This window comes from Sceloporus occidentalis, unplaced genomic scaffold (assembly GCF_023333645.1).
Source record: "Sceloporus occidentalis isolate IW3139 unplaced genomic scaffold, rSceOcc1.0.p SCAF_5, whole genome shotgun sequence".
Classification (NCBI taxonomy): domain Eukaryota; kingdom Metazoa; phylum Chordata; class Lepidosauria; order Squamata; family Phrynosomatidae; genus Sceloporus; species Sceloporus occidentalis.
Window position 1 is genome coordinate 66,663,626 of NW_028316985.1, and position 72,089 is coordinate 66,735,714.

The 72,089-nt window shown below is 39.2% G+C and overlaps 1 protein-coding gene across 1 annotated transcript; it reads right to left on the reverse strand.

Annotated features, from left to right (window-relative positions):
• Positions 1-12,327: 12,327 nt before the first annotated feature.
• Positions 12,328-49,469, reverse strand: PPP1R3A (protein phosphatase 1 regulatory subunit 3A). Its single transcript, XM_089524321.1, has 4 exons — positions 48,656-49,469; positions 19,004-19,062; positions 18,761-18,891; positions 12,328-15,919 (listed from the first exon to the last, which is right to left on the reverse strand). Exons 1-4 carry the CDS (start codon positions 49,459-49,461, stop codon positions 13,226-13,228), a joined length of 3,690 nt encoding a protein of 1,229 aa, XP_089380447.1. The 5' UTR covers positions 49,462-49,469; the 3' UTR covers positions 12,328-13,225.
• Between the last annotated feature and the right edge of the window lie 22,620 nt (positions 49,470-72,089).

Below are 72,089 nucleotides of genomic sequence, written 5' to 3' on the forward strand. Positions count from 1 at the left end.
ACACACCTATGTGCAAAGAATGATACAGAGAATTAGCTTGCAAGAAAGTATATATTAATAGAGCAGCAATGTACCACAATCACCACTACCCTAAACAACATGGTTACTACTTAATATTTATAGAATCCATTCAACTGACAACAAGACTCTGAGCCATCTTTGCATTTTATATCGGGAATGAAGATACACAAAGTAAGGATTGCAAGGATAAAGATTCAACATCCCACATCAAAGTTCTGTTAGCCATAAATCTTCTTGAGACTGATGCTATAGAAAAGAACACAGTAAATATAAGCCCCCTTTTTTGCTTGCTTGCTTGGTTGGTTGGTTATGCAACTGCAGCAAATAATCTGACAACACAAACATGAAGCCCTTTAAAGGTTTCAAGTGCCCTGATTACAACCGTATTAAATCTGTGTCCTTTTGCATAGAAACTCTGGGCTTGACAGGGACTAAAATGACTCTAAACCTCATCTGCTTTTTCCCCCAGTTGGTATTTTATAGTCCCTGCTGTGTGGCATCCGCTACTAAGCTGACATGCCCGAACAGTGGCTGAACAAAGAAGAACCCATTGAAACTGCATTTATTTTCTAAATCTGCATAAAATGACTGTTGCAAGAAGGCACTATTCAACCGCAGACTTCAAAGTTGTTGTTGTTTTCTTTTTAAAAAGCCAATAATCAGCTTGGAATGTAGAATGTTGTATTATCTCTAAATGCAGGAAATTTAGTTTAATTTTATAATGCAAAAAAAAAAGGGGCTAAAGACTCAATATAAGAAAGCTAGAGTTGTTGCTTTTATTAACCAAAAAGAAAAAAAATCCCTATGGAGACAAGATAACAAATATAAGTACTTTTTCCAGGGGAAATTAGGGTTCCTTCGGGAGCAAATCACCCCCATCTGCTGTTTTTGAAAACAGTGTTTTGTGGCAGTCTCTCCTACTTAGTGATGCTAAAACAGTGCAAGAACAAAGACCAACTCCAGTACGTGCATACATTTCCCCCCTAAATTTACATAAAATTAGAATTTCCAGAACACATAATACACCAGTCATCACACATGGCATTCTGCCTCAAACATAACAAGAGCTCTTATTTCATACAGTAAATATAAGATATTCCTCTCCACTAAATACCTTTGTTAAAAAAAAAATCTTTTTTGATACTAGGGTTTAGTTGTTATGGTTTCACATTGTCCAGTTTCTCAGGTCATGGCATTCAATAGAATTAGGGCTGGACTGTGGGCAACTGAACATTAATTTCTTCATTGAGTTTTTATGCAGGTTTCTTTTCTCTGCTAAAAGAAATCCAATGACATCTTGGAAAAGATGCCTGAGCTTCTTACACACAGGTAACTGAGCAAACCATTTCACTGACCAGGACAGCTCTCCCTACTCCTCCCATATAGAGAGCTGGCAGGTGCTTAATGACATTAGCCATCTCTCTCTTCATGTCCTCTGGTTTAGGAGCATTTGAGACATGAAGAACATACTGCAGTTGTGAATGTTAGTTACTGTCAGAATGGGAGAGAGTTTCAAAATGAAACCTACAGTGTGCATTAATGCAGGTTTGGCCTAATGAGTGCTCTTGGCAAGTCACATCTTCATTGTTCTTATTTTTAAGGGAGACAGACAGGAAAGCATCAGCCACAGCCAATGTTTCTCTGTGCTGCTCACATTCCAAAAATAAAATCTCTAAGTCAGTGTTAAAAACAACCTTATTTGCTTGCATCATTGTTTAAACTAATCTGCACTGGGGCATAAAGTATCTCAGCGGATGTAGTGGAAGTTTTGGGAACACTATTGGTTTGTAAATTATACTGGTTAGAGTGTTGTGGTGGAAGTTAGGAAATCTAAATTATAATCCCACTGAGGTATTGATGCACTGTGAGGAGCTCTGTCCTGTCACTCAATCTCAGGAGATTACATGGCTATTAAACCATGATTAGAGCTGGGGGAAAGTGGCTTTGGTGATAGTTATCACACAATGACACCTCCAGTCCATAGCTGCTGGGTCCCTCAAGTGTGGTTAGGGCATCCTTCTTCATTGATTTGGAAAACCTGTCAATGACCTCCTGATTGCATTAGTCTCAGGAGTGAAATTTTGCTGCTGGGGTAGTTGCAATATTGGCAGTCAAGTGGTGTCAGTCCTCTCCCCTGCCTCCCTCACTATTCCGAAGCAGGCTTTAATTGTATTCTATTTATTTCTTTTTCACACACACACCTGCAATTTGCAGTTGCAGAGCTCTAGAATTGCATGGAAAAGTTAAAATAAAAATAAATCAAATTAAAATTTAAAAACTGAAAGGCTTGCAGGATAAGGCATGCTAGGTATGGAGATGGGGAGTCAGGAAGAGAATATGATGGTGGCAGCAGCACTAGTCACACTACTGTGAAGATGTGCAATAATGCCTGCTTTGAAACTGGCGTGTTTCCACTTTTTTAAACTGATGTGATTTCACAAATTTGGTGAAGGAAAATGAGGTAATATCCTGAGCACCAAGTCTATATCTACACTACACACTTCTGTCAGTTTGATACCACTTCAACTGCATGACTCCATCTTATGGAATCCTGGATTTTCAAGTTTAGGGAAAGATTTAGAATGCTCTGGTTTAGAGAACTCTGATGCAGTGCTTCTCAACCTTTCTTTGGTCCTCCAGATGTTTTGGAGTTCATGTTCCAAAATCTCTGACCACTGGCTCGCCATGGCTGCAGAGTTCCTATGAGTAGAAATCGAAAGCATCTGGAGGACTAAAGACTAAGAACTGGTGCTCTTGCACAGTTCCAAAGGTATCCTGAGTGCTTCGCTACACTACAGAATTAGACAATGTAATCCTCATTCTCTTTCTTCTCAAGGTTCCTTGGTTCTTCTCAAGGTTCTTGGAACACCTTTCAATTTAGGTAACAAGAAGGAAGTTATAATACGTTTTTATGCTGCCTTGTCAGACCTCAATGCTGTGACCATGTTTGGACACAACACTTCAAAAATGATATTGACAAGGTGGCATATGTCCAGAGGAAAATGACCAAAATTATCAAAGTTTTGGAAACCAAGCCATAGAAGATAAGGCTTAGGGAGGTAGGTGTGTTTAGCCTGGATAAGTGATAACTTAGAGGTTACATGATAACCATCTGTAAATAATTGTCATGTGAAAGATGGGGCAAGCTTGCTTTCTTTTGCTGGAGAGACTAGAACATGAACAAATGGATTCAAATTACAAGAAAAGAGATTCCACCAAAATGTTAGGAAGAATTATTGACTGTATGAGCTTTCAAGCATGGAAAAGACTGCGTTGGCACAGTCTCCTATTTTAGAGGTTTTTAAATAGAGATTGGATGACCATCTCTCAACAGTGTTTTAATTTGTGTATCCCTACATGGGAGGAGGTTGAACTAGATGGATCTTGTGGTTCTTTCAAACTCTGTGAGTCTGCAAAATATTAGTTACATTTTATGATGGATGTAATGCTTAAAAGGGGGGACTGTAACATGTCCCAAAGAACATGGTAGAGCTAATTTATAAGTAACCCAGTATAAATACTGGATTACACTGTGAGTATCACAGTTTGTCTGTCTTTTCCATCAGATATTATCAGAACAGGACTAAGAGATATGGTGCTCTCCAGATATTTTTGGATGCAACTTTTATTAGCCCTAATAAAGAAGGTCAATGGTTGGCTATTATAAAAACTGTACTCCAAAATATCTGAAAGGTATTGGGTTGCCTGCTGCTGTTGTAGGCAGTCCTGTTAATTCATTTTTCTCTTTATGAGTGATGTTGTTGTGCAGGTGTTCTTCCTTTTAGTTTCCTATGTTTTAAACTTTATTTAAAGATAATCTTCCATGTTTAAAATATTTGGCTTCTGAAACTCCTGTGAGCCTCTTTGAGTCCTGATTGTGAGTGCAAACTTCCCAAAGGCTGGAGCACAGAAATATATGATCCTTTAGCTCATGAATAAATGTTTCTGAAGACTATAAAGTAGCAATGCCACTATACCCATTGGTTTGTTAAGTGCAGAATGTCAACTAGATACTTGTAATTCTTATGAGATGTTCTTAAAAATAGAATCTCTTCTTGCCATTATCACCTTTGCCTTTTGCAGAGACCTGGGCCTAAATCCAATTGCTAATCCCCATCTGAGTGGGCCCATTCAATCAATTGCTCAGTGATAAATCAACACTTACATAAACTCCCAGTGGCTATTCAAGGGATCAGCCCTATTTGGAATTAATAAATGGATTTAGGCACTAATTGGGCAGCAATGGCAACAACCGTAGCCCCATGGCCTGTTTTGTCATCAAGGAATAAATCCAGCCATGAAAGTCACTGACCTTGGATTGTGTTGGTACAAATTCACTTAGTGCTGTACAAGCTGAAATTCTGCAAGCTAAATATAACCCACCAGCATATATGGACAATTCACCAGCAGTTCAGCAAAACCCTTTGTTTGGCAACCTGCCTAGGGCTGTAAACCCACTGGGTCAGTAAGCACCTGATTTTCCACAGTATATGGTTGATAAACTGTATTAGGCTGGATAGATTACCAGTTTTAACAACCTCAATAACATGGTCCCAAATCACACAGCCCTTGGTCAGTTGTTAAGTATGGCCTCAAACAGACAGGCCAAAATAAAGCTGCTTCATGTCACTTTGGAGGTATGCAGTTTAAATGATGCATGCATCCTAAGAGTCTGGAAGCCATGCCAAAGCCACGCTCCAGTCCTTTATTGCATTTTCAGTTTGTGCAATAAACTCAGTTGGATTTTCACCAAAATCAGGGACTAATAGTGAATCAGCACATAGGTATTGTGTTGAATGAAGGCTTACTCTCAGTGGAACTAATGATAGGATTCAGGGTTATGTGTAATAAGAGAAGATAATAGAATAAGAAGTATTGCTTTCAGATAACTAGAGTTGAGGGTGGAGAATATATTATGAAATATTAGGGGGGAAACAGCAATGTATAAACTGATGATGATGAAATTCATGGAACTTCTTCTCTGCTGGGGATGGTTTCAGTACTTTCAATCAAAGATCTGGTAGTTACATTAGAGGGCCTGCTTCTGTCTCTATACTGCATTAGCAGCAGCAGCAGCAGCATCAGTTGCACAGTACGTACATCATATAATATTGACACCAGAGGAACAAGGCATTATAGAGATCTTGGGGCAATTTACTCTTTGTAAAAAATATCTTGAGAATATTTCAGTTTCAAAGATCATACAGAAAAGTGTCCATATTTAGAAAGCAAAGCAAAAGTAGAATAAGAGGTAGGCTAGTGTCTTCCTGAAGGACAATATAAATTGATTTTGATGATAACATAAAGAAGTGAATGATGGATAGTTCTGTTACCTTTTCATATCTGGCTTGTTAAATATTAGTTGAAACAAAAAATATCACTGAGAGTGTGGAGAAGATATACAAAAGGCTAGTAATTTTGAGCATCATGGAACATCACATTCCTTTGCATTTTAAAGGATCTAATATGGTGTATTTTAGATATTGATGATATTTCTGTAAACTGAAGTACATAAAAACTTTCAGATAAGAAACTGTGCTGTCTACAAGTCTATAATAAATTATTCTAGGGGATATTCATCTGTTCAATATTTGGATAAGGAAATTTCTCTTGTAATCAAGGCATCAAAATTAATTCTTCTGTCTTCTTCAGTTCAAGATTACCAGCATTAATTATGTTAAGCAAAGGTAAGCATTTTGATATTCATTTTATAAGCTAAATATCAAAATTTGCTTCATGCTTGTTGGCAGTAAAGAGCTGTCTGGAATCAAAGTGGGCATCTAGCATACTGGGTACTGAAATCAACTGCAAAATCAAAGCCCCTTGTGAATTTCTCACCCTGCTTATGGCCTTTCTTGACCCTCTTCTTATGGCCTTTCTTGACCCTGAAGAGATGCTTTTAAGGAGACACAGGAAGTGTAAGGAAATGGGGTGAAATTCTTCATTAATTTTCTTCTGGAAAGAAGCAACTATTTTTGCAATTTCCTTCACACCATGAGAAGAACTACCAACAGCTTGAGACTTATTCCATGCAAAATTCACACATAGTTTTACACTAAAAATTACATTTTTATGATCAGAAAATAACACAAAAGCACAAAAATAAATTATTTTCTGCACAGAAAAATGCTATTGTTTGAGCAAAATAACCATATGTGAATTTTGTGTAAAATAATGAAAATAAATGAGGAAGAAAAGACATGGATGATGCAAAGATCAGACTTATTTTTTTGTTGTTACAAAGACTTCTTTAATTGCATCTATGTTATTTATATTGTAATCACAGAAGAAGTGGTACATACAATGTTTGGCAACAAGATGCAACTTTGTTTATTATGACCAGGGGGCACCTCTTACTTTTCAAATGTAAAATTTTAACTTGTTCCTCCGTCTCTAAACCCCACGGAGTCATGTAAAATGAAACAAAGAGGAGATATTTGAAATTTTAGTTCCTCTTCTTGTATTTCTACCAGTTTGGTAGACGCATATGCTGTTTCTTGCAACAGGCTTCTCCAGGCATTCTGCACTCACTCGTGCTCCTGCAACCCTTGATGTACAGCTCCAGGTGGTCCTTTGACCACATCAGCTAGTCTAAAAGGTCATGGCAGCATTTGCTAGTGTTGAATTTCTTGCACTTTAAGCCTTATGATATTCAACAATTCTAAATTAATGAACCATTTTGTCTAAACACTTCTTTTCCCCGACAACCTGCACATTATCAAATTAGTGAAACAGTGTCTTCCTGTACTCAGGGTTTATGATGCATTTGGCATGTGATTTAAGCAAAGGTCAAAACTGCAGGACAGAAATGGCAAGGGAGCCGTGAGCTGTCACATGAAGGGGAGAAAGCAGTAGTCTTCCCTAAATCTGGCTTTTAGCACACAATCATCTGCTAGTCTCCCATACGGCATCTCACTGTTTCCTGTAGAGAATAGGGTATAATCTACCCAGCATCTCTTCTATATGAGATGCAACTCTCTGGATTTGACATCCTCTGAGTTTATTTATATTTTATAACTGCACATAGTGCTTCTCAATACATTTCAAAGCAGTTTACCCAACTCTGTTATGTAAAAACAAAATATTCTGCCAGAATGTAAAAGTCCTAATTTTATTGGTATTACCATGCATTCTATGAATATAAATAACTTTCATACTGGAGTGTAGTGTACTGTAGATCAGTGACATCTGCACCTCTGGTGTCATCTGTTATGGGGGAACTGCTGTGGAGGCATAACATAACTGGGAGGCAAGAGGGCTGCTGGGGGAGCAGCCAAAAGCCCTCTCCTGGGCTTCTGTAGTGCCAGCCTCATGGGAAAACCATCGGTGTCACAACAAAGTCAGGAGGGGCTTGCTCAGCCCTTCTCACTCCATAGTGAGAGGAAGGCCTAACTAGATGTCACCTAAATTTTCTGGAGTGTCACTCTCTGCAGGCCACAGACCTTGCACCCACCTAGTGATACCACTGCTGTAGATCGTACAACACTAGATATCCTTTGACCATCCTTGTTTTCTCCTTCTTCAGTGTTCTTTCCAAACCAAAATCAGCTGAATAGGCACATGGAAACACAGCTATCAAGAAAGAGGAAAGGTAAAAGGCATGTTGGGAACAAAAATATAGATAATGCACGAAAGTAGAATATTATCAGATCCCCTTTCAAGGAGAATCCGTTGGGACATTCTCTGCTTCTGGTATATAGCTCTATATAATTATGTACAGTGGACTCTTCCCTTACACGGGGAATCCGTTCCGGACCCCCATGTAAGGGAAAAACGCATATGCTCGAGTCCAATTAGAAGTAATGGGGCTCATGCCGGCAGTGTGGCGTGGGGGCATACGACATGGGCACACACCCCATTACTTCTTCCGGGGTGCGTGAGGGGTTTTTCTGGTGTGGCTTCCAGCATAGGCTAGAAGCTGCGTAAGGCACATCCACATATAACGCGGGCGTGCTGTATTGTTTTTCATACTCATCAGTAGTTCAAGGTTTCATTATCCTCTTTGCTTTAATATGCAGAAGTGGCTACATTTGACAATCTAGAGGTGTAACAGTTTACATTAACTATGCATATGTAGATTGACAAGAAGATAGATTCTTTAGTGTCATAACTGTAATCACAGTGTTTCCTCAAATTTAATTGTATTGTATTTTCATAAGAATTAAATGGATATGTTACCAAATACAGTTGGCCCTTGGTATCTGCAAGGGATCCATTCCAGATCCCCCTGTGGATGCCAAAATCCACAGATGCTCAAGTCCCATTGTCCTCAATGGTGGCATGTTCATGTGACAATGGGACTTTGCCACCCCGGCCATCCAAAGCCTACCTCGCCGATCTCACTGCTGGGGATGGCAGGGGGCTGCCACCTCCTTCTCTTCCTCCTCCACCTCTTCCTGCCTCCACTGCCTCTTCCTCCTCCTTCCTCCTTTTCCTCCTCTTCCCCTGCTGCTGCCTCCTCCTCCTCCTTTATCTTCCTCTTCCTCTTGCCACCGCTATCTCCTCTTCATCCTCTTCCCACTATCATCACCTCTTCCTCGCCTCCCTCCTCCTCCCTCCTCCTCTTTCTCCCACCATCTCCTCTTCCGCCGTGGCTTCCTCCCCCTCCCTCTCCCTGCTCTTGCTGCCACCACTGCCAACTCCTCTTCCTCTTCCTTCTCCCTCCTCTGTGCCACTGCCAATTCCTCCTCTGCCTCTTCCTCTTCTGCCACCCCCCAACAGGCTTGCGATCTGTGCATGCTGGAATATGCAGATGGCAAGTCCGCAGATACCAAGGACCTACTGCAGTAAACAAAATACTAAAACTAACTAATTTCAAGATGCAGGTAATAGTTAAAATGCTGTATTGAAAGAACCAAGAGTCATACATCAAACACATAAAATACACTAAGCCTTTTTAATTCAGAAATGCCATTGCAGACCCAAAAAGGGTGTCCACTTGACTCGGCTCAAAACTCACCCTTCTCAAATATCCAGATTTTTTCTGCACATTACAGCTAGAAATGTGTGAACATTAATCTTGGATTCACAGAAACAGAAGTGTGTGTGTGTGTATGAATTGCAGCAACTTAAATAATTTAGGTAAGTGTTGATTACAACTGAGGTCCAATCTATACTGCAGAAATAATCCCGTTTGAGACCAATTTAACTGCCTTGGCTGGATTATTTCTGCAGTGTAGATTGGACCTGAGTCTACTTTTATTGAGATTGACAACTGAATTTCATGCTTGGTGAAGCTGTGTTTTTTTTTTTTTAAAATGTCCCTTTGGGTTGGAGGATGGACAACAATCATTCAAAATTATCATGTGCTCAGATATAATGTCATTAAAATAGCTCCATGCTTTTGATAACAATGTCTGCTGAAAGAATCCACTGAAAAATGTCTTCTAGAAGCAGCAAACAGAACATAGCAATTTGAAATGTGTTGAGTTTTGTTTTAATCCATTTGTTACTATAAAAGGAAAGATATGCAAAATTATGTCTCTTTTGCCTAAATGAAATATATGTATGATGAAGAACCAAGCATTTTATTTTGCAGCTGATACCTGAACACTCAGCTTGTTTTGTCTTCTCTTTATCTTTTGTAGGGATTTCCCCTTTTCCTGGTTTCTGCTTGTCTTCCTAACCAATGATTATTCAAAATGTGTATGTTCATGTTTACCAGTTAGTTTTGCAAAGCCAGGAAATTCAAGACTGTCCTCACAGTGAGGATCATATTCTGATTGTTGACTGATCCAAGCCCAGACTTGAAGTGGGAGCTATTTGAAGACTGTATAACATGTCCTACATTGTGACATTTACAGAGGACAAATTGTCATACAGGAACAGTTCTAAACCTTTGGCCCTTCAGATGTTTTCGATTTTAACTTCCAGAAAGTCCAACCAACATGGCCAATGATCAGGGATTTTGGCAACTGAAGTTCAAAACATCTGGAAGTCCAAAGGTTGAGAACTACCATCATAGAAACACTTTTTAAAATCAAGATGTAAAAAGATTTTCTTTCCTAACAATCAATGAATGAAACATATATTTTTGTTCTTTGCTTACTTCATGGGCTTTTTGCTTGAAGGTGTTGCTTTACGAAAGTAACTGGTACAACCAGTGGCACCCCTAGGGTTGGTGTCACCCGGTGCAGAGGGACAGAGTTGCCATGACCTCTGGAGGGCTGTTTGGAGTCCAGTGTTGTTGCAGCAATGCCAGAGCCCACACCCCACTACTGATGCCCCTGAGTACAACAAGCAAGGTTATGAGTAATGCAAGAGAAGAAAGACTAAATACAGCTGAGGCTGCTTCCAATCTTTCAGGAAGGGTAAACTATACTGAACATCATGGAACTTAAAATGGGTGGTGCACTGTGGAATTCCCAGCTGACTGATGGCTTACTGATGCTGGAGAGGAAGTATCAAAAGGTCATTCTTCTTTCCCTTCTTCAAGATACCCATATCATAACATCTGCAGGGTGCTCACTTCTGCATCCCCACTGCTCATTTCTGACTACTTTGGTTCAGATAACCTCTGATTATACCCATACAGCCCCATCCTACACCTCAGTGTTCTGAACTGGTCAAAAAGCCCATGTGTGGTTACAATTAGTTCATATCTCTTAGCTTGGACTACCTTAGGTGATTGTGTTATCAAACGCAGTCCTCCACTTGTGCAGCTGGAAGCCAATGCAATTAGAGGGTTTGGGCATATGATTCTGTGAATGCGGATCAGTCTACACATAAGTGTATCATGCTAATTGTTGTGTTTCTTTGCACATTCTATTAACAGTTAAGTGTCTTCACTTTTCTGTGCAAATTCACATCTATTCACATTTATTCATTCTTCCTCTGTCAAAAATCCAAATCAACGTGAAATGGATGGGCAGCTACACATGCAATAAAACCACAATGCCCTTTTCTGTGGAGTTACCAGCTGAGGCAGAGAGTCCATTCAGATATAGAAGTCACTTACCCCTACCTACCTTTGTCAAGCAGAGATAACAGAAGGAGGGCTTGAAGAGGTCTCGGAGGATTTATAGAAAGCAGCGGTTAATTAAGCAGCTGCTGCGTTGAGCTGCTGGTCTATAAATTCTCAGACCTGCCCTCCAGAAGTTGTCAGAAATCAGTTCATCTACTTTGCTCCCCATCATGTTCCTGAATGCTGTGCTTTACCTGAACTGTGTTTACTGATGTTAGATGCCATTTACCTGACTTGAACTCTGTTTGGGACTTAAGCCTTGTATTTAGTAAAGTAGAGTAAGTGCTGAACTGTAACTTGGCTTGCTCATTAGCTTCTGACTACCAGCTGTGTAGCAATCAGCCTTTGGTTGGTTGCCTAGCCTGTGTTTGGGACATCACCTCACTGGGTGACACACACACACTGGGTATCACCGGTGATGTTTGCATACACACACCCTCAGTGATGCTACTGTCTGAAACCAAACTCTAGAATTGTTTGCACGTACAAAATAGATTTGTGGTTCCTCTGCATACATGTACAGATCAAAATTGGTGTGACTGCACAACTGGTCTAGAACAATGAAAAGGGGCAGAGACTAGGCTTTTCGAAGGATTAAAATGAAAGCTAGAATTCTATAGATTCTGCTTCAACTGACAGCTAAAAAACCTGAGAATGGACTACAAAAACTCTACAGCACCTCCACAGAATAGAACAGGATAGTTAGGTTTCAGCCTTTTCCTTGGGATTTCAAAGTATTCCACACAAAATCAAACAAAACTTTTTTATTACTATTATCCAATACTCACTGAGATTGTCTTTCTTAAGCAACATGGTCAAAACAATATCATTCAGATAGTCCAACTTGGGGGAAAAAACCCACTAAAATTAAACGTTCTTCCCTTGTGTTATACATTTACAAAAATATAAACATTGTCTAAAGACAACCAGGTTCCAGTTTGTATGCTCTGGTCTGCATTAATCTATATCAGCTCTTTGATATGAGTGAGAGTCTGATTTCTTTTTCTGCTTAGACTTTTTTTAACACATATATCATAATCACTATAGTTGACACTTTGCTAATATTATTACAGATGTAACAACTGCAACTTATTTAATCATATAGGCCTGTTACAGACTGCCAAAATAAAGCTGCTTCAGGTCTCTTTGGAGGTATGCTGTTTAAATGATGCATGCATCCTAAAAATCTGAAAGCTGCACCAAAGCTGCACTCCAATACTTAGGAATGGAGTGTGGCTTTGGCACGACCTACGGACTCTTAGGACCCATGCATCATTTAAACAGCATACCTCCAAAGAGACCCGAAGCAGCTTTATTTTGGCAGTCTGTAACAGGCCATTGAAAAACAACTGCAGCTTATTTAACCACAAAGTGAGTTCTACATAAATCGGCAGGTTAATCATAATAGATCGTTCAATGCATGGGGCACAATCCATATGTTCTTTCATGAGTCCCACACAATTCAAATCTTGCAGGCGGAGGAGAACTTCCCAGTCAATTGTGTTCATAGTCAATATTAATATGGTATATGCTCATAGCATAGTTTGTAGGGAGAGCAAGTCTCCAAACTGGTGCCACTGATTCCTGTTACTCAATGATACTCGATGGCAAATTCCCATTTGTCTACCTGACAAAATAGGAATGTTAGGGGATGACTGTAGGCGGCATTGTCCACATAAAGGAATGGTGAGCTTTTCTTTTCTTTTCTTTTCTTTTCTTTTCTTTTCTTTTCTTTTCTTTTTTGGTGATGAGGGATATTTCTTATCCTTCCATTAGTACTAATATGACAAATATACAGAGCAAGAGATTCCTGACTGAACATGCCCTATTACTTAGTCATAATGCCATTCCCTCTTTACATACTTGCTATACAAAACCTTTTATTTAAAAAAAAAATCAGAAAAATGAAGCTATATGATGAAACAAGTGGATGTGATAAAATCTGAAGAGACTGAAGCTTCACATCTTCATAACTCGATAAGGAATAACAGCTGTATTTAATTTTAACTTGATGTGCTTCAGAACCCTTACTGATATAGGCATTTAATGATCCAAACATAATGGTCCTATGCAGAATAATTACTTATATGAAGGAGAAAACTTCATATGCATTCCTTGTAAGCAGTGTTTCCAGGGAAGAGGGGAATCTTGTCTTGGTTCTAAAGGTGGACACTGCTGTCATTTTGGAGCTACTGATACTAAATGTAAAGAATTAAGTGTAGACATTGGGGAACTTTGGCACTACTCCTTTTTCACAGTTTCTTTGTTTTTCCCACCCTCGCAGTATAGCCAATATAGGGAAAATAAGTAAAGGGCAAAGCAAACAATTAAATCATAGTGGTACAATGTTACACAAAACACCACAAAGAAGAGGAAGTAAAGTATTTTGTAACCAATATGCTTTAGAATAAGACATTCTGAAGGCAAACTAGAAGCTTCATTTTGCTGGCCAGAAATTTCTTCATGATCCAGAATAATAGCCTGGCTTTCAGTATTCTGTTTTGCTTCAGATAATAGGCCTTCACATTCTGAGCTTGTCTCTTCCCTTTCTTCAATAGGTTCACTAATTAAAATGGTTGGCCCTAACAAGTTTTGCTGTTTGATTTGTGGCTGATGGGAAAACTGATCTGTGCTCTTTTCTCCATTCTCATCAGAAGGGAATTCTTCACATTTCCACTCCAAGGAAATGTTTGCAGCATCTGTGTATGGATCCAGCACTTTCGCTCCCTCAGCAGGATGAGTTTCCAGGGATCCTTCAGAAGATGTCACCGAGGAACCTTCGTAACAGCTCCCCACAACACTTACATCAGCAGGAGAATTTTTCTCTTCAGTTTTGGCACCGACATAGGGAAAGGTTCTTCTGATGCTTCCCTCTTCAGCCTCTTCATTGTGCAGGCCTTGTGGAGGATGATGCAAAGCTCTTAGAGACGTGTCCACATATAACTCCTGATCACAAATGGCTTTTCCTTCGGTGGAAGAAGTCCATAATATTTTACCTGATAAGGAATCATTTTCAGTGTTATGTTCTGCTCTGGTGAGCTTTTCATTTGTACAGCATGCTGAAATCATTTCCCCATGCCCCGTTTCATGTACACGTGCATTACAAATATCTGAAACGGGTTCCTTTTCAAATTTGGTGTCACATAACACACCCACTGTATTGCATTGACAAAAAGGATAATGTGAACCATCATTTCTCTCTTCATGTATATCAAACACCGTTTCCCTCTCCTCTGTAGGGCTGTCACTTAGTGCAGTCTCTTGAGGTAGCTTAACAATTACTGCTTTTTCACCAGCAGACATTTTTTCTGGAGTACTTTCTGATGTCATTTTAATTACATAAGCAGTTGTAACTGCCTCTGCTTCCCCTGTACTATCATGCTCAGCTACTGAAGTCACTTCATGTCTCACTGGGTCTTGGCAGGTAAACAATTCATCTGTGGGAGTTACATTCAAACATTGTGTATTATCTCTAATTCCCCACATGGCTTCACCACCTGTTTGGTGTTTCATCTGCACTCTTTTATTTGCTTCTCTTTCTCTTTCTGCCAGTTGACTTTCTAAGTCACTAGAACTTTGATCCCCGCAGCTGATCTGATTCCTCTGATCACCAGTAATAACCCTGTCAGGTTCACTTTGGGAGGGCTTTGTCTCCAAAATGTTTCTGTTTGCTGGGTCATGGCTCTGATTGTATTTTCCCTTTTTTAAGATCTCTCTGCTATCAAACACATCCTGTACTACTGATGCAGAGTGTGTGGCAATTTGTTCTTCTATTGGTGTTACAAAATCTGGACAACTGATGAAGAGGTTGCTTGTATTCTGAATGACTTCTAGGCTCCTACTTTCTGTGCTCTTCTGATCCTGAGATAATTCACCTGCAAGACAACTCAATCTTTCTTTTTCTTTGTTACTTTTGCTTACGCCTCCTTTGTCATTTCGAGGCACTAGCTCTACTGATTCATGAATTTCCCCCTCTTTTCCTTCATCTAGCACACTAAAAGTCACCACTGCTTCTCCTTTGCTCAGCTTATCTATGTCTGGTGTAACATATTGTCTATGTCCCTCTGAAGAATCATCTTGTTTCTCTTCTGGAAACTGTTCTAAAATGCTCAACTTGATTTCTTTCCCTTTGTCAATGGTATATTCAGTCTTAAATTTTTCTTCTGCAGTCTCATAAACTGAATGTGAACTTCTTAAGGAACTTTTTGTGACACTCATATCATCTAAGGTATTTAACTCTTCACTTAAATATCCCTGGTTTTTCCTTTCAAATAGCTCCTTTTTTGGTTCATGTTTGATAATGCCTTCTAAACTTGAATCAGGAACTTGAGAAGATGTTACTTGGATTTGTTGTTCTTCAAATGGCTTGTCATCCAGCCCTTCCAAAAGTTTCCCCTTTAACTGGTTTGCTTCACTGTATTCCAAGCTCTTTGGTTTAGGTCTTATCTCCCATACCCTTTTATGGTCATCATAATCATCACCACCGATGAACAATCTGTCTGTTGTTTCACTTCTCAGAACATTATCAGATTCATCTTTTCGAGCATCTTCATGACAAAGCCCATGTTTGCCTGTGAAAACATCTGTAATGTGGACAGGCTCATTTTCCTTTGTGGCAGACCAATACGGTGATGATGAAAGTGTTTCACCAGTGCTAAAAGATTCTGAAGACTGTGCTGAGTCTATTTCTGTACATTCTTCTGGCGACAATTGACTGTAATCATTTCCAGTGGAATATATTTGTTTATTGCAGAGCTCTTTGTCTAGTGAAAGATGTTCAGATGAAGAGCTTATAGGCAGAGGTTGCCTAAGCAAGCCAGAATCCAGCTTTTCCCCCAGTTCTTTTGGTTCATTTTGAAATCTAACTGGCTCAGTTGCATATAAACTCCTTTCATCCCTGGTGGATCCACTGGTTCTATTGAAGTCCATACCTAGCTGTAAAAATAGGATCAAAAAGAATGGTCAGAATGGGTGTAGAAAAGAAATAGAATAGTGTGTGTCTTTTTGTGTGTGTACAGATGCATGCATATATATTTATATGAAAGAGAGATAAGGAAAGTTTTGTTTTAGAAAAGAATGGTTTAGAAAGGTTTAGAAAGACATGTTTCCAAAGGCTTTATACTGACGAATTTATTATGTGGAGTTTTAAAAAAATACATAAAGTGTATCAAAAGGCTGTGTAAAAAGTGAGAAATAAAATTGCATTTCAACCCTCCATTTCTCATAACCCACCCTCTTTATTCATGAGCTCAGTAAGCTGCAAGTCCATTCCATACAAATGAATCCTAAAGAGAATATTCTCTACAAGAGAAAGCTAATTCATTCACAGAGCACATTCCATTCCAGGCATGTTTTATTTTAAAGTGGGTGCATTGACACAGTACATCAAAGCTAGAGAATGTACAGTATTGTCCAGTAAAATAAAGACACATTTGCACACTGACAAATACTATAAGGATTATCTTTGCTTCATTCCTCTCTCAGGACCCCTTTTACAGAATTCAGACTGGAATGGTTTAGAGTCTCTAGAAAGTGCAGAATGAGTTAAGAAAGCAAAGGCCAGAAGCGAATAAGTTCTACCTATCCCCCAAATATGAAATTATATTATTTCCCTTCAGTTGCTTGTCAAGGCATTCTTCCATTGCTTTCGAACACTCAAACTGATGGTTCTATTCCAATCAATTAGAGTATAGTTTCTTGGGCACCCCTTATTACATTTACACTTGCTGCAGAGATACCCCCATTACACTGTCTCTTATTAATATGTTTTCTGCAAAGCCTCTGCAAACTATTAATAGTAAAACGTCACTCAAAGAAAAGTGAAGGAACTAATGTTTCTGCAAATTCTGTTTTAATGACCCTCTGCCAACTGGTGCTCAAATGTATCTGAGCTCTTCAGTGATGCCAACTGTCAGGATTTAATAGTGAGATGCCTGGGTTTTCCCCCTTCTTTCTCCCTCCTCATAACTGACATTTGCATGATCTCAATAATTATATGCAAATCTTACGTTTTCCCCTTCTTCTCACATAAGGCTCATGTTACTTGTCAACTGCCGAGCTGTCTTGTGAGCGACTGCCTATGGGTTTCAAAGATTTGGTTGCATTTCCATTTATTATAGATCTCCATTGTTTAATTCATTACATGGCACATAAGGTAAATTAAAATCTGAATGACACATATATACAATTCTCATTTATTGTACAGATGATCACTTTGATTTTTTTTAAATTAAAATTGAGTCTCTTGGTTATCAAGGAATACTGGGGCAGACTGTGATTCTTCTTACCATCCTATTACTTTCTTTCTTTACAAAAATAATAATACTGAGGTTCTGATTATTCAAGCAGCGGAAGCTCCCACACTTGGTGACAACTGAACTAGGAAGGCTTTGTGCTTACATGTGAAGATCCCTTAATATTTCTCACTATCCCAAAGGACTATGTGGTGGCCATACTAAGCATGTACTGTTATGTGTTTCACCTACCATGTTCCCAAGTAAGCACAATCTTACATCACAATTATTCAGCTGTTCAGCTATTCCCATTTTATAAAACTCTTGCAGTTTATACATATATAATATATAACAATGTATTTATAGCCCGCCCAATCACAAAGAATCCAGGCAGGTTACAACAATAAAAATACATAGGAAATACAGTAAAAATCAAGAATTAGTCCCTTCCCAACCCCCAACCCCACCCCATCCTATTACTAAAAAGTTTAAATCCATGCCCACTGCAGAAACCATTTTGGATAAAGTTAATGTTTAGTATTAATATGTTGATCTATAAGTCTACGTGAGACTAGCAAATACTAGTGATTGATAATTTATAATGGGCAAGTGATATTCATGGACAAGACTCATGGAAAAGTTTGAACATAATGAAAATCATAATATCCTACCTACTAAGGTAATACTCAGGTGCCCAACTGTGGACAAAAGAGATCATCCTAACATATCACTGAGAGGACAACCACTGTATAGTGGTCTGAGTGCCAGGAGACCCTAGAAGACCAGGGTTTGAATTCTGCTCAGCCACAGAAGCCTACTGGGTAACCTTGGGCAAGTCACACTCTCTCTACCTCAGAGGAAGGCAAGTGCAAACCCTTCTGAACAAATTCTGCCACCAACACATCACATGCCCACACTTAGTGATAGGTTAACCATAAGTCATAAATGACTTGAAGGCACACAATAACAAAACATATCAGTGGCATTGAATAGTAGGGATACAACAAAATTCACCTTACTCTATTGGCCAGATGCTAAAATGAATGCCTCACATAACACTGCTGCTGATGAGCCATTGAGAGGCAAACAGTCCCAGCCACAGCCTGTGCAAGGGGTCTTAAATGTAGAACAAAAGATGGAATGAATCAAAAATCTAAGTGAATGCTAATCACAAAGCTGCGAGAGATAGGACTTTGAAATAAGATTCTTCCAATTTTCACCTATAGCCTGTGTTTTAAAAAAAATGAAGAAGAGAGTTAAGACATAGTTTTTTGTGGCAGTTTTTTGGGGGCTATGTGGCCATGTTCTAGAAGAGTTTATTCCTGACGTTTCGAGAAAGTTAAGACAAATTTAGGATAATGAGGCTTATGGAATTGTAATATCTTATGCCATTGATCAGAGTCAAAATTCAATCTAAGCTCCAGCATTTGTATAGCAGTGGTAGCTCACTTAAGATACTTATCAGCAGAGACAAAGTTTTGAAAGATTGCACTCTCTGAGAAATATATTGGTTATATTATACATATAAATACACAACACTTACCAGCAACTCTAATTCTTTTTCATTTTCATTATCGTCTTCAGTTTCTTCCACATGTTCACCTACATTTTCTTTGCTTTGCTTAATTTCGTTATCATCCACATGTGAATAAAGGATTTGGGGGATGTCTGACTCTGAAGAGTTAAGAAAAATTCTTGAATAACATCTATGAAGATATTATTTTATTGCAGTTTTTTTTAATTAAAATGCGAAGTAAGCAAGAACTAAGTGAGAGAAGTCTGGTACCTGAAGTCCTGGAATTTTTCCATCTGTCTTCACCATCTGTTGCCAATATTTCTTGTTTACTGTTAAATGAAAAAGGAACCTTAGTGACACTTCTCCAAGATCTTAGTTTGAAATTCATTCAGCTATTAACCTAATGACTTGAAAGATAATAGTACAAAATCAACCTGTAGAAATTTTTCAGGAACATAATTTTAAATTTAATCTTTTTGCATGATTTAAAAGATCATAAGATGAGGCCACCTTATAAAGAATCTTCCAATGAATATTAAATCTGATAAAACTATGTTGTTGACTGGAATAGACTACGACTAGGGAAAGTTAGTTTTTGGACTACAGCTCCCAGAACCTTTCAGTTAGCATACTGAGTACCCCAGGGTAATTCTCAGATGTTTTTGTAGTCCCAAAATAGCTTTCCTTATTCTTTGGTGTGAACAGACAGCTTTATTTTGCTTGATAAAGAACTACTGCAATCTCGATAGTAATTTTTCCAGTGAAAATACCAGTGAGAACTTTTCACAAATATGTTTGAAAAGACTCTTGCCTTTCTAAACTGTTTTGAAGATGATCAGGTGAGTGGTTCTGAAAATAATTTTTTACAAAACACATGTCCAAATAATTCACACAATTCTAATTTGGAATAAATAATTCAGAACAAGGACTTATCCTTTCAGTTTATGATTTTATTATCTACAAAAGCACTGTATACATGACATCATAACAACAGCAACAATATTCATAGCTTCTGTGAAACAGTAAAAACAGCCATTTCATTTGGGCATTGCAAGATCAAGCATAATCTTGCAAGATCAAGCAATAGCTCAATCTGTATAGTCTAGAACCTCTTATATTCTGAATGCCTGGGGATGGAGTAAGCCAGAAATAAATCTATAGTTTACAACTTCCTCTAAACCGCATGCTTATTATCTTTGAAACAGTTGGATGAATTATGTGATTACACATAACAAACTTTCTTTTATATTTTATACTGTTGGTTTTTTGTAGTTGCATTCATAAGCAACATTAGAAAAACAAGATGAAAAAAATTAATAGCTGGTATTCTACAATAAAATGTTGTCAAACTGGGTTATTTCTGCGGTACAGATGCAGCCCAAGTAACCTCTCTTGGTCTAAACCCTCCACCCAAACCTCAAGGAAACATCATTCACCCCTGTTTCAATTGCCAGGAGAATGGACCTCCTTCTCATCATATATCCGAGGACCAGTAAAGCAGATTGTGAATACAGGAAAATTACCTAGGTTGACTCATCTGTATAAGAAGAAACTGATGTAGACTACTGGTCAATATAAATAAATAAAAGGACACCGTGGATTTTTTTTACTGCAGTATTTATTACTGATGTCATCCCAGGGGTGCCACTGAGGGATACATGGAGTGACACCCTAATGGGATGATACTATTTATTACCAAACATATGCCTTTTGGCAGAAACAAGGTTGTGTGTTTACCTGCATCCCTTAAAAATGCTGAAGAGATGGTGTGAGAAGAGTGAGGCTCAGAGGGAGGAGAAAGGAAAGTCGCCAGTTTTAAAAAAGTTTCAAATTTTAATTTTATATATATATATAATGGCCCTATACAGACAGCCAAAATAAAGCTGCTTCGAGTCACATTGGAGGTATGGTGTTTCAATGATGCGTGTGTCCTAAGAGTCTGGAAGCTGCACGAAAGCTGCATGCCAGTCCTTAGGACTGGAGCATGGCTTTAGTGCGGCTTCTGGACTCTTAGGATGCATGTATCATTGAAACATCATACCTCCAATGTGACTCGAAGCAGCTTTATTTTGGCTGTCTGTATCAGGCCAATGTTTCTTTTAAAAACATCACATCTTACCACATTTTCATTTTAACCACATGAAACTATCTATGAAAATATATTTAGGCTGTGCATATTTTAATTTAAAGGTATAATTTTAATTTTGCTAGCTGTTTACATCACAACCATTACCATTACATTCAGGGAGGTATGAGAATTATGATTTTATGACTAACATTAGTACAAAAACCATTACTAAGCATTCTGTGTGCCAACCCTAGTGACACTACTATGCCATCCTATGGCAATGTGGGTCAACGAAATACATAACTGCCTATCAGCAGCTACTCACTGAATTTACTTGTGTTGTTCCTCCTATTGACTTGACCTACAGAAGTGTAAACACTGAAGTGTACCATTACTCCAATAGGCCATATCTATTCTAAGTGTACAGTGGACCCTTGCTATAAGCTGGGGTTTGGTTCCAAGATCCCCCGTGTATAACAAAATACATGTATGCTCAAGTCCCATTAAATATAATGACAGAGCAAAACGGTGTCCCTTATAAAAAAAAATGGAAAATCAAGGTTTGATATTTGAAATTTATGCGCTTTTTAAAACATTTTCAAACCATGTATGCTTGAATCTATGTATGAAAAATCTGAGTAAAAGAAGGGCCGACTCTACTACAAACAGGATTCAGGCCTTAAAGTCTCCAGCAAGAATGGAAATCCTTGTTTATTTCATTCTCTCATGGGAAAAGGAAAAGTTGCAAACATTTTCTCCAAGCTGAGTATGATTTAGAGAATTTGTGTGCAATTTTTTGTAGATTTTTCCCTCATAAATACAGTATTTGGTGCAAGAAACATGTTATGTGGGAAAAAAACTGTCTACTGATGATGGTGATGGTCTTTTTGATCTTGCATGGGAATAAGGAAATCTAATCACAACTGACTATTTTTTAAGAGAGCATCCCAAACTGTCAAAGAACCCTGTAGTCCCATTGTCAAGGATGAGAAAAATTGTGAATATTCTTTATAAAGGTAATTTGCCCTGTGCCACGCTTAGTCCAATCAGGAGGTCAAGTTGGTAAATAAAGGCTCTTGCTATATTCCTACATTTGTGGCCTGAGAGGAAGGAGACTCCACTCTCCATAACTGCCATCCGCCGGCCTGAGAGGGAGTTCATCAGGCAGGTCCAGCTCCATCAGGACTAGCCTGGAAGAAGGAAGAGCCCTCCCTCCAATCCATCTGCCTTGGTCCAGGAGGGAGAGAAGAACCACTGGACCTCATCCCCTTTCCCTCCACCATTCCCTTCTCCTTTTGTGTCGTGTCTTTTAGATTGTAAGCCTGAGGGCAGGGAACTGTCTGATTAAAAATAATTGTAAGCCGCCCTGAGAGCCATTAGGGCTTAAGGGCGGGATATAAATACCTAAATAAATAAATAAATAAATAAATAAATAAGATAATCTTAAGCTTCTATAGCTTTCTACTTTTATCCTATCTTTTTTCATAAGATAGGATAGAATATTGAAATTAATGCCTCTTTCACACTACTCAATTACTGCATTTTGAGACACTTTAACTGCCATGTCTGCATTCTATGGTTCCTGGAATTTATACTATGGTGAGATGTAAAAGTATCTCCTCTACCAAGGAGCTAAAGTTCACCAGAAATCCCAAGATACTGTAGGATTCAGACATGACAAGTGGCATTAAGGTGCTATAATTGTATAATGTGAAAGAGACTTAAGTAGAGCCTTATTCATTTCAGTTGATCTTCAGCAGGACATAATGTCTGGTTCACTCTGCACTATATACAGTCAGTCCTCCATATTCATGGATTCCTTATTTGTGGATTCAATCAGCCACAGTTTGAAAATTTTAAAATATTATATATAAATTCCAAATGCAAATTTTGGTTTTGCCATTTTATATAAGGATTACCATTTTACTATGCCATTGTATTTAATGGGACTTAGAACATCCACATATTTTGGTATCCATGGCAGGTCCTGGAACCAAACTCCCATGGATACCAAGGGCCCACCGTGATTACATTCTATATCATTCTTTTGCATGGAGATATGTGTTACCATTATAGAAGATTCTGGTGTTACAATGAGTTATACATGTTCCCCTTTTCTATTTTAATTAAACATAGCAGTTAAACTTACATGATTCTCCAAAAATATTCAGCAGCAGCAGCTTGCTAAATTTATACTTGAAGATAACAATCTACACATGACCTGTCACCACTTTTTATTTATATGTAGCTTTAACCTCTTTCCCAACAAATGTCTATGTATATGTTGTCATTCTCAATAAATATTATAGAATTGAACAGTCATTCAGAGCAAATATTATGTATTTCACAATGGTTTTGTTGTTTGATAATATCTTTGCAACACAAAAAGATGCACAAGGGCTTCATATGGCAAAATGTGAAAGTCACAAGGAACTGTACTTCCCATTTTCTGGCATCCCTCACAATATTTACTTCCAAAAGTAAATCACCCTATTTAAATTTTAGCTGGTTCCAGTGGTGTCTTCATTCATTCAAGAAAATTATTTTTTCACTTTATTGCAACTGCCTAATTTCATTTTTTAAATTTGTATATTTTTTGTACAGTGGTTGACTATGGCATTTAAGAATTATATATAGAAAAAGTAAATCTTCCATAGATATTTTGTCTTCCATAGAATACTACACTATACATTGATTTTGTTTTCTGTCCCAGAATCTTGGGGTGTTGTTCAGTGAATCTGTTGTATAGGAAATCTATGCTGGACTAGGATAACAGTTGAGGTTTAATCTGAAAAAAACAACTCTCAGGTCAAATAGAGGAAGATGAATCAATGCTTGCTTCTTCTGCTGTGGGCTATTCAGGCTTGTTAACCCATAAACCAAAACATATATCTCCCCTTGTGTCTCCAATTTTCCAAGGTCCATCTCTTTCCTGCAGGGAAGAGAGTCAGTGGAGCCATAGTCTACCCAGTAACCCCAGAGTGCCAGCAGACATGCAGTTACATTACTCCTTTAAATTTTTGTTGTGTAGCGAGTGATGCCTGAACATGCACTATTGCATGTTACTATTTAGATGCTCAGATCAGGTAAGGCCTGTATCAAACCAATAATTTATTTGTCCTGGACATTGTCCCAGGTTGTTCTCTGAGGTGTTGCTAATCCCGAGCCACATTAGCCCAGGCTTATTTTCTTGAAAGATGGAGACAGGTTGAGTGTCCCTTATCTGAAATAGTTGGGACCAGAAGTGTTTTGGATTTCTGATTTTTCTTTTTTCACTTGGAATATCTGTATTTGCATATATATACATAATAAGATACCTTGTAGATGGGACCCAAGTCTAAACACAAAATTAATGTATGTTTCATATACATATTAAACATATAGCCTGAAGTAATTTTATACAATATTTTTTATAATTTTGTGCATGAAACAAAGCTTGTGTATGCTGAGTCATGAGAAAGCAAAAGTATAATTGCAGATTATTCCACAGGAAAAGAGGTTCGGGTTACATGTGGTCTGTATCCGTCTCAGACAGATCTTAGCACACTCTCTGGTGTGAACAGGATTTTTTAAAAAGCTTCCGGAGAAGCCTGGTTTGCATATGGGCTGCCCACTGCCCGGGCATGGGGCAGTGCAATAAGATCTGTTGAAGACAGATACAAACTACATGTAACCCGCACCTCTTTTCCCATGTGTTTATCTCCACCATCTCAGACAACCATGCAAAAGGGTTTTGGAAGTATTTTGGATTTCAAAATTCCAGATATGTGAGACTCAACCTGTACCATTACATTATATATAGATTATATATATCTCACATACTTACTTGGTAGTCATATCAAAATGAAAATAGAAGTGATATGTAACTGAAAAATCTCTAGAATCTGTAGCATTTTGTTGGCTGCTGTGAAAATCACAGCTTGGAAAAGTCCCCAGAATCCTTCAGCTAACATGGCGAGTACCCTAGTAAGCATGGCTGGGGAATACTAGGAGTTATTGTACAAAGTAACTTTCCTTACCCTTCATTGTAAATAGATAACCTTATTGTGTCTGATAAGGAACAGGAGAAATTATTGCCCCTCCCCAAATTCGTTTGTCCAATGAATGTATCAATGAAAACTTTTCATATGTCATAGAATCATAGAATTGTAAGAGACCACAAGGACCATCCAGTCCAAACCCTGCCATGCAGTAACTCCCTGCCAGCCAGCCAGTAACTATGGAGCTTATTGCACCTTTTATCCTGACTGCTCCACAATGGGATACAGTCAGGAATTATTGCATGGAAAATGCTGCCAATAGTGCTGGATGACTACATCCCGGCTGAATCCCAGCTCCCAGCCATGCTCAGCTGGTCGATTTGCAAACAAATGCATGTCCAAATGATTCCTATAATCCTAATTAGGAACAAATAATTAGATTGTAAGATACTTGGAACAGGATCTTGCCCTTTTGTTTCATGATTTTATTGATCTACAAAGGCATCGGGTACATTGCATTATAACTATAGCAATAATATTATTAACAGTAGCAGTTTCTATCACACAATAAAAACAATAGTAGTAGGGAGAAACATTATAGATTCAAGTATAACCTTGATTATTTCATTCTGTTTAATCTGAAAATAGCCTCTAGGCTTGTGCACAGACTTCATGAGGGGATAGGAGGCACTTTTTAAAGTATTCATAAGAATTTGGGCTTAGGCCTAGAAGCCTTAGAACACTGCTGCACTTAGCTTTTTATTAATAATTGTTGACATCTTGACCACACTCTGATGTTGCTTGAATTGCTCCTGTTCAGGGTTTCATACAAATAACCCTGCCATTTTAAAGAAAAGTCTATTCCATTCCCCTCCCCACATGCAAACACTCACTTATTCTCACCTGGTAGTTTTCTCTTTTCTCTTTTAATGAATATTGACCACCCCATAGCTAATGAGATAGTCAGTCATCAGCAGACCCTTTGGGCATCCTATCTTTAGGATGTTCCCCAACCTGCTTCTGGTAATCCTGAAGGGATTACTAGTAGTAACCTGGGATTACTATAAACTGTATCATTTCTCCAAGGTTGCTTTATGGTTTCTCCAAAGTTCTTATGCATGAAATGGATAAAGCCTGTTTGGTTACATATGGATCCAGTCTGAGAATTAGTTTGCTAACAGAATGTAAGCTCTTCTCTACCCCTAGTTAGGCATTATAAAAAAAAAAAAGGGGGGGGGGGTAATCAATGCATGAGGAAGAAAGAGTGGTAGTCCTTTACACATGGAAAATGTCAAAGGATAGGGACCAGGACACTATCCACCTTAGATGTTCATATTAAACCTTTTAAAAATGCCTATATGTGGCTTTTGATTAAAATGAAGCAGAGTGTTTTGCATATTCTTGGGAAAGGACTGGATTTTCCACTGGTCAGGGACTATGTTTTATCAGTAAGAACTGAAGGCAAATGAAAACTGATGTTTCCCCCCATTTTCTACCTATCAGTGCTGAGAGTTCCTTTGACTAATTCATATATAGCACTCCAAAAATGCCTCCTTTTTTCTTTTTCTTTTTTCTTTTCCTAAGGAACAGATCCATCAATATTTGTGGAAATCGTGGAAACAAGCTAATATCAAAAGTGACGGTTCTTTCAGATGGGAACATGCAAGTGGCAAGACATTCCCTAGGACTGGGAAGAAGCAAATGATTCTATCAAATATTTATGAAAATGATTCTAGTAATGCAGGGAGATATACTTTCAAGAAATGGGCCCCAACTCTTCTTGATTTCTCCAAATATTTTTGCTGATTTTTTTCTGTACATTTACTTTAGAGTAAGTTCCACTGAACTAAATGGAGACCACTTCTGATTTGATATGACAACAACTGCATTGTGAACTTCCCCGAACAGCATGGAATACTGTTTAAACAACTGAATCTGTTGGAGGAGATATTTACAAGACATTCTTAGGAGATATTCAGATGTAATCCCTTCTACCAGTTCAATTTTAAAAAGTGGGTGATTTAACTGCATCCTGTGACTTGAGTTCATATCTTTCACATACCTACTTCAGCCACTACTCTTTTCTGAAGGCTTTTTAATACATTGCCTCACAAATAAAATGAAATGTGAGTGGTACATTTTTTTTCTATTCCATAACACTCTGATTTCTCTTTGTAGAAAGACATTTCCACCCATGTGATTCTAGACTCCAGTGAGTGCAAAATTGGCAGCCATACTGAATTTCCCAAAACTCAAGCAGCACCTCAGAGTAGTGCTTTTAAATAAATGCAAAATGGCAAGCACTTTGGTTCTCTTCCCCTCTCACAGTTTCCCCTCATCCCTGCATTTTGAAGTGGGTGAAATATCTCACAACCTGTTCTGATTTCTGCACAGCCTTGGTTTGTTGTGGTTATTCTTGTTTCCTTAAGTATCACCAAGAGTGCTTAACAGCACCTGAAAAAGAAAGGTCTTACATTCTCTCACAGTGATCCTTGAGATAGAACAATTAGGCTTTCTGATTTCAGACTCTTCAATACTTCTTGATGGGCTTTGATGCGTACCGCTGTTTTAACCTCTTAGAATAAAATCCATTTTAAGCCCCTTTCTTATAAACCACTAAGCCAGCCAACAAATGTTAAGATGCACCAAATAACAATAATACCTTCATAATGTTATGATTATCCTCTTTGCTCCAGACTATGATCTATGGGTGATATGCTGCCTCAACCCTGGCTGGGAGAATTAAACGCAGGAATCCTCAAATGCCATATTGAAATATCATATACAAATGTTGTGTGAACAAAAATGAACATATATTAAGGTAAACATATCCATATACTTCAGATGCACCCCAAATGCACAATTCCAGGCATCAGGGATTCCTCACCTTTTATATGGTAGCATATCAGCCTGTATTTTAGCACTCTCATGCATTTATTTGGTGTCATGGTGCCAAAGTCATAGGGTGGATGTGGAAATCAAGGCTCCTTCATGCTTATAGGCATGACCTTATTCCTGGGCAGTCATTTCACTATATCAAGTGACAGCCAGTTTTCCTAACCATTTTGGCACATAAGTCAAAATGATTTACAGTTTTGCTCTTAGTGACAAGGTCATCTCAAAGATTTGTCACAAGTTCAGTTCTTCAGCAAGCCTTTCCTACTTTGGTTACTCAGCGCAAGAGAAGTTTGCCAGCAGTATGAATGAACCCAGGAAATAGGTTTTAAATGGGTGACTCTGCAGGCTGCATTTCTTTTACTGACAAGATCACAGTGGGTGACCAAGGAACCAACATCATTCCCTTTCACAAATAGCATTTTGGCAGTTGCATGACTCTGTGGCCAAAGCTTATTGTGTTAATTGGCATGGACTAGCAGGAATTGACACTCTTCCCTTACCACATGTGGCTTTGAAAGAGCTGGGAAAAGAACATTTTCAGTTCACCTGACACTTCTACCTGAAAGAATCTTGCATTTTCAGTTTTCAAGATATTTAAATGGATCACAGAATTTATCCCCATTGTACTGACAAAACCAATCAGTTTAAACTCAAGAAAGATAGTTTTTATAGTTCAATACTGTATTAAGGGTTAAACACTAAGGGAAAATGAGAGCTTGGAAAAGTAACATTTTGGATGATGATTGGTCTGACCAAGAGACTCTGAAAGTTGTAGATCTAGAAAATAATGTTTCTAAGCTCTCAGAGGAAAAATAACAGCTATGGTCCAACTGGGCTGTTCAACAGGCTCCCATTGCTTCTTCCAAGACTGGCGATTCTCTCTTTCCTGCAGTTCCTTCTGCACCCTAAAAATCTGCTACACAAGATTTCCCAGGCCCCCTCCCAATCATGTTTGTAGCATGCAGGAGAGGTTGCAGGAGAGTGGATAGAAAACCATTCTGATGGAAGAAATTGAATCTACCTTCAGTTCCAAATTAGATCCTGGCCAAGCTATTATTATCATTATCATTATTGCTTCCACCAGATTCCAGACTCAAGGCAGCTTACAACATAGCTAAACATTCAACGATACAAACAAGAAAAATTTAATTAAACTATGAAAAAATTAAAACCTGTTAAAAACATAAACCACTATAAACATAAAATCGAGTACCTTATTAAGACCCCTTCCCATTAAGCAATGGGTCATCAAGGACTGGAGATAATAGTCAAACTGTTATAGAGGGAACAAGGCAAATAGTGCAAGGAGCCAATAGTGAGAGGCAAAAAATCTTACACAGGCAGCAAGTGGACAGGACCCACAGTCTTCAGTGTCTCAACACTAATGCACAGATCATGGGAGATAAACAGAATGAACTTGAACTCCTAGCACAACAAAGCAAATATGATATAATAGGCATCACTGAAATCTGGTGGGATGAGTCTCATGATTGGAATGTAGTAATAGAGGGGTGTACCCTTTTTAAAATAAATAGGCCAAACAAGAATGGAGAAGAATAGCATTATACGTCAGGGATGTTTACACCTGTGAAGAGATCCAGGATTTATATTCCGGAAACCAGGTGGAGAGCAACTGGATAAAAATGAAAGGGGAGGGAAACAATAGGGATGTATGTTATTATGGGAGTCTACTACAGACCTCCAAGTCAAACTGAGGAATTGGATTATGCCTTTCTATAACAGATGATCACACACTCAGAAAGGAGAGATATAGTAGTGATGGGAAACTTAAACTATCCTGATATTTGCTGGAAGTCAAGCTCAGCCACAATTTTAAGGTCTAGCAAATTCGTCACATGCCTGGAAGACAATTTCATTGTCCAAAAGATGGAAGAGGCAACAAGGGGTTCACCTATTTTAGATCTGATCTTAACCAACAGGGATGACTTGGTTAATGGGGTACAAGTGGTGGGATGCTTAGGTGGGAGTGATCATGTTCTCCTGGAGTTTGTTACAAAATGGAAAGGAGAAGCCAGACATAGTCAGACACACATTCTAGACTTTAGGAGAGCTGATTTCAATAAATTTAGAGAAATACTGGGGGTGATCCCATGATCAGGAATAATAGAAGAGAAGGGAGTTCAGGGTGGATGGGAGTTTCTCAAAAGGGAGATATTGAAAGCACAATGTAAAACAGTTCCAGTGAAGAAGAAAAATGGGAGATGTCTCAAGAAACCAGGATGGGTGACTAAAGAACTTTCAAAGGGGCTAAGTTTTAAACAGGGCATGTATAAGAAATGGAAATCACCCTTGTGGTCTTTTCCAACTCTATGATTTTATGATTCTATTATTCCAAGGCCTGCCAAAGCTAAAAAGTTTTTGCCCACCTGTGGTAAGAGGGCAAGGAACATGACCAGGCTAATTTCTTAGCAAGAGATTTTGTGAACAGCCACTGAGAAGGCCCTCTCTGAGTTCTCATCAAAAAGTACCTGTGAAGGTTAGGGGACAGAGAGAAGAACCTCTCAAGAAAATCTCAAAACATGGGCAGGGTCATACAGGAGAATATGATCCTTCAAATAGCTAAGGCCTTAGTTGTAGAGGGCATTATAAGTCATAACCAGAACATGTATAGATTGTAGGGAAAAATAAAACAAGGATGTTCTCCTGTATAAGCCCAGTGACATGAATGAGAAACTTGCTTATAATGGAGCTCTTGTACAGATGTCATTAATTTTTATCAAATTACAAGTACCTATTTATTTGTGTACTGTTTTTTCAAACTAGAATAACTCTGGAAATTACGCTGTAGACATATTGGCATTAGACCAGCTCCACATAATATTTAATGGCCATAGCTTTCTAGAAAGAACCCAGCAATCTTTAATTTAGTTAATATGCTTAGGGGCTGTACAGGCTGCCCCTTTTAGCACCATATTGGAGCTGCAGCAATCACATGCCATGGACCTAATCTCGCCTTTCTGTGGGGCAAAAAGGAGCCACAAAAAGTGGCTCCTTTCTGCACCATGGAAAGGGCGCCATAGCTTTTCAATGTTCCTTTGACATCTAGATGCAGCACCAGAGGAACGCTGTGACACTGTGCACCATGTGGTGCAGCACATGGCATCACACTGGCCTGGGGGCAGAGTCTGGGAATGCATCGTATATGGATGCTGCACACAGCGACTCTGCCCCCAGGCTAGCCTTAAAGGCCAGTCTATACAGCCTCAGACTTCTTTTAGGGAATTTCCAGGAATCCTTATGATACAATCACTGCTTCAATTTGCTTTGCATATATTAGCCACATTTGTGAATGTCTAAGTGCCTTCAAGTTGCCTGTCAACTTATGGTGACTCCACGAATTTCATTTGTTTGTTGTTAACTGTCCCCGAGTCGACCTCAACTCATGGCAACCTGTAGATGAGATACCTCCAGGAACCCCCATCTTCCACTTCACTGCTTATTTCCTGCAATCCCATGCCAGTATCCCCCCGACTGGCATGTGGTCTTTTCTCCTTCTTCTGCCTTCTACTTTTCCTAGCATTATTGTCTTTTCCAGTGATCAATGCTTTCTCATTATATGACCAAATACATCAGTCTCAATTTTATCAGCTTGGCTTCTAATGAGGTCTCTGGCTTGATCGGTTCCAAGACCCATCTGTTTGTCTTTTTGACTGTCCACGGTGTCCTAAGTACTCTTCTCCAGCACCACAATTCAAATGAGTTTATTTTTCATAGAGATTTCTTAAGTAAGGACTACTCAGAGGTAGTTTTTGCAAGTCTTTCCTTGGAAATGTAGCCTACAGCACCTCATATTAATGGACAGTCTCCCATTCATGTATTAACTAGAGCTGACCCTGCTTAGCTTCCAAGATTAGACAGCATATGGTGCCTTTAGGGATTTAGGCCCATACATACATAAACAGCAGGGGAAAGAAAAGAGAAAACTTCAGTGACAGAAAGAGCAAGTAGCAATATGATGTTAGTCAGTCAAACATAGGACCTCCATATAGTATGCTTTCATTTTCTCATCTGAGAGTAGGAGGTGATAATTGGATGATAAACAAGGATTTAGCAGGGATCACTGAGGAAAAGAAGTGACTAGGATATATGAACATGCCAAAATAATGATAAGTAATATTAAGAGAGTCAATTGATCTAAGAAGAGCAGTGTGGGAATAAGTGTCTGCCACCTCCTAAGGAAGTTGTCTCTAGGACTCAGTAAATGCCCATGAAATCTTTATTTTTACCATCCATTTAAAAGGATGGCATGTATATGTACCTTCAAGTTGCCTGTTGAATTATGGTGATCCCATGAAATTCATAAGGTTTCTCGGCGAAGAATCCTCAGAGTTGGTTTTGCCAGTACCTTCCTCTGAAATAGAGCCTAGAGCACATGATATTTCTTGGTAGTCTCCTAGCCAAGTACTAACCAAGGCTAACCTTGCTTAACTTCAATGCTCAGACAAGATCTAGTGCCTTTAGATTATTTAGACAAGAGATTAAATTTTCTTGTTCCTGCTATGATGTTGTGTGTGTATATATGGAACAATAAAATGAATAGCTTTGTAGAAACATCTTTTTTCAGACTGACTCAGAAGGCACCAGCCTTTTAATGTGCTTCATACCTGGAATACATAGTTCCTTCTTACAAAAAGCTTTAGCAAAGAGACCACAAAGTCCCTGTTGTCAGTCAAAGTAAATAGAAAACCCTGATAAAAATTATCTATGAAGCATATCACCATTTAGGAAAGGGGGATGAAGCAACATTGCAGAGGAATCATATATAGGTTTACTTATAAATAAATGCCACTGAGGTCAATAGACCTTACTCAGAAGTAAGTATACATACAATTGCTGACCTATATTTTTATAGTGTATCCTACATAGGTTTGGCATGTGCTGGTTATGACCCATAAGGAGAAAGTATATTAGAAGTGTTGGAGGCTGTGGTCTCTTCCCATGTGCATTCCCTATTGCACAATAACAGCTGGGGGGAGTGTGGCTATGTTTCTTCTCTTTTACTTCTCTTTTACTCTGTGGGCCCTTGATTTTCTTTTTTTCTGTTTTCTCATGTTGTCCCAGGATACAAAAAAAAAAAAAAAAAAAAAAAATCAGTATGAATGCATTCTGATCCAAACCCACAGAGAGGTTAGTAGAATTTGCTGAGCTTTATCCTATTAAATAGGATAAAATAGCACCAACATAAAGAAACTAGAATTACTGGCTGACACTATGGTACAAGCAATCTTACAAAGCTACTGCTCAACAATCAATCTAACTACCTATCCACCACTAAGTACTATATGTATGCATCCTCCTAAAGTAACTACTTGTGCAGTGTAACAGGACTTGTATGACCCTTTTGCAACCTCTAAGGAATTGAAACCACTTACATCATGCCATTTACACCAGTAAAGCCATAAAAATCTTTTGGTCATTTTTAATGCTGAAGGTGTTTGACCACAATTTTAATAAAAGATAGTATTTGATTTCTGTTGGTTTGATCAGTTCTAGACCAATCTACAATGAGAAGCCTGAACTGTCTTCTGGTGCCTGTGGATGTCGTCTTATGAAATTTTTTATGTCTTCACTCATTTTCAAAGCAGCAGTGTTACTTGAGTGCCTCTAGGGCAAGTATGCACAATATTGCGATTTTAAAATACTTTACACTAGAGTGTTCAACTCCCCCTGCCACATATTGATAAAAACTGATTAATTTATTTAAAAGGATAATGATGATTCTAACTTTATTACTCAGTTCTAAAATTTAAGCTCTTGTTCTATGCAGAACTTGCTTACCAGTAACTTCTACTGAACACATTGAAATGTACGTCTGAGTAAACATGAAAAGGACTGTGCTGTTAGAAAGTTAATAGGCAAAGGAAAACCATCAATATGTTGTGCAATTGAAACAGAGCTATTAGGCACACAGTATCTCCAGATGGGTGATTTCTGACCTTACCCTTCATATCAAGGAGAAAGCATCTCATTTTCAAAGAGAAACTTTGAGAGGTTAAAAAAAGAAAGAAAAATAAGCAAGTGTCTGATGCCATCTTAAAGGCCAATCAAGTTGTTATGGCATAAACTTTCATGGGTTAGTACACTGTGGTCCTGCCAAGCTGTGCCATAATAAATACACTAGCTTCTAAGACATCACAAGACCCTCTGGGTTTTTTTTTAAAAAATATGTTGGCTGCCCCACTGGGAAGATGGAAACTTTCCTTCTGGATCCTAGCCTAGCAAGCCTTGGCATCAAGACAATAAGAAAGTTGACTTTGAAGGTTTTGTATTGATTTGTATAGGCAAATGAGGAAGAAGAAGTTTGTTTGCTGCTTAACACACAACAATAGAATAGTTATTTAGCTAGATATGCATCTGTCAATTACCTAATCAGGCTTGTAGGATGTTTCAGAAGTTTGACAGGGCAATGGATGTGATGTAGGAGTGATGCATGTAAATTATACAGAATTTTTTTCTCTCTACAAAGAGTTAAACAATAGAAATAAATCCAAATATCTTGCCTATTTTATACCTGGCAAGTGAGGGCTGAAATGTTGTCCTCGGTGGACTGTTTGGGAACTATAATTCAGGTTTTGTTAATCAGTTTTGTATAGGAATGCAAATCTGCACTCATTAGGCACAGCTCTATCATGCCCAGGAAGAGAAGCAAGCTCATGCCTAGGCCCAGAAGCAAATTTAAGGGCTTCCATCCATCCCAAATGCCACAGTCTTGGTCTTGGAGGGAGAGTAAAAGAGGAAGGATCTGCTGGAATTAGAGCCATATCACATGATAAAATAATAATAATGGGACTATGAGAGTTTATTCACATTCTTCAGTGATTTATCACAGGGTTTTAAAAGGGAAAAATAGTAGTAGTAATAAATAGGTCTACTGGTAAAATCTAGTTGTTTGTGAAAAATACTCTTTTTGTGCAAAAACTTGCATTTTGTGAAAATATTTTTAATGTAACTCATGTTTTTGTAAAACAGTCCAAAACTGTGAAAAATCTAATTGAAGTTAACTGATTTCTTGGTCTGCACCAACCTATCCTTTCTTGTTGAAGGTCAGAAAATTTGAGAGTATTCTTTAAACTCCTGGTTTTGTAGCACATGCAGATAATTCACACAGTTAGCCAGTCTATGAATATATAAAATGTGAATAATAGCCATAGCTAGCATAAGAAGAAAACTCAAGAACTGTGTCATGAGGGGACTTTTGTCTTATGTGGCAGACTTGCAACAAAAAACAAAAATACTGAATTCAGATGGATTCCACAATGGAAAGTATCTTAATGTTTAAATTTGAACTGGTCATTTTTTTTTTCTGTTGGGAATTTTGGAAGAACAGATAGACAATAAACCTGGAAGAATTTTGCAATATATGATTATTTCTGTGAGAATACTGAATGATCAGAAATGGAAGGATGTGAATACTTCATCACAAGAAGGACAGTGGATAAAACTGTGTGACTTTGCAGAAATTGACAAACCAATGAATTTGATTAAAGAAAGAGCTGTTAGTAATTTTTAAAAAGAACGGGAATTGATAATTTATGAGAAAAATTGATGATTAACTTTATGAAACTTTATAGTGGGGGAAGAATAGCAAATTTAGGATTGGAAGAATAATAGATTGGATTAATAAGTAGAAATTCATTTTATATATTTGTTTTGAGGAAGCCAAATAATTTAACAGTGGTAACCATAATTTAGCAAGGATCACATCATGTGAATCCTTTTTTTGTGTGTTTTTGTTGTTGCACAGTTATTATGTGTAGTATGTTAGTGGATATAGTTGTAGTGTACAGATACAGTATTTCCCCCATATATGTTGCTTTATATTATTAAAAGTTATGTTCAATAAAAATATGTTTTTAAAAACTGTGTTGTGAAAATATTAGTAATGTAATTTTTATTTTTTAAAAAAAAATTGTGCAGAGGCACAGGAATTACATTCCATAACCTCAGTAAAGTATACTGAGTTTTCTATTTTAAGAAAGACAAGTTGAACATGATTTTTTTTAAAAAAATAATCCCTTTAGAACTGAAAAGAGTAATGTCTGAGCTTCAGATATGGCAAGTTGCAGTGGACCCTGTTCTTGCAGCTTAACACAGAACTGGTGCCACTACTAAGCTAGCGCATGCATTCTTCCTTCCCACAATGTTATGTCATTGCCTAGTCAGAGAATATCAAGTTATTTTTGTAAAGAGATGGCAGGTGAAATATGAAAGATATATAGCACCCAAGGGAAGAAGTCAGCTAAAGGCCACCCTTGACCTGCCCTTGGATAATCACATTTTAAAAACCCAACCAGGTCAGTCTCAAGTCTCAAAGGAAAGATTTCTACTCAGAGAAGCTGAAGGAGAGGAATATTTTTGAACAAGTCTCTCAACTAAACATGTACATGTACATGCACATTATATCAGCTGATGCCCTATCCTGGAGCTCAGGGAAAATAACACAAGTGAGAAGAAGTGTTCAGTGAGACCCGAATCCAGATAAATGTTGCCATGTACCACAAGTGAAAGTAGTGGGACTTGAGTTTGTTGCAATTTATTTCTTCTTCTAGTTTCATTGAGATTTGACCTACAAATAGGAAATAGCCACTTCACACTGAACTAAGCAGTTTCTAAGCAGTTAAAAATGTGTAGGCTGATTGTCCTCAACAAGCTGGATACTCATTTTAGTGACCTCAGAAGGATGCCAGGCTGAGTCAACCCTAGAACTCCTGGCTGGATCGAACTCACAACCTTCTGGCTGTGAATGAGAGTGCAGTAGCAGCATTTAACCACTGTGCCACCAGGGCTCCCTGCAAAATCACATGAACATCTCTCCCAGGAATGTTTTTTATTTTAAATATATAATGGGACCTTGATTAGGGCACTTGCACATGAAAAAGGTCATTTTCTAAATGGTAACTTCAAGGGGCAGCTAGCATATTTAAAAAGAGGATAATTTTCAAATAGAAAAACGATCCTGCGGAAGACAGTCCATCTCACTGTGATCCTAATCACTATCAGGACCTCTGATGCTGTATTTCTTTTCATAGACATACAGAGGAGAAAGATATAAGGATTCAGGTATAAGGACTAGATGCAGCACCTAATACTAGGACTTTATCACACCAGCCTGTTATCTTGTAGCAATCTGATTGTTGAAGCAAACGGTCAGATACCAATGACATACCAGTTTGAAAACATTCAATGTCACATCTTCTGCAATCACACTATTGTGCACTCAGTTTGAAAAAAATTCCCTCAAGTTTTGCTTCTCCTCTCCTGGTCCTGTCTTGCCTCTTATCTTCCCTCTCTCACTCAACTTCTTTCAGAAGGCTTTGCAAAACACCCCACCAAATATTTTTTTAAAGTATCCTTTGTTTCTCCTTTCCTGGTCCTCTCTTTTCCTGTCTCCTTCCTCTCTGTCACTTCCCCTCTTTCCAAAGGCTTTGCAAAATAGGTCTTTCCACAGGTCCCAAATATATTTTTCTAAAAACAGCATTGGGAGGAAAACCAGATATGCTGGGTGGATTTTAATGTGTTTGCAAAATACCCCTCATTCTGTCAGAAAGGACAACTTTTCTGCTGGCAGTCAGAGGAGGGGAGAAGTGTGAAGCGACCAGTCCAAAGGGAGGGTGTGCTGGATTAATGAGGGGGATGTTTCTTTGTGTGGGAGTGAAATTGGAGCTAATCTTGCTATGCCAGCCTCTCCTTTCTCCAGGGCTCTTTCTTAGGGATTGATCACACCAACCTATCATCTTGAGATGAGAAGCGGGGGGGGGGGGGGGGGAGGAGAATCATGCCTACTTATGCCACATGATTTTTGGTATTGGAACCACAGCAGAAGGGATGGATTACATCGGAAGCAGAGATGGAATGGCAGTGATATTGGGGGGCATTGATGGGTTTTCTCCATCAATGGAAAGGTGCACTCCACCAACGATTTAAATGCAAAGCAGCAACAGGAGAGGCACAAAATTGTGTGATAAGTACCATCCAAAGACACAGTTTTCTTGCTGTGATTGCAGCTTACCAGCCAGGGACATCACTATATAGGGTGTCATCGAGTGTTGAGGATGGAACCCCGTAAAAGTGTGTGTTTGCCCCTCCTGCTGTTCCATGACCAAGGTTGTTCCCCAGGAAAGTAGCCCAACAATGGAGTAGCTGGGAAGGGAGCATTCATTTCTCCTCCTACTCCATCACTGGGCTTCTTCCCCAGGGAGTTCACCCATCCTCTTCCTCCTCAGTCACTAGGTGTTCACCTCGCCTGCTCCTTTGTCAACTTTGTAGAACATGGGCGAGTCAGTGGGAGCCACACTCATAACAAAAACATGGATTTATTATTGTTGTTGACATAAGTCATGGGAAATTCTATTCTTTAAAAAACAAAAAACTTCCAGCAAGGAAACACATCAAAGAGTAATCACTATTCCTGGATACTATCAGGAGTATGGTTTTCATGTTTGGAAAATGGATTATCCATGATTTCAATAGTTACAAAAATGGGCAAAATGCTGCATGTACACCTGTGGACAAGCCATCTCTGTCTCAGAAGTTTATGAACTGAAACCATGGGAAAGGCATATGAAAAATAATTACTACTGGAAGTAAATCTTACAGATAGAGCCTTTACTCTCCTTGCAAAAGGTCCCAGGTTCAGTCTCCAACATTTCCAAGTATGTTTCCTGTGTCTGAAACTGTACTGCCAGTCAGAGTAGACAATACTGTGGTAGACTGATCAGTGGTTTGACTGATTTCATTGTTAGTGGTGCTGTGCACTCAGCAACAATTTGTAAGCCATTTTGATATAAATAAAAATAATGGTATGGTGCTGTGGATATAGTGTTGAATGGAGAAATCTCCGACACAATGAGATATGAAAGCCCAGATTCAGCCAATTTACCTGACATTTTAAAAGTGAATGTTGTTGCAAGCTATTTTTATGCACAAGTCAGAAGCAGTCCATGGAAATCCTTCACATAGGACTATGTATTATTAATTTATTGATTTTCTTTGTTATTGTTATATATGTGCACTAATTAATTTTTAGTCACAGCCTGATGCACTACCATGCTGTAAATTGTGAGATCTGACTTTCAAGAATAGTTATTGGTGACTAAATTATAATAATGTAAAGTTCACATTTAAAAAAAACACAACACTATTCTAACTATTGTGTTTTTGCAGAAAAGCCTGACGTTAACTGCAGTATTTGCTAAATTCTAAAGAATATCCACACTGAAAAAATTACTGGCCCTTTATATTCTGGATAAATAAAATACAACTGACACAGTAAGTAAAAATAATAGTCTACAAACTAAACAGATTGAAGATAAAAAGTTAAGTTTCATCTGCTACATTGTCCTTGATTCCAAAAGACTACAGGGTTTTAAACGTTAAAATATTTAGATCAGCATTATTACGAAATGCAAATGCTACATACAAACTTTTCAATAATTATTATATAGCATTACAAAGTATGATCAGTCAGTTGCCATGTTTATTTCATGTTGCTTTTCCATTTGTTAAATTCTTTTCAAAGCTGTATTTATTCTCCTAATCATTTTATAACTCACACTCCCCCTCCTTGTTTATCTTGCCAGAACTAACAGAATTACAGTATGTAGTATACCGCTCAATTCTCATTCTTCATTACATGAATTCCCACTGGATTTTTTTAAAAAAATAAACATTGTGCCATCTCAAGAGGTCACTTCATTTTCTTTTTTTAGTTCATTAGTCCAAACTTAGGATCTCACACTCTGTATAGTGCATTCAAATTATGCAGTACATTGGCTAGATGTGAACATCTCTGGGACACTTTGAGGTAAGAAAATGGAGGCATTGCACATTTCCCCCACATATTCACCAAAAATACAAAGTTTTGTTTAAATATCTAGGTCATTGTGCAAGACCTGCTTTTCAGCCACTGGCTAAAGGCAACACATTAGATACACCAATTTGTTATGGAGGAAGGATTCATTTCCCACTAAAATGTGTACTCTGCAGTATTTCCATTACCCAAAGCAAACTTTGACCTTGTTTCATAGCCTGAGAATGGAATGGAGAAGCAATGCATTGAACTGTTTCATCCAGTTTGCCTAGTTGGACACAAAAGCAATCAAAAGTCAGACTCATTCTGTTCTCCATGTTGAATTGCTCATGCCTTCTTCATCCTGCCTATTTTTTTCTCCATATCTTATAATTTTATTGAATATTACCAGAGATACTGGACTTATTTCTGCACTAACATTCCCTAAACCAAAGCTCAGCTGTACCTAGATTGGGAGGAAATCCCCAAATTCATTTTAATTCTAGAGAGTGTTGTATTTGCTTGAATGACATACACTGACTGACATCTGATTATGAAAATTGTTATTTTGTGCCTGGGTTAGAAAACATCACAGTCAAGTTTGAAAACATTTCCCCCTATATCCTAAGTAACAGAAAGCTCCTGAGAATTGTGTGTATGGGGTTTTTTTTAATCTTTTTAAAATATTATTTATTTATGCATTTGCTAAAAATAGTGTGACTCAATTTTCATCCTACCAGTGCTCAAAAAGAGATATATCAAAGTATATTTTATAATTAAAAGCAGTTAAAGGTAGCAAAGAGCAATTTTTGAGAAGCAAATCTGAAAAGGCATGCAAAACAAAACAGTTTTCATAGCACACCAAAAGCTAGATATAGGTTGGCATTACACAGCTGTAAGTCTAATGTATACCTAAATATGTCTTTGTCATTGTGGAAGTCAGAATCAACTAGTGACCTTTGGAATGATCAAACTACACACACACACACACACACACACACACACACACACACACACATATACACATTTGCTGGCTGGTGAAGAGCAGAGGAGTGGCAGAGAATTACCTAGCTTTGTTCCTATAGCTGGGTGCACAGCACTGATATCATATCATCCCTTAGGGCAGTGATTCTCAACCTTCCTAGTACCGCAACCTTTTAATACAGTTCCTCATGTCGTGGTGACCCTCAATCATAAAAGTTTGGCTGGAGACAGATAGAGGAGCGTTTTCCCGATGGTCTTAGGCAACATGACACACAGGATGAGAACTGCTGCCATAGGGCCTTAGAAGGACCCTTAGGGGATTCCAGGGGATATCTGCCATACAAATACATCTAGAAGCTACTTCACTGTCACCCTTCCTCTCCACCACCAGAAGGCTTTGATGCTCACAAAACTACAGATACCAGGATTTTTTAGGCTAAGTTACAACCGTTAAAGCGGTGTTAAACTGATTTATTTCTGCAATGTGACACTGGATACTGATTCAAGACTTCCACCACCTCCCTGGCATCAGTTGAAAAACAGAAAGAGTGTTGAATCTCATCAGCATACTGATGTACTTGTATGTGCATATACAATCTCCACCGTCAACTTAGTTAGCTCCTCACTGCCAACTCTTATCTTATGAGCCAGGATGAACTTACAACAAGCAAGTTGCTCTCACGCCTTCGATCAATTTGTTGATTTTAATCAGGTAGAACAATATGAAATAAATAAATAACAAAATAACAAACAATATGAAACTGCTCTATCAAAAGCAGGCAAGCCTCAGTCACCATCGTAGACTCTGTTCTCAAAGTGCTTAGCTAATGCATCATCATTTGCTCCTATTCCAAATATGAAATAAAAATAAATAAATAAATAAATAAATAAATAAATAAATAAATAAATAATAAACCCTCACTTCATGACAGAAAAATATAAATTGGGCAGCTGCAAGGTTGGCCGCTTGATAAATGAAGAGCTAAGTCCAGTCCTATTGATTGTGTACAGTTGTGCTGGTCTGACAAAGCCTTTGCCCAATAATACCAGGGCTTCCCTCACAGCTGTAGCCAATTACGCACCAATGAATGCCAACTGACTCAGCCTTTCAGATGGCCTCAACAGCCCATGCCTGGGCCTTTCCCCCTGCACATTTAAATGTGCTTTTGAGCTCTCTTTCTGTTTATTTCAGTGTCTGATCATTGTTCTTGTATGCAAAGGAAAGTGAAAGAGACCCTTTTGTAATGCAAATGAGTGTTCTGGGCAAATGCACATTTTACATTCACGGTTACAAAGCTGATTGAAGCTCTAAGCCTAGTGGGGATTTGAGGGGCTGGAGTGCCATGCGTCATGTTCTTGTCCACTGCTCCTGTCGCTGCTCCCTATGAACTATGGCCAGGATCAAATGAGCAGAAAACATTTCCTTTTCTGGCTGCTAGCAGGGGATTTCAAGATACAGTTTGGCCCTTCTCTTGACTGTTGAACACCACTATATTGTGCTGTACAGCAGCACTGAAGCCTGTACCAAAACTTTACTCTTTCAGATTACTGCTGTTGCATAAAGATTGCCTCTCATATCTATCCCTTCAGAACCTTTTATGCTTGCATTTATCTGTACTGGGTTTGAGTGGTAAACTCACATCTATCTGCAATCGTATACATGCTTACACAGAAGGAAGACCCCCTAAATTAGAGTTTAGGGGTATAATGGCAGTCCTATCCCCATTTACTTGGAATAACCCCTATGCAGCTTGATCTTAGTAGAGATCAAGTTAAGATAAAGCACACATAAACTTGGGCCGAAGAGGTATGGTCCCAAGCTTACTAAAGGGTAAGTCTCATTCAGTTCAGTAGATCTGATTGTTATGTTGGTATCACCCAGTGAGGTAACTGAGCCTCATGGATGGAGGCTTCACATGCACAGTGCAAGCTAGGCCTCTGATTTCTCCACCTCACCCCATGCTTTTGAGTTTTGGTGGGTGGAGAAAGGAGAGGCATTATTCACATACCTCATGCCTTCTCTTCTGCTGAGCGTGAGGTCCAGCATTTTAAAGAGATGGCACAGCCCGTTTTTTACATACAGGCAATTAAAGTTTGAGCAGCAATGGTGTCATTGCACTTAGGTTATCATCCAGTGTATCCTGCACCTCCTAATGACACCCCTGTGTGGGATAAACAGTTAACAATGTAAAACAATATTTAAGAGATCAGTGATATCTTTTAAAGCATGTAAATAACAAAGAAAATCATTGCAGTGGAGAATGCTTTTGCTTTAGGTCTAGAACTGGGAAAAGTTACTTTTTTGCACGACAACTCCCAGAATCCCCAAGCTGACATCCAAAAAGAAACTTAGCTCTTTATGTATTATCTTTTTTTAAAGTCATATTAGGCATGGTGAGGTATTTAGTATTTAATCTATTCAGTAGACTAAGAACAAGGTTGAGAAAGAATTCCTGCCTGCTAACTTCTCTGACCCTTCCTCACCCCAACCATTTCTTAAGCTGAGATGTTGCAAAAATGTTTGAAAAAATGTTCTGTATAAGCAGAAGCTGATGCCAATTGGCCAATAGTATATACCTTGTTTGAAGAGAGTAAAAAAGAAACTTTGATAAAGCAAGCAGAGCCATTTTAACCCACTTGACATTAACTGTGAAATGCGACCCTAAGACAACCCTATCATGGGGTTTTCTTGGCAAGATTTGTTCAGAGGGGGTTTGCCATTGCTTCCTGTGAGGCTGAGAGCAAGTGACTTGCCCAAAGTCACCCAGTGAGTTTCATGGGCGAGTGGGGAATCAACCCTGGTCTCCATAGTCATAGAACTTTATCGCACTGCGTTCCTTACATGCGTTCTGAGAACGGAACGGAAGAAGTAGGGATGAGTGCAGAACGAGTGGGGGATGGATTTTACCGCACGCATCCGTCCCTCATTCGTTCCGTTCCCCCTCTCTTCCGTTCTTAATCCATTCCAGAGGGGGAAATTTTTGAGAACTGTTCTGAACAGTTCTCAAAAAGCGTCCCCTCTGGAACGGAATGGGCAGGGAAGAGAGGGGGAACGGAATGAGTGAGGGACGGGTGTGTGCGGTAAAATCCGTCCCCCACTCATTTCCGTTTCCTGCCGGGCCAGGCCGAGAACCCGGTGCGATAAACTTCACAGTCCAAAACTACTATGCCACATTGGCCCTCTATAGCCCTGCCCAAATTCAGATAGCAAGACTTTGAAAGGCAAAGATCTTCCTAAATCTACCCCCTGCCATTACTTAGAATTGCTCTATAAAACAATATAAAAACTAGGGCTGAGATGGCTGCAACAAAAAAGCCAAGAGATCTTTCCTGGTTGGAGAACTGTGTGGCATGGAGTTGAGGATGAAAGCAATCCATGGGCTGCTGGACTGAATATCATTTTGATAGCGAATTAACTAGCAAAATGCTTCCTACCCACGTTCCTATGCTGGCAACAGTAAAAAGTGATTTTTTAAAAGTAATTCAAAAACCCCTAAAAGTACCCATATATTCCAGATTTCTTCAGCATCTTTCTTTAAAAAGAAAAAAAAGTACTGTGACTCTCTTATCCATAGCTGTTGGTCCAGTGTGAGGTATATTAAGAAAGGTCTGACAATCTCAGGGGTGGTGTTTGTTCAGTTGTCAGCGTGTCCATGTAAACCCCAGCCTTCCAGTAGCAAGGAACAGCTGCTCAGCTGGTAAAGACCAAGCACATCATCACTTCCTAATAATAGCAAAAGGCTTTAGCCAAATCCACAGGCTGATTGCAGAGTGCTCTTTCAATTTAGGGTGTGTAGCAACAATCCCTGAACCATGCAGAGAAGTGTAACTATTTGACCAATGCTCTCTCCTTGTTTTTCTTTATTTTTTTTTTAAAGTTATGACTTGATAGGGAACAATAACTGAAAGAGGGAAACATGGTAAACTGTAACTGGAGAATGAATCAGCAGCTGTCAGATTTGTCCACTGAACGCTTACCAAGATGTACACAAAGGGCTGCTAAAAATGAACAAAAGTTTTTCTTCCATAAAATGAACCTACAGGTCTTAATCCAGTTTTTAATCTCAACGGGAGTAGAGTAGACCCCTTAAATCAATGGAAACTTGGTAACTGAATGCTTGTGAAAATTTCACTACTTAAATTGGTTTAATCTATTTGTGATTGGATGCAGGTCTCTGCACTTCTGAATAATCAGATCAAGGAAATTATACACATTCTCCTGTTTTGAATCATCTGCCTCAGTTTTCATTACTTGGTCAAAATCAATTATCATTTATAGTGATATTATTCCAGTTTACTTGTCCTGGCAACATCCTGTGGAATCCTGGGCTTTGTAGTTTGGCAAGTCACTACAGCTCTCTGGATGAGAATTCTAAATCATAGACAAATCATAGAGCTGAAAGAGACCACAAGAGTGATCCAATACAACCCCTACCATGTAGAAATACAAAATCAGAGCACTCCTGACAGATGGCCATCCAGCCTCTGTTTAAAAATCTCCAAAGAAAGAGACTCCACCACGTTCTGAGGGAGTGTGTTCCATTGCTGAACAGCCCTTAGTGTCAGGAAGTTCCTCCTAATATTTAGGTGGAAGCTCTTTTCCTTTAAATGCCCCTCCCTAAACTGCCAATGCCAGGATTCTATAGTAATCCTGGATTCACTTCCTAGGTAAAGTGATTATTAATGGAAATTTTTTAAAAAAGATTTTCCTTATCTTAGATCAAAAATTGATCCAAACAGAGACTGCAGTCAAGAGACAAGATGAAGACTAGGGGGCTCTGCAGACAGGTGGCTCCACGCTGCCTGTTTTTACCCCAGAAGGAGGCTGCAGCAACCACATGCTGTGGCCTCCAGAGGGAGCAAAAAGAACCCGCTTCTGGGCTGGTTCTTTTTGTGTCCTGGGTGGGTGCCATAGGTGCACTCACATTCCATGATGACGCCCCTTGTGCGCAGCACCATTTAGGCACTGTGCATGATGAGCATCATCATGGTGCATGCCATGTAGATGGACATGTGCCAAGCGGTCATCAAGATGGTGCACAAAGACTTCAAGCATCTGGACACTCAGCGCTAGTGCATGTCCAGGCCAGCACAAAGTGCCGGTCTGTATAGCCTCTAGGAAAGGGAAGGGATGCAATGAAAGAAGAAGCCAAGATATTAAAGAGCAAAGATATACAACTGAATACTAAAGTTAGAATCATGCAAGCCATAGTATTCCCCATCATTATGTACATATGTGAGAGCCTGACACTGAAAAAAGCAGATAAAAAGAAAACCAACTAATTTGAGATGTGGTACTGGAGAAGAATGCTGAGGATACTATAGACAGCCAAAAAGACAAACAAATGGGTCCTTAAACAAATTAAGCCTGAAATACCCCTAGAATCCAAAATAATCAAATTGAAGTTGTCATACTATGGTCACATAGAATCAGATAATCGTAGAGTTGGAAGAAACCACAAGAGCCATCCAGTCTAACCTCCTGCCATGCAGGAAATCACAATCAAAGGATCCCTGAAAGATGGACATCCAGGCTCTGTTTAAAGACCTCCAAGGAAGGAGACTCCACTACACTCCAAGGGAATGTGTTCCACTGTCGAACAGCTCTTACTGTCAGAAAGTTCCTCCTAATGTGGAGATGGAATCTCTGTTCCTGGAGCTTGCATCCACTGTTTCGTGTTCTAGTCTCTGGAGGTACAGAAAACAAGCGTGCTCCATCCTCAGTATGACACCCATTCTAATACATAAAAAGGGCTATCATATCACCCCTTAACCATCTCTTCTCCAGGCTAAACATACCCAGCTCCCTGGGTCTTTCCTCATAAGGCATGGTTTCCAGACCCTTCACCATTTTAGTCACCCTCCTCTAAACACGCTCCAATTTGTCGAAATCCTTTTTGAACTGTGGTGCCCAGAACTGGACACAGTATTCTAGGTGAGGCCTGACCAAGGCAGAATAGAATGGCACTATTACTATTACATCTTGAGAAGGCACAACTCATTGGAAAAAAGAATAATGCTAAGAAAGGCTCAGGGTAGTAGAAAGAGAGGGAAACTACATGTCAGATGAATAGATTCAATTAGGGAGGTCACGGGAAAGAAACTACAAGACTTAAGCAGAGCAGTCAAGGTCTCGGAGATGTTTCATCCACAGGGTTGCCATGAATCACAGACTCGAGGGCAGTTAACAACAACAAAACTAATGACAAAAGAAAAGGCAACATGAGGGAATGAAAACAATTGTGGCTTGATGTGGAGGCATTTCTCAGAACTCTGAACAAACAAGATAGAAGTGGAGCATCCCTACACAGAACCTGATTCAAAGGTTTAGGAAAGATAAATGCTACAATCGCTATGGGACCTCACAATTTCAGAACACACTTAGATAACCTGAATTCCATTGACTTTATCACACGGGAGGAAAGCGTCCTCCTCCTCCTGTCATTAAATTGAAGATTATCACACCATCACATTCTTATCCTGTTCTTGTCCCGTCTGTAAACAGTAATGGACCAATCATTTGATATTAATGGAAACTCCCGTTAATACCAAATGATGGGTCCATTACTGTTTATAGACAGGACAAGAATGGCATTAGCACATGGGGTGTGATAATCTTCCCCCCAATAATGTGATTAACAGGATTTAATGATGATTTAATGATAGGAGGATGACACTTGCCTCCTCTGTGTGATAATCTCCTATGTCTAAGGCTTCAATTTTATGTTCACTATCTAGGGGGGGAAAGCTACCATTAAACTCAATGGGATTGACTTTGGAGTATAGGTGCCTAGCACTGCACTTTAAGGAGCAGAAAAGCTTATGTTAAGGCTGCAGCCCTATACTCTTTTACATGGGAATTCAATGAGTTTACACTGAAGCAAGTAACCTCTGCCTCTGTACATGTAGAACAATGATGTCACAGAACAGGCCAGACTAAACTTTGCTGGCAAATTTTAATGCAGGGTTTATAGACACATTCAGTTGAAAGCTCGACATAAGCCTGTAAGATTCCCATATGGAATTCTGCACAATTCTGCACAAAGAATTAAATAATGAATGATTTAATCTGATATATTGTACAGAAATAAAATAGGCACAGACATTTTCATTTAAAAGAGTAAATTACAAAATTACAGCATAGAACAACTTAAACTACCCCCCCCCGTATCTATGAATTTTGCACCCACAGATTCAACCATCCACAGCTTGAAAATATATTGTTTTTTTAATTCCAAAAAACAAACACTTATTTTGCCATTTTATATAAGGGGCACCATTTTACTATGCCACTGTTTATAATGGGACTTGAGTATCCATAGATTTTGGATCCTGGAACTAATAATAATAATAATAATAAGCCATGTATGAGGCGCCTGCATATGATGCCGGCACACTGTACTGTCAAACTGCATTCATCATAGGCTGAATTTTAAATATGTTTCACATTTTAAACAGTCATTTGCCCACCATATAGGTATTCAAAAGTATTCAATGTGGAGGGGCATCAGTCTCACATACATTGGCTCCACCCTGCCCCAACCTTCCCACATTCAGATTGTCCTGTAATTCTATTTGTATGAATGCAATCATAGTTCTCCCTGTGAGAACTGTAACTGCCATTCAGCCAGAGATGGTCACGCCCTTCTTGCAGACTTTCTTTCTTCAACATGGGAGAGTTAGCAAATTGGGGTGCAGTGTTAGTATGTCCATCCTCTCTGTGCTCAGCCTTTTAATCATATGACAGAAGAGTGCTGAAGATGGTGTGCTGTTGTTTTTTATCTTGTATTTTGTCAATTATGTTTTCATTGTATTTGAAACTGTTTTTAATCCACACACTTTTAAATAGAATTGTTGTTTAATTATTTTTTTAACTATTGTAAAGTAAGATTTTAACTAAACCCCTGTTTTACATTCTTGTAAGTCACTCTGGGTCCCTGCCAGAAGAAAAGCAGAGTATAAACTGAATGAATGGGTAAATAAATAATGCCTGCTCCCAACGTGCTGATTCACCTGTGTATATTTACCTGTATGGCTTTCAATGCCATACTTTTTAGGTTGGTAATATTTTTTCCCCTAGACCAAATCAATTAGCTCAGAAATCTTTAAATAATGCATTGTAATTCCCTACATTTTCTTTAAACTAACAGAGAAGCAGTACAAACAGTAAGATGCAGCCTCACCTGCTTGGTGTTATCTTTAAGCATCCTTTGATAGATTTATCTGTAAATTCTTCCTGGAGTGGATTATTCTCCAACGGTGTTGATGCAGATGTGGTTTCTTTTTTATGACAGATCAAAATATAATTCTTGTTGTCATTGTTTTCCCAAAATATTCCTGCAGATGTCTCATAGCGTATACAAAATTCTATCTTTGCACCATCTCTCTGATATGGAGGAACCAATGAAATCTTGAACAAGAACTGGTCAGTCTCACCATCACAAGAATTAGGTACATACTCTCCCAGTATGTCATAATAAGTCAGCCAATTGTCCAGAGTCATTCGAACGTAGACCAGCTTTTGAAATGATACATTCAGAACACGAATTGTGCCCTTCATACATGTTATTCCTGGTAGAAACTCTACAGACTCTAGCCATACTTTCTGTGCTCGCACTTTTTGCAAAAGTTCTTCTTGTGTGGTGGGTGGAGTAAACAGTGGAGTTAAACAGAACTCCTCCACAGGCACGTCTTCATCTTCTAAGTCATCATTTGGTGCTGAAATTGGAACATCCCAGGTATCAAACTCCTTAACAGATACGAGGTCAAAACCAAATGCATCAGCAAATGAAACTTTTCTTGCAATGGTTGATGGGGCTTCTGCCTCCATTTCTTCAGAAGAATCCGAATTCCGCCTTCGGGGGCCGGGGGAGAAACGATGTTGATGTGTAGCTTTAACATCTTCATCTTCTGAGAGAGAATCATTTAAAGTAGGAACTTCTAATAAGTTCTCCTTGCTAATACGACCAGGTTCTTCAAAAGACTCCATTGGGTTCTCTGATATAAACCGAAAGAGACCAGTCCAAGTAGATGCAGCTGATATTTGAGACCGTGTGACTTGAAACAAGGATTAATGTTACAGTTGACATTGCAAAAGGGACCTGGTTCTATTAATAGGAGCAATGGCTTGTTAACTATGTTAGTCTGTTCTTCAAAGGCCTTCTTCAGCCTGATCACATTGCTGCGAAAATTTGAAGGTAATATCTGCATTCAACATGTCTGTAACTGAAACCAAAGCTTTTGTTTTTGTCATAGTTACCATGAAATTTTAGTTATTAATAATATAGCATGCTTATATTCAGCAAATAAAAAACAAGCTGTATTAATGCAGAACCTATACTGCGATATTTATCACAGCTTGCTAATGATTTTTCTGTTGTTTGAGATTCTGTGTAATTATGTCAAAATGAAAATTGTGCAATATGGTCTCCTGTATCAAACTGATTTCACAACAGAAGTTCAGTAGCACCACCAGTGAACCATGTTAATGGTTCTAAGCAGGTAAATTTAGGATACAGGTAAAATAAGAGCAACAATATTATCAAGCACTGTACATAGTATTTTAGAGAGCATGCAAAAGGATCTTGTAGCACTTTTGAGACAGAGGGCCAGAACACACTGCAGAAATAATCCAGTTTGAGACCGCTTTAACTATCCTGGCTCAATGCTAAGGAATTCTGGGAACTGTAGTTTTGTGAGATATTTAGCCTTCCCTATCAGAGAGCTTTGGTGCCACAATAAGCTACAATTCCCATGATCGCCTAGCACTGAACCAGGGCAGTTAAAGCAGTCTCAAACTGGATTATTTCTGCAGTGTGTTTTGGACCATAATTAATTGCAATAATGGTGGACAGTGGCTGGATCACCTGGAAAACTGATTGAAAACCTGAAAATGTTGCTTTTGAGGGAGACCACCATACTGGCTGAGGGATTTTGTGAGTTGTGATACAAGTAACACTTTGCAAAATGGACTTGCCATCATTACCAAATAAAAAAGCCAGCTGTGAAACATTTGGCTTGGCAAAGGGACTTCATTCCCTCTCTTACTCACCACCCCAATATTTATTTCAACCAAACATCTATAGCCCTTAAGAGTACAGCAAAATTAGTACTAGGAGTGAGTGGGGAAAAGTGGTGGTTTTCTTTGTCATCCTGTTCATTTTGATCTGTTCCACATTTATGTATTAACCCTTGATGATTTTATTCTTGTAGAGTTCTGTTGAAAAGCAGAATAGGAATAAACTAAGAAACAAAGGATGCAAATGTATCAAAGGGAATGAAAGAGTGCAAGGAAGAGAAAGGGATGGAAAGAGAAAGAGACAAATGAGACAAATACAGGATTATGATAACTGTGTGCTATCTGCTAGCAAATCAGACAGATCCTGTGTGACGCAAGTGTGGCAAATTTGTCCTGCTATGCTGTCTGTCAGTTATAATCCCATTATAGATCTGTGTATTACAATGGATCAGGTAGCTCTTGCGCATTGCATGAGTCATCTTTTGACCAGCCCCTACAATGTTCTTTCTCTGCCCATTTCTATAGATAGAATGACTTTGTACACCAAGACACCTACCTACCGTGTAGCAGCAATAAACCTTGTACATGCAGTTGTCACTACTGATGCATCCAATACTGTAACTTTATATTTTATTTTGGCTGGTTTAGTGGCTAACATGCTGGCTCAGAACATGTGTATCTAAACTCATCTGCATGCTACTTCTCTATATTGAGGCAATATACTTTTCTGGAGCATGAATGATCAGTAGGAATTTAGTTAAGACAATGTGCTCAGGGAAAACTCTTCCCTATCCAACTCTGTCTGTTCCATTCCCTGTTCTTGAGCTACATCTGCACTGCAGATATAATGCAGTTTGACACCACTTTAGCTGTTGTGGCTCAATGCTAAGGAATCCTGAGATTTGTAGTTTGTTTTGGCGCCAGAGATCTCTGACAGGGAAAGCTAAATATCTCACAAAACTACAGTTCTCAGAATTCCACAGCGTTGAGCAATGACAGTTAAAGTGGTATCAAACTGGATTATTTCTGCAGTGCAGATGCAGCCTCAGCCTGGTGAAACCTGTTTTGACTGGCATGCTAACCAAAAATATAAAGGAGCTGTGTGTGTGTTAATTTGTGATGTTGTGTAAAAAGTTACCCTGGCAAGCTGCTCAGGGAGCTTTGGGGAAAGAGCTTTTCAAAAAGATAAATGAAGCGGGGTTTGAGAAAAATGTAATGAACAGCAATTCAAAGTTTAGCCATGAAGCTGGAGAGGGAGAAAGAGAAGGGTGGGTAGAGCTGGAGGTACAATGATGCAGTACATATTCAGTATGAACAAGAAAGTGGCAGATAGTTGCAGCAGGAATTTTAAGAGGCAGGGAAATAAGGCTAGATAGGAAAGGGAGACAATTCTTATCCTGGAGGTCTGTCTAAATGAAGGAGAAGAGAGATGTCATTCTTAGGTGCAAAGCACAGATCATTCAGGAGCCCACATACTTGGGAAAGGGAGATGACCTAAGAGAAGTGAGATGAAGTACAGTTCAGGAATACCAAGGGACTCAAACAGCTGGCGTTTAGAGCATTTATAGACTTAGATGTGATGATTCTCCATGCAAGAGTGTTGTATTTTTTTTTTTAAGGGAAGAGAGTTTTGTAGGTGAGTGACATTGATAATCTACAGTGAGATAATCCCCTCTTTAATGTGTTGGGTGCAAACAAAATAAATAAATACAGGAACTTGTGTGTACCTCTGGCCTGCATCACATGGATGACACTCAACAGCCCAAAGGGTTTGTCATGAAATGACTTCTGATTCTAAAAAAAAACCCCTTACCAGTAGAAAGAACCAGATCCAGGGGTGATTTATTATAATCAGTGGATGTTGTCCTTTGACAAGTTACCAGCAGAAGAGATTTGATCCTGAAATGACTTAATTTCAGATTGCTTAAGTCCAAAGATAGTAGTTCCTCTATTTGGTGCAAACCTGATTGGCATCATTGGCAGTTTTCTTTTTATCTACTTTCTACACTGTCAAGCTTTCACATCAGTACATAGTAATGGGGAATACCATAGCTTGGATGATTCTAACTTCAGTGCTCAATTGTATATCATTGCACTTTAAGATCTTATCTAGATCTTTAATCACTGCCCTTCCCATTCCTAGTCTTCTTTTTGACTGCAGTCTCAGTTCTGATCAATGTTTGATCTAAGGTACAATATATTTAATTATTTTGATTGTCATGTTGTCTAGGTTGAATTTATGTAGGTTATGTGGATGGGGAGGTATATCGACATTTCCAGTCTGTTAGCCAGCATTTTATTTTCCATATTTGTTGACATATTTTAGTTAACACCTGAGTTTATTTTGTATGTGTGAATTGTAGCAGTTCAATTGGAATAACACCTGCTCCTGGTGATTTATTCTTCCCAATTGTCCTGAGTGCATCTTCCACCTCACTTTCTAGAATTTTGGGTTCACTTTTGTATGATTCTTTTTTAAAAATCTCTTTTATATAGCTCTTCAGTGAATTTAGTATCCTAAATTCCCCTCCTTAAATGGCAAGTGATGGGGTTCCATAGCATGTTGCCATGGGAGTTAAAGTGGAATCATGCTGCTACAATTGTATCATGTGAAAGGGCTGTGGTGTAGCTAAATTGGGGGCTTCACCATCAGTTCATGATTTCTCACCAATCGCATTACCATATCTGCTCCTTAAGGGCCAAAACAATGATGAGGAACTGGAACTAGAGCAGCTTGCCAAGAGGATGATGTGGGATTACCTGGTGCTGCAGAAGAGATGTTTTGGGATGTGGCATAGTGTCCCTGTTCCACAGGACCTGTAGGCTCTTTAGGGTTTCTGAGTGTTTTATGGGTTACTGCCTTTCCTCGATGCTGTTCTTCACCTTGGGTCTGAATAAGGTGGGGTCCTGAGAAAGACTCTTGTCTATTTGTAGGGAAGGGCTAAAGTGCTGAAAGCTTCTGCTTTAATTTAGTGTAAGATTCTAGAAATAACTGCAGTTGAGTTTGCAATAAATTTCATTTCATTTTGTCTTTTCTGTAAAGCAAACATATATTCCATCAGATACAGACATGTTTGACTAGGTGTAGCATACAGAAACCAAGCAATGGTTTCAGTTTGTTCTGCATATCAGTGGAAGCTCTATTTCTTTCACAACGGTTATCACACCACAAGGGTGTTGGGCTTCTTTTTTCTCCCATCCCTCATCAGCTTTCAGTGGGGAATAGTGAAGGGTTCTTTCCCAGATTACACAGAAATAATTGCCTAAAGCCTCAGTCTGCTTATCCTCATATTTATCTTACTATATTTATTTCATTTCTGCCTCCATTCAGCAAGGATTTATACCTCAACATCTTGTAAACACAGGTAGTTGACTCAATGCAGTATAAAACAGAGATCAGGAAACTAGTAACAGCAGAACTTTTCATCAGCATTTGTATTCCATTTATTTTAGCCATGTACACCCCTGTTAAATGAATACATTTACCAAGAAACCTATGAGGAAATTCAACAGCAAACAGGGATATGGATATTGCTGGGGTGACTGGTATTTCTGAGCCCATTGAAAAAATTCTATACACCAATGAAGCATATGAAGAAAAGTTGGAACCATCTAATGGCATTTCTCCTAAACCAGATGTCTCCATCTCATATACAGACAGAAGTCTGTTTCAAAGCATGCATGAACAAAACACCCTGGAAAAGCCTCCATTATCTTATGTTGCTTTGATAGCAAAAGCAATTCTCGCTTCACCTTCCAAGAAACTCAGCTTAGCAGCTATTTACAGATACATTGAAGAGAATTTTCCTTTTTACAGGAAGCAAAGTCAAACCTGGAGAAACAGCATCAGGCATAATCTTTCACTAAACGATTGTTTTATCAAAGTGGGAAGATGTGAAGATGGCAAAGGAAATTATTGGAGTATCCACCCAACTAACATCAACGATTTTGTGCATGGAGACTTTCGGCAACACCGCAGAACACACAAACGAGGGCACCAAAAGGAATACAAGCCGTATCTCAGCATGGCTTCCCTTGCACCATGGGGATACTGCTCTTGTTTAATGCTCACATCACGTTATCAAATGAATTCCTACTTTTCAGATCCTTTGTGGAAAATGCTGTGTGGCAATGGTCAATATTTTGCAAGCGCTTACCAAAGATGGGAGACTAACGCTGCTTTCTTTCACAGAACATTTTCATCCTTGGTACAATTTGATCGAGCAAAGTGGGTCCCTGTGGACTGGTTTTATAGATTACCCTCCTCTTCAACTGTGCAGCAGAACATTTTCCTGAATGTTCAGCAGACAACACCTGCTTTTCTTTCTTTCTCTTCTTTTAACCAGCAGAACAGAGAAGCCCTCAGCTGTATCTGTGAAAACCTGAAAGGATGCCACTTATACCTAAACAGGACCAACACAGTTGGACATTACATTCATGAGGATCAATGCATACAGCAATGAAGAAGGTGTGATACAGTAATCTACAATAAAAGACAATGATGTTATATTGGGACTTCATTAGAAGTGAGTCTCATTTATTTTAATGGAAATATCTTTCACGTTAAAGGTGTTAGGTCAGGCTTAAAACTGTGTGCAGCAAATCAGGAAGGCAATACCTTTTATTGTTACAGGTGTTGCTTGGGAAAGGCTGTCATTTTTTATTTTTGCAAAATGATAGTCATACAACACAGACTGCATTATTGTATGTAAATCATGTATCATTTCATCTAAGTGATGGCTTGGGAATTGTTTAGCAAACTTCATAGAATTATCTTAAACAATGAAGATCATAAATAACTATTTTTTTTTAAAAAAGAAAAGGGTTCTGATAGTTATTGTCTAAACTAGATATTTCATTGTAAAATCTCAAGTACAAACTTCAGTGTATAAGAAAAAATCAAGCATTACTGATTTTTTTTTAAAATGTGTGTGATTATTGCTGATATAATCTTTGATTATGTGACAGTTAATGCTTGCTGTTATTTCCATGCCAATATACCATTTATGTCATTGTTTGCATTTTAAGCATACTAATAATTATGATGGATATAGAACAATTTTATATATCTTAGTTTGACCAAAGCAGCTCAGCATATGAACACAGCTCAGCATATGATTCCTATAGATCTCAATGGCGCTTGAGTTACCAGTGTATGGCTATGGGGAGAAGGTCCAAAATGAAGGGCATTCCCCCCCCCCAACAGTTATGATTCCTTATTTATACCACTACAGAAGGTGAGACATTAAAAATTATTCACACTTAGAACTCTGATATTTGCTGAGTTTGCATTCCCTTTGTAATTTTTGCCCGTCCTTTTTCTTTAGATGCCTAAATTTTATTTCTGCAACTCAACTGAAGTTTTACATTACTGCAAAGCCAGAACTTTGAAGACAAAATGGAGCTTCTTCCTGCGGCGCGGTTATGACGCTGCGAGGCACCAATGGCGCACTCGCAATGTCATAAGCGCCGCACGACATGCGGATGCACAGCGTCCGCTACGTCAATATGGCGGCGGCCATGTGGAACGGCCGCCGCCATATTATACGTATTGACTACGTACTAGGGTTAGGGGGTGCGGAAGCACCACCCCTTCCTAACCCTAATATGTAGTCAATAGTATTTTATGGCGGTTTGTAACCCACCGGGGGGATTCTTATTGGGGCTGGCAATAAGACATTTTGCACTCCTTGTACTTACAACCCTGTTTATATTCCACTTTCTATGTAGCTGTTCCCCAGTAATGAATAAATATGCAGCAGCAAACAAGGATCCATTTAAAACAGTTTCTAGACTTTCATTATCAGTTGTAGCAACTTACCCATTTTTAAATATGTCACATATGTGAGATTGTTGTATTTGTTTCTCATATCACAAATTCTGTGTGCTCATTCATGCTTAAACAATCAGTTATGCATTTATTAAAACACAAGAAGAGAAAAGCAAAAGAGAACTGAAATTTTAAAAGCTATGAAATGATCATTTAAATAAACCTTTTGAACAAGTGAAGAGTTGTGAAGTCAAAGGCTTTCATGGCCGGCATCCATATCTTTTTGTGGGTTTTTCGGGCTATGTGGCCATGTTCTGGAAGAGTTTATTCCTGATGTTTCAGCAGCATCTGTGGCTGGCATCTTCAGAGAATGCATTCTCTGAAGATGCCAGTCACAGATGCTGCTGAAATGTCAGGAATAAACTCTACTAGAACCTGGCCACAGCCCGAAAAACCCACCAAAAACTAAGTCAAGCATTGTTACAACATTTTGAGATTGAGGTGAAGGAGGAGGCAGGGGATGATGGGACAGGTGCCAAGATGCCAGAGGGGGTGAGATCGAGGAGAAGAAGGAGGCAGGGGATGATAGGACAGGTGGCAGGATGCCAGAGGGGGCAAGATCGGGGAGAAGGAAGAGGCAGGGGATGACGGGACAGGTGGCAGGATGCCAGAGGGGGTGAGATTGGGGTGAAGGATGAGGCAGGGGATGATGGGACAGGTCGCAGGGGGTCACTGGAGGCGAGATCGGGGTGATCTTCCACACCAGACCAATTCAAAGTAAAATCAAAGTGAGCTTGGAAACAATTTTTATGAATTCACAAAAATTGTTACCAAATTCACAAAAATTAGGAGTCATTCCAAATTGACTGTGGATCTGCCTCGCAATGATCCCCCATAGAAAGCAATCATGTGTGATAAAACATCACATTATCACGTGAATTCACATCGTTGGACCTGCAGTCACGTCGGATCAGATCTGCAAAAAACCCCATCTGATAATAATAATAATTAATAATTTGTTTTATTTATATACCGCTATTCCAAAGATCATAGCGGTGAACATCAAGTAAGCTAATTAGCAAGTAAGCTAATTTGCCCCCAACAGTCTGGGTACTCATTTTAGCGACCTCGGAAGGATGCAAGCCTGAGTCGAGCTTGGGCCCTTTTGCTGGTCTTGAACTCGCAACCTTGTGGTTTTGAGTGAATGGCTGCAGTACAGGCATTTAACCACTGCGCCTATTACTCTGGAGACCAGGGTTTCATTCACCCTTGGCCATGAAATGCACTGGGTGACCTTGGGCAAGTCACATGCTCTCAGCCTCAGGGGAAGGCAAAGGCAAACTTCCTCTGAACAAATCTTGCCAAGAAAACCCCATGATAGGATAGCCTTAGGGTCACCATGTCAGTAATGACTTGAAGGCACAGAACACATAGCTGAAACAGTTTGCCATTTGCCCCACCCTATCCTTAGTGACACAATATCCTTTTTAAAAGTATATGTGAAACTTACAAATTTTACTTTTTATTTCATGAAGTATTGGGAGTGTCAGTGGAAAAACAGAGCTTCTACTGATATCCAATGGTAACTCAACTGTCCTGAGTAGAAACAGCTGCCATTACTGAAATTATAAACAATAAGCTATCCTACTAAAGCACAACGTTTGACATAGCACATCACAATCTATTTTGCATCCCCATCCTGAAAACCTACAATCGTATATGGCATTGTGAATGTGCATACAAACTTTAATCAACACTTCTCCATGGCAAAAGCAAATGCACTGTATTTCTATTTTGCATTTGCTCCCCCACTTGCAAATGAGCACAGGGACTGAGCTAATATCCAAATTCCAAATGTGACATTCTGGCTCGAATGTGTGTTGAAATGTCATTCCAATATCTCAATGTTCTATTGAGTTATAACAGACAAGTGGAGTTACTAACAATACGCCAAACAGGAAAGTCAAAACAAAGTCCTTTAGCTTTATTTGCCCTCAATCCTGTTCTCTTTCCAAATGCAGACTTTTTTTTTATTTTGTATCATGTGCAAAAGTTTTAAAAAGGAAAGGAAGATGTTTTGATTTAAGATATTTCTTTTCTTGTTCATAAACAAGGCAGGACACTGTCATCTTCCCTGCTTTTGAAGTGCACAGACAAAATGCCAAGTGGTTGCCATAAATAGCTTGGGCTGAAGTCATATTGACTCCTATAAATAAAGTCCTGTCACTTGCTCAGTTCTTCTTATGCCTTCAGCCTGATCCTAAACACATTACATGGATGTAAAGGTTGGGCTGATCTCTATATTCAGCAAAAGCAGATGATTCAGTTTCCCTGTGACTCTCACAATTCATAATTTCAGTGGAAGAATCATAAGACTGGATGCAGCTCCACATCAAAATATAAATAAACAATCTGCCAGCGGAAAAGGATATTGAAAGGGGAAGAGGGTTCCCAGAGGAGACTATGGAGTTTATCACTCCCCTTTTTAAACTGGCTCCAGCCTCCTGGACTGGAGCTGGGATGTGGGATGGAGGCAGGGATTATCGCTCACTAAATTTCTGCCTTTTTGCAGCAGCTAAAATGGCCAATGCAATTTTAGGCTGCATCAATAAAAGTATAGTGTCTAGATCAAGAGAAGTAATAGTGCCACTGTATTCTGCTCTGGTCAGGCCCCACCTGGAATATTGTGTCCAGTTCTGGGCACCACAATCCAAAAAGGACATTGAGAAACTGGAGCGTGTCCAGAGGAGGGCGACTAAAATGGTGAAAGGTCTGGAAACCTTGCCCTATGAGGAACGACTCAGGGAGCTGGGGATGTTTAGCCTGGAGAAGAGAAGGTTAAGAGGTGATATGATAGCCCTGTTTAAATATTTGAAAGGATGTCATATTGAGGAGGGAGCAAGCTTGTTTTCTGCTGCTCCAGAGAACAGGACCCAGAACAATGGATGCAAGCTACAGGAAAAAAGATTCCACCTCAACATTAGGAAGAACTTCCTGACAGTAAGGGCTGTCTGACAGTGGAACAAACTCCCTCAGAGTGTAGTGGAGTCTCCTTCCTTGGAGGTCTTTAAGCAGAGGCTAGATTGCCATCTGCTGGGGATGCTTTGATTTGGATTTCCTGAATGGCAGGGGGTTGGACTGGATGGCCCGTGTGGTCTCTTCCAACTCTATGATTCTATGATTCTATGAAACTGCCAGCCACCATTAGCCTGGGTCCAAGCCAGGTCCAAGCCATGCTCTGCCAACACTTTTTAGAGGTCAGAAGATTTCCGACTTCTAAAAAGTGCTGGCGAAGCACAGTTGGAACCCAGGCTGATGGCAGCCTGCAGTTTGGTGGCGATTTAATGAGCAGTAATCTGCACCTCCATCCTGCATCCCAGCTCCAGCCCGGGAGGATGGAGCCAGTTTTAAAAGGTGAGCAATACGCTCTTTACTAATGACAAGAAAATTTTCTCTGTTCAAGGATTTAATTTATTCATTTCATTAATGCATTTTGATATCACTGCAGAATTAATGCAGTTTGACACCACTTTAACTGCTATGGCTCAGTGCTGTGGAATTCTGGGATCTGCAGTTTTGTGAGATTATTTATTTATTTATTTATTTATTTATTTATTTATTTCAATTCTATGCTGCCTCTCTTCCAGAAAGGGACCCAAGGCAGCTCAGAAATAAAAATTCTAACAAACATATTACAATAAAACAATTAAAAACATCAGATAAAACCAATTTAAAATTACAAACATTAAAACCCCAATAAAACCACAATACCCATCCCATATAACAAAAACCCCATATAAAAGCCATCCCATGGTTACACATTAAAAGCCTGCCTGAATAAAACTGGTTTTGCTTCCCAATCAAGATTAAGAATGGGTTGAACAATGGCTATGAAAGCACTAGAAAAGATCCTAAAGGCAAAGATATACAAGTGAGCACAAAAGTTAGAATCATACAAGCCATTGTATTTCCTATTACCATGTATGGATGTGATAGCTGGTCAGTTAAGAAAGAAGATAGGAAGAAAATCAATTCATTTGAGATGTGGTGCTGGAGAAGGGTGCTGAGGATACCATGGAAAGCCAAAAAGATAAACAAATGGGCCCTATAACAGATGAAGCCAGAAATCTCCTTGGAAGCCAAGATGACAAAACTGAGGATGTTGTACCTTGGAGACATCATGAGAAGGCACGACTATAACAATAATGCTACGAAAGGGCAGTAGAAAGAGAGGAAGGCCATATGCTAGATGGATTGGTCTCCATTAAGGAGGTCAAAAGTATGAGTTTTCAAGAACTGATCAGTGCAGTGCAGGAGAGGCAGTCATCTACAGGGTTGCCATGGTTCAAGACTGACTTGAGGGTGGTTACAAATTAGAGAACTCTGGTGCCACAGCAAACTATAGATCCCAGGATTCCATTGGATGAAGCCATGACCATTAAAACATTATCAAACTGCATTCATTCTGTAGTGTGACAGCAGAATTTGCATTTTTCAGTGATGTCATTCAAAGAGAGCTATACCAAATGAGCTTTCTGAATGTGTAGATCAGAATGTATGAGAAGCTCCATTCGTTTAATTTTTTTGGAATCATAATGTGTTGAAAAGCAGCATGTCCTTTCCATAAACAAATGAGCTCCTACCATTCATGGAAGGAATAGAAATCCAGCAGAAGTTTTGGGCCAAGATGGCAACAGGATGCATTTCTCACCTACACTACAAGGTGTTGTTTCAAGAAACTGAACAGCCCGGATTTACTTGGGCTATTCGCTTTCTGGAGGGAGCCCTGATGTAGCACCATGTTGGACTAGTACTGAGCCCAACCTAGGCTTGGTAGTTGAACCAGGGGCCAGGGCTCCTGTACTTTTACTAGTTGTACAGTAAAAGGAATTTGAGCAGATGATATTTCTTCAGACATTTACTTTTGAATGTGTGAAGGGGCCTATCCAAGTGGTTGAGCAGGCAATCGTTATTAGCTGCTCAGAGAAAATCCACTAAAATGGATTTATTTCTTGATTAATGGAGGAGATTATTGACATATTAATTTCATATTTATATAATTTCAAAAACGTGATGTTAATATACTTGTTCCAATATCCCCTAAAATTACTACATTTATTCTGACTGTTAAAAAGCTATTCTTTGATTCCAATTTACAGACTAATTATTAGTCAGTAGAACTGCTGCTATTTCTTTCTACGTTTTGACATACGAAGATGCATCTTAATTTTGAAAAAAGGGGAAGGGAAGGGAAAGGAAGGGGAGGAAGATGACATAGATAGATAGATAGATAGATAGATAGATAGATAGATAGATAGATAGATAGATAGCGATCTCCAGCTGAAGGAATAGATTTAAACGACTCAGTAAACCTTTCATGCACAACCACATTTTGATCTTGAATTATTCTAATTTGTGATATGTGTCATATAAATAATTGTGTTGCATTTCAGAATGGGTCCCTCAATCAGTGCTGCAGATTCTAAAGTCTTGTACATTTCCATCCCTTGACTGTGATTGTGAGAAATGCATGCTCTTATTAGTGCTTGTATCTCCTTCCCAACATTATATTTACTGTCTTTCTGAAGAAATGGGTCTCTAACTATTCTTTATTTGTATCAAAATCTGCAGCGATTCACCTACCTCAAGGATTTTTAATGTCTTCAAAGAAGATGCTAAATTACTAAGCATGTATAGAATAATTATCTTACATTTCAATGATCAAGTGAAGATATGAAAGAATAAAACCTAATCCATTAATGCCAAGGCCATCAATGTCCCTTTTGAAAATGATATGGTTTGGACATATTGCTACTAAAAATATGAGACAGAATTCTTAATCATGATTAATTTTTTGTGTGCACGTTGTCTTTCAATGTCTGCCAGTGATCTCAAAGCCAGTGGTTTATTTGTCTATTGTGGGGTGAGCAACCGCAAGCAGGGCAAGGGCCATGTTTTCTTACTGTGCCCAATTGGGGGGGGTTGTACCAGAACATCATGTCACTTCTGGCTGCCATTTTACTTAATTTCTGGCTGAGTTGCTTCTTGTTTTGTCTGTTTTGGGTGAGTTTGGGAGCCCAGGGGGATATTTTAGGTGATTTGGGGGATTTGGAGTGGTTTTGTGACAAAAAACAAAAACAAAAACAAAAAAAAAACGCCCAATTATTTCTTTTAAAGTTAAATTATTTTTTTAAAATAAAAATTAAAAAATGGGGGGAACTGTTGCTTCTTGGGGTCCTATGGGCTGCACCCTTCCCAGGCAAGCATTCTCTGAAGATGCCAGCCACAGATGTTGGCAAAACATCAGGAAGAAACTCTACTAGAACATGGCCACATAGCCCGGAAAACCCACAAAAAACTTAAAAAGTAATGTTTGCAAGTTCTGGCAAATCCTTTCCCTCAAAATTGTTAAAGAATGTGTATTTCAGGGTGTGTTTTCTTGTCAATACTTAATATTGATTTTGCCAAAAATCTTGGGATGGGCTAGAGTTGCCAAGAGAGGTAAGAAATGGGGCTCCTGGACCTTTAATGGTTGTTCCAAGGAAGGAATTTCAGCAGGCTGACCTCCTGCCATCATGCTTTCCTCCGCCTACATGCTAAACAGATAGAAAACTGACAGATTTTAATGGCCTGAAAGTTACAATTCCCTACAATATAGTGCCCACCATAGTTAGTGCTGTTGTTAAATGATTGCACCAGGAAAGTGCCACAGTAGCCACATGATTAATACTGTGCATATCAAGATAGATAATAGAGAGAAAGGAAATAATCATGACAAGATTTTTGTTTTTATAGTGATTAAAAAACAACAGTTATTTTTAACCAATATTTACTTTGATTTAAAGGCAAATTCTGTCCAACCAAAATAATTGTGAAGACTAGAGCAACTCCTTTACAAAGAAAAATTATAACATTTCAGCCTTTATAAGGTCAGAAAAAAGGGGAAGATGACAGCAATATATAAAATGACGCATGGTGCAGAGAACATGGGTGGAGAGAAGTTGTTCTCCTTCTCTCATAATGCCAAAATTTGATATTATCCAATGAAGCTAAATATTTGTGGTGATACCACTAATTTAGACAGCTTTGAAAGGGTATTAGAAGATTTCATGTAGGATTAGGCTATTAATGTTATAAAAGCTGATACTTAATATACTTAACTGACGCTCCACCATGGTGCTCACTCTCTCTTTTTTACTCTGATCTTTTTTTCCTTTCAGCCACTCATACTTTTTTCTTTTCTCACCTCCTTACTTTTTCTTTCTTACCTGTCCTACCATCTGTCCCCTCCAGTGCTCATTCAGTCGTTTTCTCTCCTTACCCATTAGAAGTGCTAACTATATGAAGAGTTTGGGGGAGCTACAAAAGAAAGACTGCATGGAATTTCGTAGACATCTGGTAAGAGAAATGAATTTCCCTTCCTTGAGCCAGCTCTTTTTTATCCTGATTAGCAAAGATAATTAACATTATGTATTCTATTTAAAAAATAAAACAACACACTAGACACACACCCTAGTGTTCCCTTTATATGCATGCCAAGTTTCAGTCTGTTTTCCTTCCCTCCAATATAACCTCCAACTGTCCCAATTTGCAGGGACAGTCCCAATTAATTCTCTGTCGTCCTACTTTTTCAGCTTTAAAATGTCCCAGTTTCTCCCTCCTCTTCCTACTTTCCACTTTTGTCCTCAGCTTTCTTCAGTCACTGCCAAATGTGTTCAAAGTGCAATAGAAGCTTGCATTCAGTTAACTTAGCAAGAGGGAGAGGAGGGAACAGACCCCCCCCCCCCAGTAGGCTCAGGCCAAAACAAACTCCTGCAGGTTCTCCTAGGTTTTCTGTCCTTCCTTATTAATAATTTGTGCCATCTTGACCACAATTTCACATTGCTTGGCCAGTTTTCATCTGAGGAATGTTAGAGGATATGCAAACATAGTATCAGGGGCATACCTGGGACTAGGTGTGGAAGCAGGAACATTGGAGAATCAAGAGAGAAAAGGTAAGCTAAGACTGCCCCCGCCAAATCAGAGCAATTGGAGGGTATGACATTTAGGGGGCATGGCCAAAGGACTGATGCTATTATCCCCCCTTCTCACAACTTCTGCCACCTTAGGCAGTTGCCTCCCTCTATCTAATGACAGATTCAGCCCTTAATGCACATGTGCATATTGGTTGTTGTTGTTCTATGCTTTCATGTCATTTCTGATTTATAGCAACCCTCAGGGGTTTTCTTGGCAAGATTTATTAAAAAAAACATTTGCCATTGCCTTTCTCTGAGGTTAAGAGAGTGCAACTTGCCCAAATTCACTCAGTAGGTTTCCTTGGCAGAGTGGAGATTCAAACCCTATTCTCCCCATATCCTAGTCCAGTACTCAAACTATTATACCACACTGGTTCTCGTGCATATTTGATACAATTCCCCACCACCAAAAAAAAAGGAGGAGGAGGAGGGGATGGATTTTGATCAGACTGTAAAACTAGCTTCATTTAAAAAAAACAACTGTATTTTTAACCACCTTGCAAGCGTGGCCCACATGGGTAAGGAAATGCACTCACTTTGTAGGGAGGCAGTAGAAAGATGGGGACATTTGGATTTCACTAAAACTTCAACTGCACTGAAGAAAGAATCTGGTTTTACACCACTTTAACTGCCATTGTTCAGTGCTATGGAATTCTGGGAACTGTAGCGTTGTGAGACATCAGCCTTCACTCTTAGAGAGCTCTGGTGCCACAATAGCAATAGCACTTTACATTTCTATACCACTTCATAGTGAACTAAGCACTCTCTAAGCAGTTTGAAACATGTTAGCCAATTTCCCCCAACAAACTGGGTATTCATTTTATCAACCTACCAAAAGAGGAAAGGCTGAACCAACCTGGAGCCCTGTGGGTTCAAACTCACAATGTTGTGGCTGCAGTACCACATTTAACCAAGGCTCCTAACAAATTACATTTCCCAGAATTCCATAGGATTGAACTGTGGCAGTTAAAGTGATGTCAAACTGGATTGTTTGTGCAGTGCAGATGCAGCCTAAGGGCATCCTTCTTTCTTCGTTTCTTACTATTTCAGCATGAAATGAGATGAAGGAATTGACAACTGCTATAGATGGACTTGTAGACTAACATATTCCTTCAGATGAGAAAAGTCACATACTTCTGCTTGGTGGAACTTTACACTCTGTCTTCTCCATCACCTGTTTAGTATTAAATGTGCAGGTCTGTCCTACATTAAATATGGCAACCAGATTTTAATATCTAAATTGAAGGCCATTATATTGTTAATTTATCACTTATAGTTGCCACAAAAATCAATCTATATGCACCTGAAATACCAAAATAACACCAAGGGGTGGAAACCAATGGAGATGATTTACAGTGAAGTCCAATCTTTGTGTCTCATTTTTACACACCACTGACTATTGCTTTTTTTCAAAAATCTCTCTCTCATAGTCCATTATATGGAAGGTGTTTGTATTTTGTATATAGAACTAAAAGACAGCTTTATATGATTTGGTTTTCCAGTGATTGTACAGTTGAGACAATTGATTATTCTTTGCTTTTAATAAATATTAATCAATTAAAGCTTGAGGGAAAGAGCATTAAATATGAAATGAATTGATGCCTCTCTGCAAATTGCTAATCAATCATTTTCTTTTAGGAAAAATCTCAGCTGCCTTTCACTTTGAAAGTGAGGGATGTGAGGTGCATCTTAGGTGAAACGAATGCTATTTAGCAACTTAAACATCTAGTGCACTTTTGATAACCTAGATAAGATGTATTGATTTCTCCATTGATTTTTTAAAATATACCTTCTCTGTGAGTGAACTATCACTGAACAGAACTGGGTAGAATGGCAAGTTCCAAGTAGTAGGTAAGTATTTAACGTCTAAAGATGGATAACCACCAGATTCCAAAATCTGAATACTGTCAAGGTATAACCCAGTGTGGCCACACAGACAAAAGTAATGGACTTAGAATTAGAAAGCTCTGGCAGCCATTTTCTTAACTCAGAAAACTCCCAGATCCGAAAAGAGCCGGAAGGAACGTTCCTTGAAGCAGGGATGGACCCAGGCTGTATTTGGGCAGCAAATTAGGCAGCAAAAACCTTGTAATAATATCGGGATGCTGCCAGAATTAAGATTTAAGCCAGGTAGAGGTAAATCAATTTATTAAGCCATGAGATAAACTCCTTGGTGTTTGTTCTGGTCACACTCTGGACACTGTACAAAAGTTTTTGAAAACAGAGGTCTGACTACAAGTTTACAATCTAATACACAAAATCTATTAGACAATATATTAAATGTGGTGTGGGAGGAGACTGGGAAGAAGCTCAAAAACCAGTCCTCTTTGCAAAATTGGGGTGCCTACGCTACAGAGTTGATCTAAAATCTAATAGAAATTTGTTGTTGTTATGTGCTTCCAAATCAACTCTGACTTATGGCAACCTTATCCTGTTTTTAGGGGACATATGAAAGCCCCCCATTCTCCACTTATCAGGCAACAGTCACTGTGATTGAAAGTGGTGTGTTCTCCTGTCATTCAGGAAGCAGCTGGCAAGGAGTCTCTGACACAAACTGCAACAGGGTCCTGTTTGTTGCACTAAAGATTGCGCATGGGTGGGGGAATGGAAACACCAGGGAAATGACAAGGGAATAGACCCCCATTGATCAAACTGGCTACTGTCCAATTGGTAAGGACTGGAGGATCAGAACAGAATTCATCATGTAATAACATAACTATGATGCTAATACAGTTTTAACTCCCCAACAGGATTCTGGTCTCTCTCTCTCTCTCTCTCTCTCTCTTTTAGGCAGCAGGTTCAGTCATGAATTCATGAGACGTACTAAGAAAATCTTCATATACAAACCGAAGCACTAAATGGCATTTTCACCAACCTAGCACCCTCCAGATGTGTTGGATTATAACTTCCATGATCATGACAAGAACTGAAGTCCCCCCATAGCTAAAGGACACCAGTTTGCAGAAGAATGCTATATGCTATACAGGGGGTTTTTTTCTGTTGATATTTGTTAACTTTCTGCTCCAACCCTAAGGTAAAACAAATAGAACAACGTTACTCATGGTGGTGGTCTACAGACTGGTGCCAGTCCTTGAGCAACTGGCTGCTGGTCTTTGGCAATTTTCCACAAAAGAAATAAATAGTTGTGACTAATGGATACAAATATGGGACTAATAATTGGCATGATATAGGGGAATTGCTGGTCACCCACATTACATAACATGGTATGTTCAGATATACTGTTTTCTGCTGTGACTGAATGATATCTTTTCTCACTGACTGACTAGAATATATGCATCACATATGAATATATCCTAAAACTGATGGATTTATGCACATTCCTTTAACATTATCCTGGAAGACTTCAATAAAACCATCTCCCCTTCTTAACTATGCAAATCAGCAGTCATCAAATGAAAATGACCTATTTCTTGCTTCTCTGGAGAAAAATTCACTTCTGAGAAATGCCAACAGAAAGCACAATATCCATGAGATGTCTGAGATTCCCGCCATATTCAATGAAATTTAGCAAGATCACTGTTTGCAATATGCAGCTGGTTTCCATGAAAGCTACCAGCTTTCCTGGGATGTGGGAGGTTAAGCACAGCTTGGAAGACCTTGCAGGATACCTCATCTTACTACCTTGAAATGAAGCAATTTTCGATGAATAGCTTCTACAAAATAATTCTTGTGCACTAATCTGCTCAGAGGCATTAATGAACGTACATGCAGGACCAAACGGCTTGAAAAGTTTACCTTTGGGAGGGGGAGTATTCAGCAGCCATGAAGGCCAGAGGAATATGAACGTTGTGGTCCCCAAAAGTAACTGTTTCATCAAGGCTTCATTCCCACTTACAAAAAAGGGGAGGTTGTGATCCAGATTAATGAATTGATTCGACAGCGGAGCATTGTTCCCACTACATTTGCCCCGATTGCATCTTTCTTTGTAAAATAACCCACTTGTGGTTCACATTCATGAACGAATCAGTTCGAAATGGATCCGCTCCAGCCAGCGAAGGGCAAATTTAAATCGATTCTGATCCACATCTGATTGACACTTGCATAGAATTAATTTATCCAAAAAGACATGGTAAACATCAACATCAAAAAGAAGTGGGATAAATGGGTCTAGCGTGTGGCCCCCCTCTCTAAATCACTTCAGTGAATTAATTCAAGTGGGAACCAGGGTCATTTGAACTAGTTCTAGCCAATTTGCGATCTGGTTTAAAGGGTAGTGGGAATCAGGCCCAAGTTTAAATGCCAAACATCTTTTACAACTACAGCAAGCTACTACGAGCAGGCAGGAATCTACATTTGGTGCTTGGTGAGAGAGGTGTAGTCTTTGACTCCTTTGATAGAGCCAAAAGTACACCCCTGTACATATGCCTGAGGCTGCTATTCACCGGGATGAAAGCCTCCAACAGAACCAAAGGAGCCTTCCCTTTCACAAAAATAGTGGTTTTGGAGATGTGATTTTCATTGGGGCCAGAGTTAAAGAGGAAACAGTTAATACCTTTTCTTCAGCTACCTTGCACTGCTCTCTACAAACATTTGGAGGGTAGATATGTAGTGACTATTTGTTTTTCTACAGATACTACAAAAGCACTTGAAGCACATATTACTGTAGTCTGAAAAGCCATATTCTTCCATATGCGCCTTTCAAAATTTGGGTTAAAGCCCTTCTCTTAGTTACATTTGGTGGGACTACATGACAGGGTATTCTTGGTAGCTCCTCCTAAGGCTCTACAACCAGCAAAAAACTATCTCTGCCAGCAAAAAATCTGACAGAGTTTGGAAACTCATTGTTTTAAAGAAAGGGATTTTAATAGTGTGCTATACTGCAGTGCTTCTTAAGCTATCTGAGACTGGGTTTGTTTTTTTTCTTCCAATGTGCCAAGGATCAGTAACATGGGCATCGACAGGGGAAGCGTGTCCCTGTTGGTGCTCTTGGACATCTCAGCGGCTTTCGATACCATAGACCATGGTATCCTTCTGGAGCGCCTGGCAGAGGTGGGAATCGGGGGCACTGCGCTCCAGTGGTTCCGGTCCTACCTCTCTGGGAGATTCCAGATGGTGCATCTGGGAGACGTGTGCTCTGATAAGAGGGCCCTCACAACTGGGGTCCCTGAAGGAGCCATTCTGTCTCCCATGCTCTTCAACATTTACATGAAACCGCTGGGAGAGATCATCCGGAGACATGGGGCGCGGGGTTATCAGTACACTGATGACACCCAAATAGTCTTCTCTATGTCTCCGACTGATGCAGTGACTGAGGATGGCATCTCTCCTCTCGTGGCCTGTCTGGAGTCGGTAATGGGCTGGATGAGGGAAAACCGACTCAGCCTGAATCCAGAGAAAACGGAGGTACTTGTGATAGGTTCCCCTGGTCCAGGAATGGCGGTGGTTCCACCTGTCCTGAATGGGATCACGCTTCCTGTGAAGGACTCCGTGCGCAGTCTGGGGGTGCTCCTTGATTCGTCGCTTCACCTTACATCTCAGGTGGACGCGACGGTCAGGAGCACCTGTTATCAGCTTCGGCTTATTCGCCAGCTGCGCCCATACCTGGGCCAGAGGGACCTTGAAACGGTGGTACATGCTCTGGTAACCTCTAGACTGGATTTCTGCAATGCGCTCTACATGGGGCAACCCTTGTACCATACCTGGAAGCTACAGATGGTACAGAACATGGCAGCCAGACTGGTCACTGGTACATCCAGGGCCAGTCATATTACACCTGTACTTAAAGACCTGCATTGGCTGCCTATTTGCTTCCGGGCGCAGTACAAGGTGTTGGTTATAACCTATAAAGCCCTACATGGCTTGGGCCCAGGATACCTAGAGGACCGCCTCTCCCCATACATTCCGCCCCGCACCCTCAGAACATCTGGGCAGCAACTACTGAGGGTCCCAGGGGCTAGACTAGCCTCCACATCAAGGAGGTCATATACCATCATTGCCCCGACCCTCTGGAATACGCTGCCCATAGAGCTCCACTCGGCCACCTCCCTGGCCCAGTTCAGGAAGGAATTAAAAACCTTCCTGTTCCAACTAGCATTCCCAGACACTAGTTCCAGTTAGTCTTCCCCCATCTGACAGCAGTGGTAGCTGGCTAGAATGGGTTTTAATATGGGTTTTAATTGTCTTTGTATTTGTAATTTGTATTGTATTTTGATTTGCTGTGCACCGCCCTGATTGTAAGAAGGGCGGTATATAAATAAAACTTTTATTATTTATTTATTATATTTGTGCCCATTAGCTACAGTCATTTCTTTCTTTCTGCAGAATTATCCAGGGACTGGCAGCTGAAGACCAGCATCTGTCCATGGGCATCCACTTTGAGGAGCACTGCTGTATAGATATAGCCCATACAGCAGCAGCCCCGGATGGTGCTGGCATGGCATGACTCTAGGGCACTGCCAAAAGAATGGCCTCACTCCAGCTTTCATGCACTTGGTTCTACACATGGAGGAAAGCATAAACTGGGCTCTGCAAATATTCTAACTGTTATAAATGTAATGACTAGCATGGAAATCCATAAACATTGTATCAGAAAGTCAGGATGTCAAATCCCAGAAATTCCAGGAAGCCAAGCAGAGCATCTAGTGACACATGGTGCACAATACAAAACATGGTTTCTACAACTTCAGTGGCTTCCTACCTTCACTGCTGTTTTTCTTTTGCTAGATATGTTTTATCTAGAAATTTAAATTATTTATTCTTAAGAGGGGAAGTGCCAATTTTGCTGGCCTCTTTACCTTGATCCTAAAATCCCACAGGGGCATAACATGTCTGCATGTTTAACATCTTATAACTTTAAGGTTTTATCACTAGAGCTGAGACACTTCATCAGCTGGGAACTCTGGCCATTTTCTTTCATCTGCACCTGATCAGATTGGGAAGGCCTTGTTTAAAAATAAGGAACTGTGCCTCACTTATAGAACTGCTCTAGACTAAAGGTCATGCCATACCACACAGCTATAGCACTAATAGTGATCCCACTATAATTGTGATATGGAATCTTGGGATTTGTAATTTCACAAGGCACTGTGAATTCTCTGCCAGAGAGCTCTAGATTTCACTGAATTAGAAGTCCCAGAATTCCACAGGATGCAGCCGTGACACTTAAAGTGTACTATAGTATGATAATTGTGGAGTGTGAAAAGGCCCTAAATCACTTGACGTTCCATGTAATGACGATTGGGATGAAGACAATCTGAGAGGATTAAGGATAGTTAGAATCCTCTGGGAATGCAAGACCCATTATCAGCTTGGTCCATTGTGCGATTTCTAGATCTACACAGTCTCTTCCCACAACAGTACAAAAAACAAACAAACCTGTACTAAAAGCTGAATTCTGCAATAAAGATGTCTGTCTCTGACTGTTGCTTTTGGGCTTCAGTTGAAGCCCTAAAAACTGAGCTTGCATTGAATTTGATTGCAAAGTAAGCAGAACTTATTTTTACATTAGAAGACTTTTCCATTGTGTGGGTCTGCACTGAGGTTATTATCAGTGTAGTCCTATTTATCAGGTTGCTCTTTCCAAATATCTTAATTGAGGTATCTGAGGTAGGTGGTTGCTAGAGAAGAGCTGTGATAACTGTAAATCGATGGTTGGGGAATTACTTTTTTGAACTACAACTCCTAGAATCTCCACTAAGGTATTCTGGGAGCTGTAGTAACTCTTCCAACTATGCCATAAATTTCTGTGAGATTCTCTCTTCCATGTTTTAGTTTCTGAACTCTGGGCTTATAAATGATTACCCTCTCAGGATTTTGTTCCTGGCCCTCACTGTCTTCTGCTGTGCCAATTGTTT

Coding starts and splice junctions, on each gene's coding strand:
- PPP1R3A (XM_089524321.1), bottom strand. CDS start 49,461: ATGGAGTCTTTTGAAGAACCTGGTCGTATTAGCAAGGAGAACTTATTA. Junction 18,892..19,003: donor GAAAAATTCCAGGACTTCAG/GTACCAGACTTC, acceptor TTAACTCTTCAG/AGTCAGACATCCCCCAAATC. Junction 15,920..18,760: donor AAAAAGAATTAGAGTTGCTG/GTAAGTGTTGTG, acceptor CTATTTTTACAG/CTAGGTATGGACTTCAATAG.